This window comes from Bubalus kerabau, chromosome 18 (genome assembly GCF_029407905.1).
Source record: "Bubalus kerabau isolate K-KA32 ecotype Philippines breed swamp buffalo chromosome 18, PCC_UOA_SB_1v2, whole genome shotgun sequence".
Taxonomy (NCBI): Eukaryota; Metazoa; Chordata; class Mammalia; order Artiodactyla; family Bovidae; genus Bubalus; species Bubalus kerabau.
In genome coordinates, this window is record NC_073641.1 from 5,255,172 (window position 1) to 5,327,260 (window position 72,089).

Genomic DNA, 72,089 nt, shown 5'->3' on the forward strand with positions numbered 1-72,089 from the left:
GGGATTAAGGTCCTGCAAGCCATGTGGTATGACCAAAAAAAGTATTTCATTTAACCCTTGTGTTCCAAGTTGCTTCAGTCGTGTGTGACCCCATGGACTGTAGCCTGCCAGGCTCCTCTGTCTATGGGATTCTCCAGCAAAGAACAGTGGAGTGGGTTGCATTTCCTTCTCCAGGGGATCTTCCCAACCCAGGGATTGAACCCAGGTCTCTTATGTTTCCTGCATTGTCAGGCGGGTCCTTTACCACTACTGCCACCTGGGAAGCCTCATTTAATCCAATGTATCCAAATATTATCTCTTCAACATACAATCAGCATAAAAATTATCAATGAGATGTTTTGTATTGTATTTTCCAGACTGAGTTTTCAAAATTCCACGTGGAGATTATTCTTACACCAGAGGCTGTTTTCATGAGAAGTACTTGCTGTTTATTTAGAGTTCATGAAAGTTATAGTTGAAGTAGATTTGCATTTCCGAGTTGTTCCAAACATATGTAAAATTTTCCAACAACTAGGTAATTCGTTGTTAAAAGTAAATTAATTAAAAAGTCTGTTTTTTAGTGGCAGTAGCTGCATTTGCAGAGGATGAGATGGTTGGATGGCATCACTGATTCAATGGACATGAACTTGGGCAAACTCTGGAAGATGGTGAGGGACAGGGAAGCCTGGCATGACGCAGTTAATGGGGTCGCAAAGAGTCGGACACGACTTAGCGACTGAACAACAGCTGCATTCAAATGCTCAGTAGCCACATGTGGACAGTAAGTGACCACAGTCTCAGAGAGCAGATCCAAAGGGAATCCGAGGCTGCAGAAGGCTGTGATCAGCTGGCAACACTTACCTTGGAGACGTAACCGGGGAGCAGAGACTACTGGGCTTGATATTTGTCCTTCCTGGTTTTATTTATCTCTTTATCCCCAACTCCTGTTATGAGAGAATGGCCTCATGGTTCTCTCTATGATTTGGGATGTGCCGAGAGCTGGCACACTCTGAGTTTTCTTACCTAGAAAGGGAAGCGGTGATAGGGAGTCCTTGCAGTTTTCTAAGAAGGGGAGTTTTCTAAGAAGGACAGCACCAGATTAGCACATGGCAGCTGGCTCTGGCATTGGCCAGAGAGCAGCGCAGAGGACACAGGCCAGGAGTGGGCAGGGAGGCAGCGTGGGGCGATTTACTTAGAGCGAGATGAGTTGATTAAAGGCACAGTCGAGATGCTCTGGTTCCTTCTGCTCCTGGAAGGAAGGTCTCAAGAAACTGGTCATTGTTCCAGTCCTGGGCAGGGCTTCCCTCCCTCCAGGGAGGGGCTGTATTGTTGCTGGCTTTTATTACTATTTATTGCTATTATATGCATTGACCTCACTCTGAAGAAGGAGCTAGAATACACATGAAGTTGTGGAAGGCACTGAGCCCTGGCGTAAGAAGTTCTCCAAGCTCAGCTGAGAGGTCATGTGACCCTAGTTCAAGTGACCCTGCCTTTCTGAGGCTAAGTTTTCTCACAGGAGGACTGTTAAGATGCCCATGCAGGAGAGAAGCTCGGGAGTGAGGGGATATATGTATAAATATAGTTGATTGACTTTGGTGTACAGCAGAAGTAACACAACATCATAAAGCAACTATACTAAAAAAAAAAAAAAGATGCTCATGCAGTGTTGTGTGTGTGTGTCTGGTGGGGTGTGTGTGTGTGTGTGGCGGGGGGGTGGTGGTGGTGTTGTTGCATGTGATAATCCATGTACTTGTAAGTTGAGTTCTTAGGGGTCTAGCATGTAGTCACAGTAAGGGGGCAAGCAATGGTGGTTGTTGCTCTATTATTATTCCCATACAAAAAGCTGCAATTTATTTTCAATGCCAGAACTGAGGTGAGAAAAAGTGAAACAGGTTGGAGACTGCTCACTTCACCCCAGAATGGGAAGGACCAGATATGGGTGCCTTTTGCGACAGCACCCATGGAAGACTTACCCCACCAGAGTGAGCGGATGGCAGGGCCTAACAGAATTATTCTGACCGTGGATGCTGAAGTCGTTTGCTCGATTAAATCTGGGATCCGCTAGCTGTGCCTCGATTTCTGTGTCTCAGTTCCCATCCATTACGTGGGGATCATAATCATTTCTTCCCATTGAGAGTGCTGTTTGTTTTGGTATCATTTTTATCGCCCCTTAACAGCTTTGTTAAACAGCCTTGTTTAACAGCCTCCTTTCTCAATCCTGAACTGATTGGGAACTGACTGGTACCGGATTGAGAAAGGCTTGTGACAAGGCATGTTGTCACCCTGTTTATTTAACTTCTATGAGCACTTCATGTGAAACAGTGCACTGCATGCGTTACAAACTGGAATCAAGATTGACAGGAAAAATATCAACAACCCCAGATACATGGATGATACCACTCTAATGACAGAAAGTGGAGGGGAACTAAAGGGCCTCTTGATGAGGGTGAAGGAGAAGAGCGAAAAAGCCAGCTTAAAACTCAATATTAAAAAAACCTAAGATCATGGCATCCAGTCCCATCACTTCACGGCAAATGAAAGGGGGAAAGGTGGATGCAGTGACAGATTTCCTCTTCTTAGGCTCCAAAATCACTGCAGATGGTGACTGCAGCCGTGAAATCAGAAGACAACTGTTTCTTGGCAGGAAAGCTACGACAAACCTAGACAGGGTGTTAAAAAGCAGACATTAGTTTGCTGACAAAGGTCCGTATAGTCAAGGCTGTGGTCTCGTCAATAGTCATGTACAGATGTGAGAGCTGGACAATAAAGAAGGAAGAGCACCGAAGAATTGATGCTTTCAGACTGTGGTCCTGGAAGACTCCTTTTTTTTTTTTCCCTTTAAAGTATTTATTTATTTATTTGGCTGTGCCAGGGCTTAGTTGCTGCATGTGGGATCTAGTCCCCTGACCAGGGATCAAACTTGGGCCCCCTGCGTTGGGAGAGTGGAGTATTAGCCACTGGACCACCAGGGATATCCCTGGAAGGCTCTTGAGACTTTCTTGAAAAGCAAGGAGATCAAACTAGTCAATCTTAAAGGAAATCAACCCTGAATACTCTTTGGAAGGACTGATGCTGAAGCTGAAGCTTCAGTACTTTGGCCACCTGATGCGAACAGCTAATTCATTGGAAAAGACCCTGATGCTGGGAAAGATTGAAGGCAGCGGAGAAGAGAGTGACAGAGGTTGGATGTCATCACTGATTCACTGGACATGAACTTGGGCAAACTCCAGGAGGTGGTGAGGGACAGGGAAGCCTGGCACACTGCAGTCGATGGGATCATGAAGAGTTGAACGAGCCTTGGTGATTGAACAAGAGCAGTGGGCAGAAGTTCGTATAGACTGGCTCTCATGTGGCCCGACCAAGCCCTGTTCTCTAGTCAGTGCAGAGACAGTCAGAAGGACAAGGAGGCTCGGGTCCACTACATTTGGTCAAAGAGATCGACTGGGTCCCTTGCTGGCTCTGCCAGGCTCTCCAATACAGGGAGCAGGTCCATTTAAGGCGCAGTGAGGGGGTGCTGGCTTCTCAGAGCAGCTGTGCCCACTGTCTTCTCCGGTGCTCGTGACAGGCGGGGTGAGCGGGCAAGGTGAGCCGCGAGCACGCAGCCGGAGGCCACATCGTCTTGGCAATGGCAACCTCGTGTGTTGGCATCACTGAAGGTTTAGATCAGTGCTTCCCCATTGCCACAGGCTGGCTGCATCAGAAGCACCTGGGCAGGCTGTTTTGGTTTTTTTAATTGAAAGATAATTGCTTTACAATACTGCATTGGTTTCTGCCACACATCAACATGAATCAATCATAGGTACACATATGTCCCCTCCCTCTTGAACCTCCCTTCTACCTCCCCGCTCTTCCCACCCCTCTAGGCTGTTACAGAGCCCTGGTTTGGGCTCCCTGAGTCACACAGCAAATTCCCACTGGCTGTCTGTTTTACACATGGCAGTTGTATATGTTTCAAAGCTACTCTCTCCATTCACCCCATCCTCTCCTTTCCCCACTGCATCCACAAGTCTGCTCTCTATTACTGCTGCTTGCAAATAGGCTCATCAGTACCATCATTCTAGATTCCATAGGTATGCATTAATATATCATACTTGTTTTTCTCTTTCTGATTTACTAGGTTCATCCACTTCATTAGAACTGAGTCAAATGAATCCGTTTTAATGGCTGAGTAATATTCCGTTGTATATACGTACCACAGCCTCTTTATCCATTCATCTGTCGATGGACCTCTAGGTTGTTCCCATGTTCTAGCTTTTGTAAATAGTGCTGCAGTGAACATTAGGGTACATGTGTCTTTTTCAATTTTGGTTTCCTCAGGGTATACACCTGGGGAGGTTTTTGAAAAGTACAGATTCCCATGCCCTGTTCCAGACCCACTGAACCTGGATCTCCAGGTATACACTTTCTCAATAAAATGTGTATTTTAAATGTCTCCCTGGAGGGCTTACAATGCACAGCCAGGCTTAGAAACCACTGGTTTTCAGCTCTAAAATGGGAGTTGGAACAAGAATTAATACTGCCAACAGAACAAACCTAAGGATGTGATTAGAAAAAAAAGAATGGTTCCCTCAAGTTCTCAGCTATTAATATAGTAACAGATGCACGTGTCTGCCCTCGGGATTAATTAATGGTGAACAGTGTGGCAAGGCACACCACTGTGTGACCAGGCTCGGTGGCCTTGAGTCCTTGCCAGCCTCACAACTTCTCTTTCTTCAGGCCCCAGCTCAAATCCTATTCACGAAGCCCTGTTTAACTGCATCCTTAGAGAGGAAAGTAGAGGGCAGATAACAGATATCAGGTAAGTGTTAAGACCAGTCCAACTAAGAAATTCTACTTCCAGAGAAATACTAGCTTGAGTGCACCAGGAAATATGACAAAGCACTGTTTGTGATTTTTTAAAAAAGTGGAAACAGTTTTCCATTAATGGGTAAACAGATAAGCAACCTGTTATTTATCCAGTGAGTGCTACATGACAGTTAAAATTAGTTTGAGACTTCTCCATGTCTCAAAAAAAGCAAGTTGCAAAAAGATATCCATCACATGCTATTATTTGGATAAGTTCTAAAAACACAAAACAATTTCAAATATAATTTGTCCACATATCCATATGTAAAAAAGGTATTAAACTTGCATGGAACTTATTATACATGCCATTTTCACATTATTTCCGGGAGGGAAGGGACAAAGCCCTGGAAGAAGACTGGAAACAACAAGGGCAAATGTCAACATCTATTAAATCTCAGTGGTAGATCACTGGGTATCTATTATCTTTTTTGATAATTTTAAGTATGTCTGGAATATTCTATAATAAAAATGAAGCAAGCTGATATTTCAGAGAAATCAAAGATGTAGTGGTCCACATAGATTCAGAAAGATGTCCTGGAAGATTGGGGGTTCAGTGGGAAGTCCACATAGATTGGGAATGAGTCCTGGAAGATTTGGAGTTCAGTGGGAGGTACATTTTCAAAAGTTGTAAGGAAAAAAGAATGACCTTGTTTGTTTTTCTGAGGCTCAAATCTTTGTCTTTTTTAAAAAGGACAATATAAGGTGATTTAAGAAAATATTTATTGAATTTGTTACAACATTTCTTCTATTTTATGTTTGGGGGGGTTTTTTTTGGCCACAAGACATGTGGGATCTTGGCTCCCTAACCAGGGATCAAACCCAGACTTCCTGCACCGAAAGGCCAAATCTTAACCACTGGACCGCCGGGGAAGTCCCATCAAGTTTGTCTTTGGATAGAGGCATTTAAGCCATTTATACTTTCTTCATTCAGAGCTGAAGTACTTGGTCTTGCTTCTGTAATCAAAAAAGGTCCCCCTTATTGGAGGCAGTTAGATGAGTGACGGGTCAATTTCACAAACACACGTTTGTGTTGCAACTTCATGGTCACAAACTAAACCCATGCGCGTGAAGCGTCAACAGAAGATTTGGGGTCAGCAAGTGACCCTTCTTTGGGTGATGAAGGCTGTCCTCAGGCCAAGCTTTCCAACCAGATCAATCTGAAGCGTAAGTGGCGTTTAAAATGAGCAATCTTCATCGTTAAGTGGATGCTTTCTCGCTGCTTATCGTCTCATCATCAAACATATTGCTCAAGGACGTTTCACTGGAAGATGCAGGGGGCGTGATGGAAAGAACACAGATTCCCAGACAGACACAAAACAATTCCATATATAGTTGGCCACAGCTGGACACTCACTCCTGCTGAGTGCGTGCTCAACTCAACCCTACCCAGATGGCACATTGAGAGCCGCTCACCCTGGGTCTGAGTCACCTCTCTCACACTTACTAGCACCCCTCTGGACTTCAGCCCCTCCTCAGAGAACTGGGACACTCATGTCTACCTGCCAGAGCTGTTGGCAAAATGAAAGAAGTAGCTTATCTACATCCCGGACATGTGGTGGGCCTGTGGTGGACTTTACTTTTTTATTTTATTTTCTCTCTCCCATCTCTGGGGAGCTGACACGATCTCATTTCACCCTCCCAGGAAGGTAGGCAAGAAGTGAGTCCCCCAGAAGGGCTGATGCTGGCCTTGAGACAGGTTTATCAGACTGGCCTCCAGGCTGTTATTGTCTGTGGTTTCCTGATCATTCCATCAACAGCTTCATCAGAGAAGGCAGGGGGTTCAGCTGTGGGGCAGGGGGAAGGAGTGGACAGAGGAAGGACCCCCTCCCTGCCCTGCCAGCATCCATGTGGGGAGCGTCCTGCCAGCCTCCCGGCGGCGGCCAGCGATCCTTCCGAGCTTGCATCAGCAGAGGGGGCAGCGCGCTGAGGCCTGGCGGCGCTGGCTCCGCGCTCCGTGTGCCCTGGCCCCCATACACCATTTGTCGAGCAGCAGAACAGAATTTCCTCATAAATAAACAAGATCTTGGGTTTCACGTTGGGGAGGCGATGACAGAAGAGGGCCTGGGGCTCTCGCCGTTATCTGCACCCGGGCCTGCCAGCTCCTCGCCGCCTGGAAGGGCCGAGAGGAGAGAGGAAGGAGAGCCCAGCCAAGAGCACATTTTTCGCTCGTAGAGTCACTGCCTGGCGGCCCGCCGCTGCTCCTCGCATTTCCCGCGACGTCCCTCACACTGGCCACCGGGGACTCTGGGCTCGGCAAATGGAAGCACCTGAACTTGGTTAGCAGGGAAGTGGGTGGAAGGGTGGCCGGAGCCCGGGGGAGGTGTCAGGGCTGGAGCAGAGGGGTTTAGCAGTTTCAGACCTAGACCACCTGAAGTGTCCCCAGGGAATTCTCAGCTCAGCCCCACTTGGCCTGAAACAGGGGCAGACCTTGACTTGTTCCATCCAGGCGCAAGCCCAGTGCTGGCTGAAGAGGAAACCAAGAACCATCCCGCCTCATCTGGTCACAGTGCGTTCTGTATCCACGTCTGATGAAGATCAGATCCCAAGAGGAAAATGGTCACCTTCCAGCCTAGGGAGAATGGAAGCAATGACTATACAACAATAAAAAGGATGAATTATGTCCACACGCATGAATCACACACACATAATGTTGATCGGAAGAAACCAGACACAAAAGAATATATACCACATGATTCCGTTTGCATAAAATTCAAAAATAGAATTCATCTATGGTGATCAAAGTCAGAATCATGGTTCCCTCTTGGCAGGGGCATTGACTTAGAAGGGGCATGAGGGAGCTGGCTGGGTGCTGGCAAGTTCCTGTCTCTTGATCTGGGTGGAGATCAGTTGGTGTCTCCTTTAGGAAAAGATCCTAAACTGTATTCCTGGGATGATTATGCTTTTCTACTTTACCTTGTACAGGTAATCCCTCAATGAAAAGGTTGTTTGTTTGTTTTAAAAGATCCTAAAAAGAATGAAAGCAAATCAGACCACCTCCTTCTGTGATTAAAACCTTAACCCCAGTTACCTACTGCATCTCCAACCTCTCAGGTTAATGCTGCCGTCTCAGAGAGGCCATCCCTGACCACGACATCGGTTTTTAAAATTGTTATCCTATCAGTTATCATCACCCTGTGTGGTCTCATTCATGTATTTATTTGTGTTTTGTCAGTCTGCCTCCACTTGGATTTAAACTCTTCCATTTTTCCTATTCAACCAGGCTCCCCATTTCCTGAATGTAGGAGCTGAAGTAGGCATTTAGTGTTTGCCTTCCCAGTATCCAATCCCCTTCCTCATTTAACCTGATGTTCCACCTTTCCCCAGTTCTCAAGCCTTGTGGTCTGGGTGGAGTTTCTGATGAAGACTTTAGATCGTTCCTGTTGTGCTTGAACCTGATTGAACGTGGGGTTGGGGCTCTAGCTGCTGCCAGCAGTGCTACCATGTGGAGGAAGGAAGAACTGAGAGATGCAGAGAGACTAGGTCTTGGCCTAGATCAGGTTGTACTTGAAGCCAGAACCATACCCAACTTTCAGCTACATGCATCATTAGATTCCCACTTCCTTAAGCTAGTTTGTCTGGGTTTTCTTGCAACCAAATGAATGTCTGTGCCAACCCCTGTGCTGGCGATAGAGGGATGGAGTCCTGCCCAGTCTCCAGGGGGCAGTAAGCACTGTGTCCACACGTGAAGAAGATCAGATCACAGACAGAAAACAACACACCTTCCCAACAGTGGGAGGGTACTAAATTGTTCAAAATATTCACTGAGTAAATAAATAAATGGATGGATGGATGGATGAGTGGGTGGACAGGTGGGGGAATGCGTGAATGGGTGGATGGATGGATGGATGGGTGGTGGGTGGATGGATGGGTGGGTGAATGGATAGATGGGTGGATGGGTGGGGAAATGGGTGAATAGGCGGATGAGAAGATAGATGGGTATATTTCTCTTGTAGAGAATGCTCATCATTACAAGGCCATGGAAGCAGAAAAGAACTTTATAGAGTCCAAGTGGGTGGGAGAGACCACTGGCCCTGGAGCGCTCCACAGACAAGGTGGGGATTGGATCAGATACACAGGAAAAAAACCAGGAATTAGTCTTTCTTGATACTTTTACACATTTAAAGCTTACATAGCCCCATGAGGTTAGCAGAATCATCTCCACTTTGAAGGTGGAGAAACTGAGTCTCGGGAAGCCGTAGTGATTAGCTGAGATCACGTGGCCAGGAAGGGGCAGCCAGGGTGGAGACCCAGCTCCGGCTGAGGCCAGAGCTTCCCTGTGGGCTCTCCTCCAAGCCTGCGGCCCGGGACCCTGTGTCTGCAGTGTCAGAAAGTGAGCTGGGAGGAGAGCGGTCTCCGAGGCCCATCCTGGCGATGCTCTGGGCCCCCTGGGAGGCCCGGGCCGGATCCTCCCCACCCCTCGGAAACTCATGTCAGCGGCCTGACAGCTGTGTTCCACTGGCCGGCCACAGCTGCCACTGAGGCCCTTGTTCCTGAGCTGAATGTTCCACCACTTTTTCCTGGCACCCCAGGCCTGACGGCCGCTCAGGAAAGCTACTGTACTTGTGAGAAAAGTGAGGTCAGTGCATGTTTCCATCTACTCGGAGAAGGAAAACAAAAACAAATATTCTTGCTACTGAATGTGCTTTTTATTCAGCAGAATCCATCCCCAGAAGGCTTAATTTACGGTTCATCCATGTGTCCCTGAGCATACTTACCAGGGGGCATGGTGGGGAAACCTGGAGGGGCCCTGGCTGCATCCTGGCAGAGGCGTCGGGTCCTACAGCACCAAAAGCCAGAGTGAAACAGCGAGAAAATGGGAGGTCAGGCTCACAGAGAGTGGGGTCAAGGCTTGGGGGCATATAAAGCACAGTGAGGAGATGGCTACTTGCATTTCCTGCTTTGCACATGCTGTTCTGCTGCCTGGAGCACCCTTCTATTGTCCAGTCCAGCAAACTCCTATTCACTCTCCAAAGCCCAGCTCCAATCTTCCCCGAAGGCTCTAGGCAGAGGTGGCCCTACCTTCTTGGAACTCACTGGGCCCCTGTGTCCATTCATCTTGGGACAGGCCACCTGGTATGCCCCAGTTTAGCCAGGGACCCTTCAGAGGCAAAGACCATGGCAATACATCTCTGAAAGCCTGGCCCAGGGCACAGCACTTAGTGAGTGATGAGTGAGAGAGCAAGCTGGGTGGGGAGCAATGGGCTACAGAGTGGGGCCCTGCAGGAAGGCGGACTGAATAGCAAGCAGTCTCTCAGAGCTGGGGATGAGGCTCATGTAACTTTGGGGACCAGGTTCAGGAGGTACGTTTTATGGTGGGAAAAAAGGCATGGCTGAGGTGGGGTGGAGACCACTGAAAGTCACCCCCCTGAGGCTACTTCATTTTAAATCCAGGCATGGACATGAGACCCAGCAGGGGGCTGCTTTGTTAAGCTCATTCTTACCTCGTGCCCCATTCTCAGATGCACCCCAACCCACTCAGGCTCCTGCCTCTGCCTCCCTGCCTCTGCTACCCTCCTCCCCACCCCCCAGGAGATCTGTGTTCTGCTTGCTAGCACGTTCTGGGTGTGTGGTCAAACCCACAGCTCTAGGTGCCGTAGCCTCCTCACCGCCGAGGCTCAGTTGTCTCATCTCTGAAGGTTGCTATCTCTGCCCCAACTGGGTCAAAAATGGAACAGAGGAAGCACTGGGTTTCTTCCTTCCTTCCATAGACTCTGTCCGGTCTTTTCCTCCTCCGTCTGTGAAGTCCATCCCCTCCCCCGCGAGCCCATCCCCATCCCAGGCAAAAGTCTGTCCAGCCCTGGCGTCTTGGTGGCCACGGAGCAGGCCTGTCCCCAGCGAGTGTGTCCATAGCAGCCTTGTGACCCTTGTGATGTATGGTTTGGGTCAGGTGGGTGTCAAGTTGGCGGCCTGCCCCATTCCCTTGCAGATGAGAAGGGCTGGGAAAACTGACTTCATTTATTTTCATACATAGGAGACAAAGAGAGAGAGAGAGGAGGGCGGTGGGGGTGCTGGGAGAGCAGAGAGGGATGTTGGGAGCCCCAGGCCCCTCTCATGGCTCCGGTCTGGCTCTGGGCCCAGTGACCAGAGAGAGCCACAGCATCGACAAAACCTGCCTACAGACCCGCGCCATGGCTGGAGGGGCGACCAGAGTGTCCGAAGCCACCTGGCCGCTCGTGGTGGATGAAGCTCACTAGTCCTCTTCCTCTACCTCCCCAGCGAGTTTCATCTCTGGAGGCCGGGGCAGTGCCGCCTATAAATTATTCTCCTTCACAGACAGCGCGTTTTTCTTTATGAATCATGCAGGATCCGCCTCCGGCCTCAGTGTGTGTAAAACAACAAATCAGGAGAAATTTGACTTGACCCAAGCAGGGAAATTTCCATCCATCACAAGAGGAAAATGTTGGTGCGGCAGGGAGAGGCCCCGGGCTGGGGACAGCCCGAGGGGGCGGGGACAGGGCAGGGGGCCCAATGCGGGCTCTCAGAGGCTCCAGGGTGGGTGGGGGACACCCACGGGCTCCGGCAGCATCAGCTCCGGAGCAGCCATCAGCCGCCGGTCTCTCCCTGAGCACTGCCCCGGCCTCTTGGTGGATTTCTCTGGGGGCATTGCCAGCCCCCTGGATGAAAGGCCCCCTCGTGGCCTCGCTCTCTCTGCCGCACAGAGCTCCCGGGCAGCCCGTTTCTTTCCTCCTCTTTGTCCCACAGCCTCAAACATAAGACCTCCCTCCTAAAGCCTGACTCCTGGGCACAGCCATGGGGATCTTTCCCAGGCCCCCAGGGGAACATCCTATGCTTGGGAGCATCACCCTCTGGAGTTATTTTCTGTGTTTCTGTGCCCCTGAGCCCACCCACCCCTGGGCTTCCCTGGTGGCTCAGGCAGTAAAGAATCCACCTGCAATGCAGAAGACCTGGGTTTGATCCCTGAGTTGGCAAGATCCCCTGGAGGAGGGCATGGCAACCCACTCCAGTATTTTTGCCTGGAGAATCCCACAGACAGAGGAGCCTGACAGGCTACAGTCCACGGGGTCGCAAAGAGTAGGACATGACTGAGGGACTAAATACTGAGCCCACCCCAGGCTGACTGTTCCACACAGGCCAGGCCAGGCTCTTACAGATCCCTGTATCACCACATGCCAACTCTACGGGGGCAGGAATCTTGCTTTATCACCAGTGCTTAGCACACAGCAGGTGCTCACAGAACACTGGAGAAATCCCTTGCTGCCTTGACTGGGGGTTGGCATATGCTCAGTGGTCTCTGGTCGGCTCAGGACCTGAAAGCTTGTTGGAGCTGATGGACAGAAGATGGGATGTCAGGGCTTGAAGGCTGGTTCCTTCTGTTGATTGGACTTTCTGGCTCCGACTGCCTGCTCCAGGCCAGGAATCCAGCTTAGCTATAATGTTCAGCTTCAACTTACAGGCTGGCCCATCATCTGAGTCCAGACTGCCCCCTGGGTGAATGCCCCACACTTGGGCCCCTGGTCACTTGGGCCACTCTGCAGCTCACTGGACAGGCTCTCCATGAGTGCGGCTTTGGGGTGCTCCTGAGCTTCTAAAGTCAGACATACAATAGTCACCACCCCTCCCTTCATCTACCCACCTCTCTCCCTCTCCACAAAAAGTTCCCTCTTGACTTCAGGGCAGAACATTGTCTGAAGAGGGGAGGGGATAGTATGGAAATCAGGCACTGGAGAAGTGGGATGAGGGTGTCTCAGAGGACTTGCTGCATCGGCTTCTGAGGCTGGAAGACTCTAAACACATCCTTCACCAGAGGCTGCAGTATAAACGGCACTAGACTGCACGTCCAGAGACCCGGATTCTGGTCCCAGCGTTGTCCTCAGCTTGCTGTGTGACCTAGAAGAGGTCTTCTTCCCTCTCTGAGTCTCTATTTTTGTGTTTTTGAAAAACACTAGCTGTAGTTACTAATTATTGGTAGATTTTTTTTATGCCAGCCATCGGACAGAGCTGTTAGTCTTCTCAACAGCACTGCATTCATTATAGGAAACGTTGCTACTCCCTCTCTTCAGCACACAAGGTGACCTACTCAAGATCACACACTAATAAGAGATAAGGGCCGAATGTGGTGCCCAACGCACAGCATGCCATGCCATGTGGAGGGGGCTGGAGAACATCACCCCATGATCATCCATCTCTGACCTGCTTGTCAAGTCCATTTCTAGGCCTCCTCCAGGGAGCCACTCAGGCCTTGTTGAGTGGCTTCGAGGCCCCTCTTCCCTGTTCTTGCAGAGGCTCTGTGCTGACCTCCACCCCATCTCCACTGGGTCCACCATTTCCTGGCGACCTGTCTTCCTGCTGGAGCCAGCAGGGGACAACACTGATGCTAGGGGATGTAGTGTTTTCCAAGAGAATCCATCCTGTGGAACGGGGTGGGCTAGATCTCAAGGATGTGGGAGGAGGGGGCTGAGAATGGCTTACCTTCAAGTTGAAGAGAGCAAGATGTAGTTGAGGTTGAAGAGAGGGAGCAGGGTAAGGGACTCAGCAGCTGTGCCTCCCTCTGAGGACCTTGATCGGGGCCCATCCTCACTCTTCCACCTCCCCACTGAGTCCTGGTGTCTGGTTCATCAGATGCACTCCGTGAGAATCATTTTTAAATACTCCTTTCCTCTGTGCTTCAAAATTATCTTCAGTAATGATTATATAATAATCAGTAATAATTGCTAATTTCTTGTTTTAGTTCTGTTTATGAATTCAGTAACAAATTGTTGTGTGAATTAAAACTTCCACTTGGACAAAAAAATTTACATCTCATCTTTTTCCCTCAGTTTCATGTTTTCATTTTTAAACTAATTTTTATTGGAATACAGCTGCTTTATAATGTTGTGTTCGTTTCTGCTGTACAGCAAAGTGAATCAGCCTTATATTTGCATATGCTCGTGTCCGACTCTTGCAACACCATGGACTGTAGCCCACTAGTCCCCTCTGTCCATGGGATTTCCCAGGCAAGAATACTGGAGTGAGTTGCCGTTTTCTTCTCCAGGGGATTTTCCCCACCCAGGGAACAACAAACCCCAGTCTCCAGCATTGCAGGCGGTCTCTTGCATTGCAGGCATATTCTTTATGACTGAGCTACCAGCGAAGCCCATGTTCACAAATATTGGTGGCACTGTTAGTAAAGAACTGCCTGCCAATGCAGAAGACCTAAGAGATGCGGGTTCGATCCCTGGGTTGGGAAGATCCCTGGAGAACGGCATGGCAACCCTCTCTAGTATTCTTGCCTGGAGGAACCCATGGACAGAAGAGCCTGGCGGGCTACAGTCCATGGGGTCACACAGAATTGGACGTGACTGACATGACTAAGCGTGCACGCATGCCTGTTTTTTGGGTTTCCTTCCCATCTAGGTCACCGCACAGCGCCAAGTAGAGTTCCCTGGGCTACACAGTAGATTCCCATTAGTTATCTGTTTTATGATGTAAAGAGCAAATGTATGGATACAAGGGGGAAAGTGGGGGTGGAAGTAACCGGGAGACTGTGTATGCACGTTTACACTATTGATACTGCATATAAAATAGATAACTCATGTATTAATTTTGGGTGCTAACTGGTCACGCAGGATGATAGAATTGGAGCAGTTCATATTCTGTTTTTTCCCCTTTATAATTCATCTCTGCTCTCACTATTTAAACACAGGAATATATAGTGTCATGAGGGATGGAGACATGGGCTGTTCCTGAAATAAGTTTGAATGATTCTGAAACTTTAGATCTTAGTTTCAAAGTGAACCCATGTATTAATAGCTACATCAGGGGTGTTCTCCAAGCCAACGTCCCTTTAGTGCACGTTAAGTCACTTCAGTCGTGTCCGACTCTCTGCGACCCCATGGACTGTAGCCCACCAGGCTCCTCTGTCCATGGGATTCTCCAGGCAAGAATACTGGAGTGGGTTGCCATGCCCTCCTCCAGGGGATCTTCCAAACCCAAGGATCAAACCCGCATCTTCTACCTGCTTTGGCAGGCAGGTTCTTTACCACCTGGGAAGCCCATGTAGAATAGAATGCAAAGGAAAGGATTAGTATTAAAAATGTGTGAGTATGAAGCTTACTTCATGTTTACTTATTGTTAAAACTCCACAATGACTGAAACAATTGTTTGGAACTAAAACAAACAAAATTTTCTTTTTTCGAGGGAGCAGTGGTTTATCAGGGACACTGTTGAGAATTGCCCACATGTGGTGATAATAAAAAGCAGATTGACTTGTCAGTTTTATTACTGCTTTTCAATTCCCTAGAGAAAATGGACCCCCTTATTTTCTGCATCCTACTAGATGTCCCCGAATCATTTTTGGTCTGCTGCTGCTGCCTCAGCCAAAACTCTGAGTTTCCACACAGTCCCAGCACTAGGGGCCTTGTACCACGACCTTTACACTTCCCGAGAGAACTGATCAGATTTTCTGGGTCAAATGTCCCTCAGTTTGGGTTTGTTTGATATTTTCTCAAGATTGTACTTAGGTTTGCATTTTTGGCAAGAACACCCAGGGATGATTTTGGAGTCATCTTATTACTGGTGATGTTGATCTCATTCTCTCTTTTCTTCATTTTCTTTTTTCCCCTACTTTTTATTTTATAAAGGAGTGCAATTGATTAACAATGTTGTGTTAGTTTCAGGTGTACAAAAAAGTAATTCAGTAATACATATACATGTATCTGTTCTTTTTCAAATTTATTTGAAATTGCTAATTAATTTGGAAAACTCAGCAGTGGCCACAGGACTGGAAAAGATCAGTTTTCATTCCAATCCCAAAGAAAGGCAATGCCAAAGAATGTTCCAACTACCACACAATTGCACTCATCTCACACGCTAGCAAAGTAATGCTCAAAATTCTCGAAGCAAGGCTTCAACAGTATGTGAACCAAGAAATTTCCAATGTTGAAGCTGGATTTAGAAAAGGCAGAGGAACCAGAGGTCAAATTGCCAACATCTGCTGGATCATAGGAAAAGCCAGAGAATTGCAGAAATATATCTACTTCTGCTTTTTTGACTATGCTAAAGCCTTTGACTGTGTGGATCACAACAAACTATGGAAAATTCTTAAAGAGATGGAAATACCAGACCACCTAAGCTGCCTCCTGAAAAATCTGTATTCAGGTCAAGAACCAATAGTTAGAACCGGAAATGGAACAACGGACTGGTTCCAAATTGAGAAAGGAGTATGTCAAGGCTGTATATTGTCACCCTACTTATTTAACTTATATGCAGAGTATGTCATGCAGAATGCCAGACTGGATGAAGTACAAGCTGGAATCAAGATTGTCGGGAGAAATATCAATAACCTCAGATATGCAGATGACACCACCCTTATGGCAGAAAGTGAAGAGGAACTAAAGAGCCTCTTGATGAAAGTGAAAGAGGAGAGTGAAAAAGCTGGCTTAAAATGCAACAATTAAAAAATAAAGATCATGGCATCCAGTCCCATCACTTCATGCAAATAGATGGGGAAACAATGGAAACAGTGGCAGACTTCATTTTCTTGGGCTCCAAAATTACTGCAGATTGTGACTGCAACCCTGAAATTAAAAAACACTTGTTCCTTGGAAGAAAAGCTATGACAACTTAGACAGCATACTGAAAAGCAGAGACATTACTTTGCCGACAAAGGCCTGTCTAGTCAAGGCTATGGTTTTTCCAGTAGTCATGTATGGATGTGAGAGTTGGATCATAAAGAAAGCTGAGCACTGAAGAATTGATGCTTTTGAACTGTGGTGTTGGAGAAAACTCTTGAGAGTCCCTTGGACTGTAAGGAGATCAAACCAGTCCATCCTAAAGGAAATCAGTTCTGAATATTCATTGGATGGACTGGTGCTGAAGCTAAAATTCCAATAATTTGGCCACCTGATGTGAAGAAATGACTCACTGGAAAAGCTCCTGATGCTGGGAAAGACTGAAGGAAGGAGGAGAAAGGAACCTCAGAAGATGACATGGTTGGATGGCATCACTGACTTGATGGTCATGAGTTTGAGGAAGCTCTGGGAGCTGGTGATGGACAGGGAAGCCTGGCATGCTGCAGTCCATGGGGTTGCAAAGAGTCGGACACAACTGAGTGACTAACACACACACACATCACTCTAATAGGGGAAAGTGAAGAGGAACTAATGAGCCTCTAGATGAGGGTCAAAGAAGAGACTGAAAAGCTAGCTTGAAACTCAACATTCAAAAAGCTAAGATCATGGCATCCAGTCCTACCACTTCCTGGCAAGTAGAAGGGGAAAAAGAGGAAGCAATAACAGATTTTATTTTCTTGGGCTCCAAAATCATTGAGGATGGTGACTTGCAGCCATGAAATTAAAAGACACTTTATATCTGTATCTCCTTTGCTGTACATAAAGGGTCTTTTCATTTCATGGCTGCAGTGGGAGAAGGAAAGGGATGATCTGAGAGAATAGGGGTGAAACATGTGCATTACCACGTGTAGAATGCATGACCAGTGTGAGCCTGATGCATCAGGAGGGCACCCAGGGCCCGTGCTTTGCGACAACCTGGAAGGGTGGGTGGGGAGGGAGGTGGGCGGGGGCTTCAGGATGAGTGGGACACATGTATACCCACAGCTGCTTCAGGCTGATGTATGACAAAAAGCACCACAATATTGTAAAGTAATTATCCTTCAATTAAAATTTTCTTAAAAAGTTAAACAACAACAAAAAATATGCTTGCCCCTTGGAAGAAAAGCTATGACAAACCTAGACAACATATGAAAAGGTAGAGACATCACTTTGCTGACAAAGGCCCATATAGTCAAAGCTATGATTTTTCCCAGCAGTCATCTACGGATATGAGAGCTGGACCATAAAGAAGTCTGAGAGCCAAAAAATTGATGCTTTTGAATTGTGGTGCTGGAGAAGACTCTTGAGATTCCCTCAGACTGCAAGGAGATCAAACCAGTCAAGACTGTTACTAAAGCTGAAGCTCCAATACTTTGGCCACCTGATGCAAAGAGGCAACTCATTGGAAAAGACCCTGATGCTGGGAAAGATTGAGGGCAGGAGGAGGAGGGGGCAACACAGGACGAAATGGTTGGATGGCATCACTAATTCAGTGAACATGAGTTTGCGTAAACTCAGGGAGATAGGGAGGACAGGAAGGCCTGGTGTGCTGCAGTTCATGGAGTCGCAGACTGAGCAACTGAACAGTGACCGAATATGTTCCCTTTCTATCTGCAATTGCCTTTATTGCCGTCATCATTTCTCTTCCGTGTTTTCAGGCAACTCAATTAACTGTTTAGCATGAAAATTCCTTGACTATAGATTATATACTGCCTCCAAGTTATTTTTTTTCTTAAATTCAGTTTTATAATTTATTTATAAATTCTCTGATTTTGTACACTTGAAAGGTATCAATCACTCAAATAACAAAATGAAACTAATGTTCAGCTCTTGTATGAGCAGATTTTAACAAGTTATCATGTTCCAGTTGATGTGTTTGACTGGTAATAAAGTGTCATGTGTGATATAATCACTTCACTACAAAACAGCTCAATCTAGACAGGATGATCATACACAGTGTGAGTCTCCTAACAGTCTCCTGGGAAGTGGGAATAATTAACATGAAGCAACACCTTCCGTCAACCCTCCTCCCCAAGCCCAGCCTGTCACACTCCAGTCACACTTAGCTGGAAGGTCTTCAATCCCATCAGGCTTTCTCAAATTTTCCTGCCTCAACACTTTCCTAACTGCTGCCTTAACTAGAAAATTCCAACTCATGTCAGGGACCTGCTCAGTTGTCCTTTATCTGTAATAGGAACAGAATCTGAGGTCCTGCTTCAGGAAGTGATAGCTTTGACTGTTAGAGAGAGACTGTGCTCCTCACTCTCTTTCCCAGAAGGGCTCCTTCTCCTTTTCCAGGATTTTTCATCTCGCCTGTCTTGTCAATCAAGAAGTCTTCCCTAAGCCCCGAGTCCCAATCAAAGGGCTCCGCTTGTGCTTTTTGTCTCCCTTCTCCTGTAGAGTCACTGCCTGTTTTCCAGTCTATTCCCACACTAGACTGGAGAATTTCTTGCAGCAGAGACCATGTCTTTCTTGTTCACTTCTGGGTCTCTAGATCCTAGCCTAGTGTTTGACACATGAGAAGGCTGAATACGTCTATTTTGAAAAGATAAATTCATATCATTACTGCACATAATGATGCAATGCTTATCAAAGTAATTCTTTAAGCCTTAGTTTCTATACCTATAGAATGGTGAGAATTACATAAAATCATATTTGTAAAATGCTTGCCAATGTGGCCAGTGTTTTGTAAGTGCTCAATAAATGGTGACGATGATTATTATTACTCAGGAATTACCAACAAGCTTCATTCTGCTGCAAAGCTGTCTCTGAAAGGTAACTTGAGAAAGTAAGTAATAAAAGACAATAAGTATAAAATTAAGGGTCTTTGAAAATATGATCACTAACAGATATCTAGGGTTACAGCCATAATAACAGGTTCACAAGCTTTGGTCAGTGGTATGGACAATTCATTATTTTGGAAAAAAATAAACATTCTAGTAATGTTCTAGGCACCCCGCTGTGAAGAACTACTAAAAAGATCATTCGGAAAAAGCCTTATTGAGAGTGGTCTTGGTTAGTGTCACAAAGCAGTTGTGGAAATTGAAGAATTCAAGAACTTTTATCATTTCTGAGAGACAGCTGGCTTCTTAAATCTGAACTAACCTCTTAGTGAAAGTGCATGGTTAAGTGAAAAGTTCATATCATAGCCCATGCCTTAAACTGTCTAACGTCGCCCCATTGCATTAAGAAAAAGCATGCTAGAGGCCTAGCATGAAGAAGCCTAGCTCTTCATCATGGCCCTTCAGAGCCTGCTGATGATGCCCCTGCCCTCTTCTCTGATTTATCTCCTTCCATTCCTTCTGTGCAGAAGGAATGTACTTACCTCTAACGTATCAGTTAGATTTCCCCTGGCCTCAGGGCCTTTGCACTTGTTGCCTGGAGTGCTCTTTTTCCAGGTCTTTGCATTTTATTCCTTCTTATCACTCCAGTCTTACCTTAAGTGTCAACTCTTTAAGGGAAACTCCAGCTTGCCCTAAGTACATCCATTTCAGATCCTCTTTTTATTACTTTTTGCATTCATCACCATCTAAAATAATACTATTATGTACGCATTTGTTTATTGTCTTTCAGTGAGGAAAGATACATTTTGTGTCTTATTTACCTGTGTCTCTAGTGCCTGTAGCAATGTCTGACATACAGCTGATGCTCAGGAAGTATTTGTTGACAAGTGTTGCTTCTGGGTGCTTTGACAGCCTCAGGTGAATTTTTCCCTGAGGAACTTGGCCATCAGACTAATTCTGATCAGAGTACTCCAAGCTCATTGAAGGTATGGAAATTAATGATAATAGCAATGGCCAGTGAACAATTGTTTGTTTTTATTTCCTCTTATTCTGGAAAGTAGTTGTGATAGATTACTACTCACAGTAGAAAAATCATGAGTTAACTTTCAGGATCAGAAAAAGCTCCATTGAAACAGGCCAATGTGGGAGAAAGCGCAAGGTATTGATATTTGGGACATGAAGTCTGAAAAGCCACCTATAGCAATTTAACTGTAAATGTGTTCTTGAACTTCCTAGCAGCTAGAGCAAAAAGGGAAACTCAAATATTTATGTAACTCTCCATGACCAATGAATAAAAAGCATCCCTTTTCTGTCAAGAGAATCAAAACTTTCCCTGGTGCAGAATTCTTATGAAAATTTGTCACCTGGGGCAGATGACAAAACCACTGAGGAATAAAAGTGGACGATACCTTCAAACCAGGGCTTCCCAGGTAGCACGACTGGTAAAGAACCCATCTGCCAATGCAGGAGACATAGAGACATGGGTTCAGTCCCTGCATCAGACAGATCCCCTAGAGGAGGGCATGGCAACCCACTCCAGTATTCTTGCCTCGAGAACCCCATGGACAGAGGAGCCTGGCGGGCTATAGACTATAGGGTCGCAAAGAGTTGGACACAACTGAGGCGACTTAGCTCACATGCACGCCTTTAGACCACATCCCTTGTGTCCACTCAGTGACTGATTGATTCCATTAGATCACTTCTTACAAAGCCTGGACACGAGGCACGACACTCAAGTACGTTCCTGCAGTGAAACAATGGTGGGTGATTCCATTTTAATGGAACGGGCTTTGAAACCTTGTGCTGATCATTCCCCTTACTGAGCCTTGGTTTTCTCAGCTGAAATATGGGATACATGATGTTCATTCTGAACAGTGTTAGCACGTAACTAGAGAACAACAGAACAAGCCTATGGGCTTTCTAATTCAGCTGTTAGACTGTGATCAGAAGATGAGCAGTGGAGACATATTCTTCCTGAAGTTTGTCCAGGAGATGGGCAAACTTTTGATGAATCCACGGGAGACTTGCCTCCTGTTGGCTAATTTCCTGGAATGCTGTTGGGGAATAGCAGCTGCAGGAAGACAAGACTTGATTTCCCAGGGCGGGATGGCAAGGGAGGTCTCCCTCAGACATGGAGAAGAGAGGGCAATTATGTTTCATCTTCTTTTAGAGCAGATTGCTGCTGTGGGCCTGCCCACCTGGGGTCTGAGAGCCCTGGCAGCTCCGAGACCAACTGTCATTTTCCCAAGTGTGAGGGTATCTTTAGCAAGCACTTCTGGAAAACTGTCACTCACACTTGGCCTGGCCCCGCACAGGATCCCAGAGGAAGACACAGAATAGGAGCAGGGGCATCGTCGTGTCTATCTGCCAATGCCCCAATTCCTCCAACCCCGGTTGCTTGAAGGTCTGTGTCTAGTGTTCAGGGCAGGTCAGCCTCCCATCAGGTGGGGATCATATCCATGGCCCCAGCCCATGCAAAGCCTTGGATTACAGGGCAGTAAGGGGACATGCAGAGAAACACACATCTGTTAAGTGGCCACCATGCACCATGTCCATTTTGACATTATTTCATCTAACTTCTCACATCAAGCCAAGAAGTTGGCATTGCCTCCAGATGAGAAAATTGTGATTCAGAGAAGCAAAGAGGCTTGTCTGGAGACACATAGCCAGCAAGTGGTGAAGCTAGGATTTGAACCCAACTTAGAGATGCTAAAGATCTGTGCTGTTTTGCAGATGGGAGTGGAGAAGAAGAGGGATGGAAGGTGGAGAAAGAGGAATAGGACAAGTGAATGCAAAAGGAAAAGGAGACTGAGATGGAGTTGGAAGAGAGGAGAGGACACTATGGGAAGAAGGGATGGTGAAGGAGGGAGAGAAGGCAGGAGAAAGAGGCATTGAGATGGAAGCAAAGGGGAGCAGAGCCAGGGACGGGTGTGTATCCGTCTCGCTGCTGCAACAAGCTGCCACAAACTCAGTGATTAAACCAAGACAAATGCATTCTCTTACAGTGGTGGAGTCAGAAGTCTGACCTAAGAGTGAAGCGGCCGCAGAGCTGGTCCCTTCTGGGGGCTGCCTGGGGGGACTCTGCTTCCCTGACTTTCCCAGCCTCTCGGGGTGCCAGTATTCTTGGCTTGTAGCCCCCTCCCCCCATTTTCAAAGCTCTGGTCTGTTTTCCAACCTCATGTGACCTTCCCTGACTCCAGCTCTCTAGCCTTCTGCTGCGCTCTTATAAGGAACCTTGTGATCATATCAGGCCCACCCAGATAACATGGGATAATCAACCCATCTCTAGGGGGTTCACTTAATCCTATCTGCCATATAAAGAAATCTTCACAGATTCTGGGGCTTACAGTGTGACCCCCACAGATGTGAAGGAAGAAGAAGAGGAAGATGGGGCAGATAGAAGGATGTGATGGTGGAGATGAAAGGAGAGGAGAGGGGCTGGAGGAGGATCTCAAGCAGATTATTTCCCTCTTGGGGCCCTGGTTTGCTGCTCTGTAAGATGGGGATAACCAGAGCCTGTACTCCCAGGGTTTGGGAGGACCCTATAGAGTTGTGCCATCTGGGTGCTCAGCCACGTTCTCCCCTTACCTTTCTGTCTGCCCACCTGCTGCCTTCCAGGGTGCTATGCCAGAATTCCCACTGTCTTGGTTCCCATTGGAAGCCTGACCCCACCCCCCCACCCCCCGCAGCTGACTGGGGACTAATACGTTGCAGCTTTAGCCTGCAGACCGCCTGTGCCTGCTGGCTCCTCTGCCCTGCTCATTCCCAGCCCAGCCCCACCCGTCACCTCCAATCACTCCAATACAAAGCATTCCGCCAGATCATCTCAGCGGCCTCTCCCTGCCCTTGAACGCCAGCGCCTGGCCATGAGCTCAGACCTGTGGGGATGGATGCATGTGAACTCCAAGGGCAATGGCTCACCATCCCCTCTCCCTCGGTGGCCTTGGGGCTTTTGAAAAACACCAGCCTATGCACAACACCCTCTCCTGACCATCAGCATTCACCATTCCTTCTCCCTCCCAGTCACAAGAGAAAACCACCATGGACATTAGCCATCAAGGATTTCTCAAAACATCACTGTTTCTTCACGGTGAGGAGACTGACACTTGTTGAGTATCTCTGTGAACCAGATCCTTTGCAGACATTAGCTCAGATAATCCTCAGAATACCCCCGGGAAGTGAGATGGCTAAAGCACAGAGCGGGCATGCATCTCTCTGAAGGCACACAGCCACTTCCTCCCTGTCTCACCCAGTATCTCTCTACCCACCCATTAGCCCCAGTCATGGAGCACTTTCCATGGCCAGGCACTGTATGGATGATGTACTGGGTTGTGTCCATCCCAAAAGAGTCCTAAACCCTGGTGCCTGTGAGGGTGACTTTATTTGGAAATAGTCTGCAGACATAATCAAGTTAAGATGAGGTCACACTAGATCAGAGCGGCCTCTACATCCTGCTCCCCACCACTCACAGATCTGTGAACCTGGACGTGCACCAGAGTTGCCAGGGAAGCTGATTAAAATACTGGTTCCAGGACCTCACCCTGAAGATTGCAATATGGTTGGTCTGGGCTGGGACCCCATGTGCTGCATTTAATAGCATCCATGGAGAAGGTGATGGCACCCCACTCCAGTACTCCTGCCTGGAAAATCCCATGGATGGAGGAGCCTGGTAGGCTGCAGTCCATGGGGTCACGAAGAGACGGACACGACTGAGCGACTTTACCTTCACTTTTCATTTTCATGCATTGGAGAAGGAAATGGCAACCCGCTCCAGTGTTCTTGCCTGGAGAATCCCAGGGACGGGGGAGCCTGGTGGCTGCCATCTATGCGGTTGCACAGAGTTGGACACGACTGAAGCGACTGAGCAGCAGCAGCAGCAGCATGGTCTGGTGGCTCAGAAAGTAAAGAATCTGCCGTTCAATGTCAACCTTGATTTGATCCCTGGGTTCAGAAAATTCCCTGGAGAAGTGAGTGACCATCCACTCCAGTCTTCTTGCCTGGAGAATCCCATGGACAGAGGAGCCTGGCAGGCTACAGTCCATGGGGTCGCAAAGAGTCGGACACGACTGAGTGACTAACACTTTCACTTTCATGGAATTTCTAAAGCAGCCATATTAGGGAAATGTCACTTCTCACCACGCTCCTCCTCAGGGGTCTGTGAGTTGGGTCATTTGGTCACAAGGAGGGAGACATGTGGATGAGGTGGGAAGGCAGGTTGGGGTGGCAGTGGGGGGTGGCCAGGTGAGGAAGACATTCCCCCCACACCCGGCCAGGGGCACGCAGGCCTGCCGTCTCCCGTCTCACAGGAACCTGCTCATCTCAGCTCTACCCTGATCTCACCTCAGGACTCTAGGCCCCCGGACTTCTGCCTTCTGGGGCCTTCTGGTGGCCCTGAACTCTAGATCCAGAAGTTGTTCAGGAGGCAGCTCATTCAGCCCCCATCCCCACGTTTCTCCACCAGGGCCCTAAGAGTGAGGGTTCTTATCCCACAACACATGGCCATCCCTGACAAAACTTGCTTTAAATCCAGCCCCGCTACCAACTCCTAGAACAGGCAGCCCTAAGCCAGGACTCCACCACAGGCAGAAGTCAGCCCAACAAGGACCAGACGAGGGGCCTCAGGAGAGGCGAGCAGACAAGGTGAGGGACTGGAGGGGCATCCACTTGCACTGAGCATGCGGCGCACCTACCCCGCCAGGGGCGTCCATTTCACTGACGCGCAGACAAAGCCTCAGAGCGGAGGAGAGGGAGACAGTCGCTTGCCCAGGCTCTACAAGCTCGAAAGTGACTGACTTGGGATGTGAACCCCCTTCTGCTTGCCTCTCAAGCCCCGCGCCTTCTCCATCTTGCCCGTTCACCTCTCCAGCCCTTCAGCCCCACTCCAAGACCCCACCCTCCCAAATATGAAACTAATTTGCAAAGCAAGTGTTCAGCCATTGGCAAGAGGCACAGGCCTCGGAGCTCAGCTGAGCTCACCAAGAGGCATCCAGTGGGTGTTGGCAGCAGCCCCCTCTCCCCCCCCCGGCCACCATACTTCACGAGAAATTGAAGCCACATGTTTGGAGGCCGTAAGCTGATCGCTAGACGGATGTCCCAAATAAACAGCAGAAGAAGGACCTGTCACTTGGCCTCACCTTTTGTCTCTGACCCATGCTCCAGCCCCCCAGAGCCTGCGACTGCCAACCCCTCCCCGAGCTCCCCCCACCCCGAGTGCTGAGGGTCACTAAGCTCTGGCTGGCTGGGAAGGGGTTCAGCAGAAGGCGGCAGGTGCAAGGGCCGAGAAAAGACAGGTTCTCCTAGGCCTTGGGGTAGGTGGCTGGGAAGAGAGAGCCAGCGGAGGGGAAGGCTGTTCTCCAGCTGGCCTTGACACCCTCCCACCGCCTGCAGAGTCTAGGGTCAAGCTCCCACTTGGGCCTTCAGCCCCAGCCAGCCTGGCTCCGTCCGCGGTCCTCAGCCCCTCCTGCAGATACAGAGCGGCTCTGCGGGTGGAGGTGTCTCCCAGGCCTCAGCTCTTCAGGTTCTGGAGGTACAGGTGGCTTCTGCCAGCCGGCAGGCAGTGACTGAGCATGCAAAGCAGGCCCGTCTGAGAGACCCAGGTGGGGTGGGGAGGGGGGTGGGGCACCGCTGGGCCACACGGGCTGAGGGCTCAGGGTGTTTCGAATTTTCTTTCATGTCTTCTCAGGGCCTGCTTGCTTCCATCCCTCCCCCAGCCTCCGTGTTCCGAGCTATAATCAGTTCGGATGGGGCACAGCAGACGCACGTGGGCTGGGGGTGGGGAGCAGTGGGGACTCACTCGGGGGTTTTGTTACCTGCTGCGTTTGCAGACCCACCGAGGGGCAGGGGCACCAGGATGCTTAGCTCTGGAGCTCCAGCTGCAACCTGGACCCACATCCTGGCTCTGGTTCTAGCTGGCCGAGCGACCTTGGCTGTGCTTTTTGACCTCTCTGAGCCTCAGTGGACTCATCTAGGAAATGGGGCCTCGATGCATATTCTGACCCTGAAGTGTAAATAGAACAAGCTGACAGAGGGCAGAGCACAGCCAGCCGGTCTGCTGGCACGAGCTCCCTTGCCCTTCGCGGGAGTGGGGAAGGAACAGGAAACAGGGTCCCTGGTGTGGAGACTGCGAGGCCATCAGCTCAGTAGAACTCAGGCCTGAACAGGAGAGCACACTGTCTGCAGCTCCTGGCTGTCACCTGCGTCTGTAGGTGGCACTGAGAGAGTAGGGGGCATTTGAGTCATCAGGTGCAGCCCCTCACCCCTACTCCACCCAGAGCTGCTTTCCTCCCCATGTGGCCAAACGCCCACTCAGGCCTGTCCTGCCCTGACCGTGGGCAGCTGCCGCCCCCGACACCCAGCGTCTGATGGGACACAGCTGAGCTACTCGCTCCCGTCTCAGGGACACCTCCATTTAGGGTGTGAGAAGCATAATGTCCTTCCTATCCCCTCAGTCTGGGGATATCACTACAGATGGGGCCAATTTGCCTCCCAGGTTCCAGGCCACTCATTTCGAACCTGTTTAAGATCACAGGGTCCCTGAAAATCAGATGAGAACTCTGCTCCCTGCTGCTGGGAAAGATACTCCCAGAAAGCTCTTCCCATTCCTTCAGGGGCTCCCCCGTGCCCTCAGAGCCTCTAAGTCAGGAGATTCCTGCTTGGGGAATGAACCCCATCCCCCCCAGAAAGTCAGTCCTTGGTTTGAGAATCCCCACTCTGAGCCCTTTCCCAGGAGAGACCCCAACAAGGAGGGGTCAGGAGTTCTGATGGGCAATGCCCAGGAAAGGCTGACCCTCAGTCATCCCTCCCGGCAGCTGCCCTCCCATCTGAAGGCTTCCCCTCCCCACATCTCAGGGACATCTCTGCTTCCCACGTCAGAGCCAGAGGATGTGGGGAGCTCTGCGGGCCCCTTCTACCCTCGCCTGACGTTCAGGAGAACGGAGGCTCAGGGAGGCTGGCTGGGTCAGCTGAGGGCACAGGGTGTCCTCCCAGCTCACGCTTGGGTCTCGGTGTCTGAGGCTCAGGGCACACGGTGGGCTGGGGCAGGGGCCTGACCGGCGGGGGGTCAGCCGGGCCGCGGGGACTGGGGCCGGGGCGGGGGGGTGGGGGAGGTAGCCTCCACCTTCTCCCCACCCCTCGGCTTTTGTTTGCGACTGATGGAAAGTGGCAACTCGGAAAGCAGAGGTTTCTGGCTTTGCCAGATCATAGCTGGGAGAACAGATGGCCAATTCATCCCACCAAACTTGGCACCTCGAACAAAAGAAACAATATGTGTTTGGCTCCCTAATCTTTTCCTCAGGTTCCCAGGCAGGTGACTGGAAAGTCTGATGACAAGAAAGCGTCAACTCACTTCTCTTAGGACGCAAACCACAAACCCAGCCTGGCCATTGTTCCGCGGGCTCCCCGCCCATCCCTCTCTCCCTCTCCCTCTTCCCTCTCCAGCGCTGCCAGGCCTCGCAACAGCAGCTCCGAGTCTCCCCCAGAACTAGTCTTCTGTGCGGTGGGCTGGGGCTGGGGCCGGGGGGCACCATTTCTCTGAGCCTCACACCCTTTCTCTCTCTCTCACAGCAGCCCTACTATGATCCCATTTGCAGATGAGAAAACGGAGGCCCTGAGGGGTTAATTGACAGGCCTCGGGCTCTAGAAGTGGCAGAGCCAAGCGTGGTCACAGCAGCCGCTGTGCCTTGAGCTTCTCCTGGGGCCAGAGTACTGCCCCACTTTCTAGATTGCGGAGAGGGGCCTGGGCTCTGGGGAGCTGGGCATGGAACACTTCCGAGGAGCAGTCTGAAGAGGTGGCCCAGGTCTCCTGTGGAGTTCTGGAATTGGGGAGCTAGGGGGTTCCATGGGAAGTCTTGGGGACACACCCCTACAGCTATGGGTAACTGCACCTACTGTGTGTCTGGCATTTGGTAGGTACTTCACATGAGCTTCCCCTAATGGGCTCTGTTTCATGTGAACAATTGTCCCGGTTTTATGGATGAAAATTCAGAGGCAGAGAGAAACGATTTGCCAGAGCCATACAAGCAGTTAAATGCCAGAGTAGGACTCTTTCCACTGCCTCAGCTGTTTCTCTTCGCCCTCCACCCTCGCCCCAGCCCCAGCCGCAGGGAGGGTGTTAATGAGGCTGGCCTGGGAGAGGCAAGGGAAGGCCCTCTGTCCACAGGTGCCGGCAGGTCTTCCCGTGGTGGCCAGACCCAGGCCTGGCGCCACTCTGCCCCTGCCTGTCTACTCTCCCCCATGTGAGGTGGCGGCTGATACCCCTCTGGGGTGGGGTGGGGGCCCCTGCACGTGTCTGGGCCCTGCCTGCCAAGACCCCGCCCTGGAGACCCAGAGTCTGTCTTCCTGGGATGGCAGTGTTCCCATCCTGGACTCTCTGGGCGGGGCAGGTGGGGCTTGGGCAGTCGCAGGGCTGGCTTGGAGGTCCGGGGAGCTGAGAGGTGGGAGGTGGTAAGGTGTGAGCCCCGGGCCTGGGGACCTGTCTCCTCTGGTCTTTTTCTCTCTCTGTGCAGGCTGGTTGGATCTTTGACTCTTCCTTCTCTGCCTCTAGGTGACTCAGGGGTCAAAGAGTTTGTGGTGTGATGGGAAGAGCCAGGATGGGAAGCCGGAGACTGAGTTTTGGCCCCGACTATCCTGGGGAAGGCTGGGACGTCCTTTTCCCTCTGTGGGTTGCCACACACAGTTCAGGGGCCAGCAGGCCCCTTAGGCCCCAGTGCCCAGCCATCCCAGAGCAGTGAGGAGCTCGGGAGACAGCATTTGTCTGTTTTCTCCATCGAGAGAGCACCTGAAGAGCAGCTCCAGGCTCTCAGTGGAAAGGGATTTAAAGAGGAAAATAAATAAAGTGTGAAAGTGGGTCTTACTGACAAGCTCAAGCCCTGCTAGCTTTGCCTCTGTTCCTGCCCTGCCTCTCCATCCCCTCGGTGATTCGGGAGCTGTTTCTCCACGCTGAGCCCCTTCTCACACAGTCCTCCTCTTCAATCTTCTGCTCAGGAAAGCCTGCTTCAGAATGGGGGTGGGGTCAGGGGAGGTTCCAAACGAGAAGGTTGTCAACCACAAGAGGACCCCAGAAAGTGACTGAGCTCCTACCAAATGCATCAGCAGCACAGCACCATGTTCCTTCCACCAACATCACCCCCTCCTCCTTCGTCACTAACATCCCCACCATCCCCACCATCACCCCCTCCTGCATCACCACCACCATCATCATCCCCAGCATCCTCACCATCCCCACCAACTCCATATCCCCACCATCCCCAAAATCTCCACCATCCCCACCAGCCCCACCATCCCCACCATCCCCACCATTTCCACATCCCCACCATCCCCACCATCTGCACATCACCACCATCCCCACCATCTCCACATCCCCACCATCCCCACCATCGCCACCATCTCCACCATCCCCACCATCCCCACATCCCCACCATCTCCACCATCCCCACCATCCCCACCATCCCCACCATCCCCACCATCTCCACCATCCCCACCATCCCCACCATCCCCACCATCTCCACATCCCCACCATCTCCAACATCTCCACCATCCCCACCATCCCCACCATCCCCATCATCCCCACCATCTCCACATCCCTACCGTCCCCACCATCCCCACCATCCCCACCATCCCCACCATCCCCACCATCTCCACATCCCCAACATCCCACCATCTCCACCATCCCCACCATCCCCACCATCCCCATCATCCCCACCATCCCTACTATCCCCACCATCCCACCATCTCCACCATCCCCACCATCCCCACCATCCCCATCATCCCCACCATCCCTACTATCCCCACCATCCCACCATCGCCACCATCCCCACCATCCCCACCATCCCCACCATCTCCACATCCTCACCATCCCCACCATCTCCACATCCCCACTATCCCCACCATCTCCATATCCCCACCATCCCCACCACCTCCACATCCCCACCATCCCCACCATCGCCACCATCTCCACTATCTCCACCAGCCCCACATCCCCACCAATTCCACCATCCCCACCATCCCCACCATCCCTACCATCTCCATCATCCCCACCATCCCCACCATCCCCACCATCTCCACATCCCCACCATCTCCACCATCTCCACCATCCTCACCATCCCCACCATCCCCAACATCCCCACATGCCCACCATCTCCACCATCCCCACATCCCCACCATCCCCACCATCCCCACCATCCCCACCATCCCCACATCCCCACCATCCCCAACATCCCCACATCCCCACCATCTCACCATCCTCACATCCCCACCATCACCACATCCCCACCATCACCACATCCCCACATCCCCACCATCCCCACATCCCCACTATCCCCACCATCCCCACATCCCCACCATCTTCACCATCCCCACATCCCCACATCCCCACCATACCCACCATCCCCACCATCTCCACCATCCCCACCATCTCCACATCCCCACCATCTCCAACATCTCCACCATCCCCAACATCCCCACCATCCCCACCATCCCCACCATCTCCACATCCCTACCGTCCCCACCATCCCCACCATCCCCACCATCCCCACCATCACCACCATCTCCACATCCCCACCATCCCACCATCTCCACCATCCCCACCATCCCCACCATCCCCACCATCCCCACCATCATCACTATCCCCACCATCCCAACATCCCCACCATCCCCACCATCCCCACCATCCCAACCATCTCCACATCCTCACCATCCCCACCATCTCCACATCCCCACCATCCCCACCATCTCCATATCCCCACCATCCCCACCATCTCCACATCCCCACCATCCCCACCATCGCCACCATCTCCACTATCCCCACCATCCCAACATCCCCACCAATTCCACCATCCCCACCATCCCCACCATCCCTACCATCTCCACCATCCCCACCATCCCCACCATCCCCACAATCTCCACATCCCCACCATCTCCACCATCTCCACCATCCCCACCATCCCCACCATTCCCACCATCCCCACATGCCCACCATCTCCACCATCCCCACATCCCCACCATCGCCACCATCCCCACCATCCCCACCATCCCCACATCCCCACCATCTCCAACATCCCCACATCCCCACCATCTCCACAATCCTCACATCCCCACCATCTCCACCATCCTCACATCCCCACCATCCCCACATCCCCACATCCCCACCATCCCCACATCCCCACTATCCCCACCATCCCCACATCCCCACCATCTCCACCATCCCCACATCCCCACATCCCCACATCCCCACCATCCCCACCATCTCCATCATCCCCACCATCCCCACCATCGCCACCATCTCCATCATCCCCACCATCCCCACCATCTGCAACATGCCCACCATCCCAACCATCCCCACCATCTCCACATCCCCACCATCCCCACCATCTCCACCATCCCCACCATCCCCACCATCTCCACATCCCCACCATCTCCACCATCTCCACCATCCCCACCATCCCCACCATCCCCACCATCCCCACATGCCCACCATCTCCACCATACCCACATCCCCACCATCCCCACCATCCCCACCATCCCCACCATCCCCACATCCCCACCATCCCCAACATCCCCACATCCCCACAATCTCCACCATCCTCACATCCCCACCATCTCCACCATCCTCATATCCCCACCATCCCCACATCCCCACATCCCCACCATCCCCACATCCCCACTATCCCCACCATCCCCACATCCCCACCATCTCCACCATGCCCACATCCCCACATCCCCACCATCCCCACCATCCCCACCATCCACACCATCTCCAAATCCCCACCATCCCCACCATCGCAACCATCTCCATCATCCCCACCATCCCCACCATCTGCACTATGCCCACCATCCCAACCATCCCCACTATCTCCACATCCCCACCATCCCCACCATCTTCACCATCCCCACATCCCCACATCCCCACCATCCCTACGATCCCCACCATCCCCACCATCTCCACATCCCCACCATCCCCACCATCCCCATCATCCCCACCATCCCCACCATCCCCACCATCTCCACATCCCCACCATCTCCACATCCCCACCATCCCCACCATCCCCATCATCCCCACCATCCCCACCATCCCCACCATCTCCACATCCCCACCATCTCCACATCCCCACCATCCCCACCATCCACACCATCTCCACCATCCCCACCATCCCACCCATCCCCACCATCTCCACATCCCCACCATCTCCACCATCTCCACAATCCCCACCATCCACACCATCCCCACCATCCCCACCATCTCCCATACCCACCATCCCCACCATCTCCACATCCCCACCATCCCCACCATCCCCACCATCTCCACCATCCCCACCATCCCCACCATCCCCACTATCCCCACATCCCCACCATCTCCACCATCCCCACATCCCCACCATCCCTACCATCCCCACATCCCCACCATCCCCACCATACCCACATCCCCACCATCTCCACCATCCCCACATCCCCACCATCTCCACCATCCCCACATCCCCACCATCCCCACATCCCCACATCCCCACCATCCCTACATCCCCTCCATCCCCACCATCCCCACATCCCCACCATCTCCACCATCCCCACATCCCCACATCCCCACCATCCCCACCATCCCCACCATCCCCATCATCGCCACATCCCTACCATCTCCACCATCCCCACATCCCCACCATCCCCACATCCCCTCCATCCCCACCATCCCCACATCCCCACCATCTCCACCATCCCCACATCCCCACATTCCCACCATCCCCACATCCCCTCCATCCCCACCATCCCCACATCCCCACCATCTCCACCATCCCCACATCCCCACATCCCCACCATCCCCACCATCCCCACCATCCCCACCATCGCCACATCCCTACCATCTCCACCATCCCCACATCCCCACCATCCCCACATCCCCACATCCCCACCATCCCCACATCCCCATCATCCCCACCATCCCCACATCCCCACCATCTCCACCATCCCCACATCCCCACATCCCCACCATCCCCACCATCCCCACCATCCCCACCATCCCCACATCCCCACCATCCCCACCATCCCCACCATCTCCATCATCCCCACCATCCCCACCATCCCCACCATCTCCACATCCGCACCATCCCCACGATCGCCACCTGCCCACCATCCCAACCATCCCCACCATCTCCACATCCCCACCATCCCTACCATCTCCACCACCCCCACCATCACCACCATCTCCACATCCCCACCATCTCCACATCCCCACCATCCCCACCATCTCCACATCCCCACCATCCCCACCATCCCCACCATCCCCACCATCCCCACATCCCCACCATCCCCACATCCCCTCCATCCCCACCATCCCCACATCCCCACCATCTCCACCATCCCCACATCCCCACATCCCCACCATCCCCACATCCCCTCCATCCCCACCATCCCCACATCCCCACCATCTCCACCATCCCCACATCCCCACATCCCCACCATCCCCAACATCCCCACCATCCCCACCATCGCCACATCCCTACCATCTCCACCATCCCCACATCCCCACCATCCCCACATCCCCACATCCCCACCATCCCCACATCCCCACCATCCCCACCATCCCCACATCCCCACCATCTCCACCATCCCCACATCCCCACATCCCCACCATCCCCACCATCCCCACCATCTCCATCATCCCCACCATCCCCACCATCCCCACCATCTCCACATCCGCACCATCCCCACGATCGCCACCTGCCCACCATCCCAACCATCCCCACCATCTCCACATCCCCACCATCCCTACCATCTCCACCACCCCCACCATCACCACCATCTCCACATCCCCACCATCTCCACATCCCCACCATCCCCACCATCTCCACATCCCCACCATCCCCACCATCCCCACCATCCCCACCATCCCCACATCCCCACCATCTCCACCATCCCCACATCCCCACCATCTCCACCATCCCCACATCCCCACCATCCCCACATCCCCACATCCCCACCATCCCCACATCCCCTCCATCCCCACCATCCCCACATCCCCACCATCTCCACCATCCCCACATCCCCACATCCCCACCATCCCCACCATCCCCACCATCCCACCATCGCCACATCCCTACCATCTCCACCATCCCCACATCCCCACCATCCCCACATCCCCTCCATCCCCACCATCCCCACATCCCCACCATCTCCACCATCCCCACATCCCCACATCCCCACCATCCCCACATCCCCTTTATCCCCACCATCCCCACATCCCCACCATCTCCACCATCCCCACATCCCCACATCCCCACATCCCCACCATCCCCACCATCCCCACCATCCCCACCATCGCCACATCCCTACCATCTCCACCATCCCCACATCCCCACCATCCCCACATCCCCACCATCCCCACCATCCCCATATCCCCACCATCTCCACCATCCCCACATCCCCACATCCCCACCATCCCCAACATCCCCACCATCCCCACCATCCCCACATCCCCACCATCCCCACCATCCCCACCATCTCCATCATCCCCACCATCCCCACCATCCCCACCATCTCCACATCCGCACCATCCCCACCATCGCCACCATGCCCACCATCCCAACCATCCCCACCATCTCCACATCCCCACCATCCCTACCATCTCCACCACCCCCACCATCCCCACCATCTCCACATCCCCACCATCTCCACATCCCCACCATCCCCACCATCTCCACATCCCCACCATCCCACCATCCCCACCATCCCCAACATCCCCACCATCCCCACCATCTCCACCATCCCCACCATCCCCAACACCTCCACTATCCCCACCATCCCCACCATCCCCACCATCCCCATCATTGCCACCATCTCCACATCCCCACCATCCCCACCATCTCCACATCCCCACCATCCCCACCATCTCCACATCCCCATCATCCCCACCATCCCCACCATCACCACCATCCCCACCATCCCCACCATCCCCACCATCTCCACATCCCCACCATCTCCACCATCTCCACCATCCCCACCATCCCCACCATCCCCACCATCCCCACCATCCCCACCATCCCCACATCCCCACCATCCCCACATCCCCTCCATCCCCACCATCCCCACATCCCCACCATCTCCACCATCCCCACATCCCCACATCCCCACCATCCCCACATCCCCTCCATCCCCACCATCCCCACATCCCCACCATCTCCACCATCCCCACATCCCCACATCCCCACCATCCCCAACATCCCCACCATCCCCACCATCGCCACATCCCTACCATCTCCACCATCCCCACATCCCCACCATCCCCACATCCCCACATCTCCACCATCCCCACATCCCCACCATCCCCACCATCCCCACATCCCCACCATCTCCACCATCCCCACATCCCCACATCCCCACCATCCCCACCATCCCCACCATCCCCACCATCCCCACATCCCCACCATCCCCACCATCCCCACCATCTCCATCATCCCCACCATCCCCACCATCCCCACCATCTCCACATCCGCACCATCCCCACGATCGCCACCTGCCCACCATCCCAACCATCCCCACCATCTCCACATCCCCACCATCCCTACCATCTCCACCACCCCCACCATCACCACCATCTCCACATCCCCACCATCTCCACATCCCCACCATCCCCACCATCTCCACATCCCCACCATCCCCACCATCCCCACCATCCCCACCATCCCCACATCCCCACCATCTCCACCATCCCCACATCCCCACCATCTCCACCATCCCCACATCCCCACCATCCCCACATCCCCACATCCCCACCATCCCCACATCCCCTCCATCCCCACCATCCCCACATCCCCACCATCTCCACCATCCCCACATCCCCACATCCCCACCATCCCCACCATCCCCACCATCCCACCATCGCCACATCCCTACCATCTCCACCATCCCCACATCCCCACCATCCCCACATCCCCTCCATCCCCACCATCCCCACATCCCCACCATCTCCACCATCCCCACATCCCCACATCCCCACCATCCCCACATCCCCTTTATCCCCACCATCCCCACATCCCCACCATCTCCACCATCCCCACATCCCCACATCCCCACATCCCCACCATCCCCACCATCCCCACCATCCCCACCATCGCCACATCCCTACCATCTCCACCATCCCCACATCCCCACCATCCCCACATCCCCACCATCCCCACCATCCCCATATCCCCACCATCTCCACCATCCCCACATCCCCACATCCCCACCATCCCCACCATCCCCACCATCCCCACCATCCCCACATCCCCACCATCCCCACCATCCCCACCATCTCCATCATCCCCACCATCCCCACCATCCCCACCATCTCCACATCCGCACCATCCCCACCATCGCCACCATGCCCACCATCCCAACCATCCCCACCATCTCCACATCCCCACCATCCCTACCATCTCCACCACCCCCACCATCCCCACCATCTCCACATCCCCACCATCTCCACATCCCCACCATCCCCACCATCTCCACATCCCCACCATCCCACCATCCCCACCATCCCCAACATCCCCACCATCCCCACCATCTCCACCATCCCCACCATCCCCAACACCTCCACTATCCCCACCATCCCCACCATCCCCACCATCCCCATCATTGCCACCATCTCCACATCCCCACCATCCCCACCATCTCCACATCCCCACCATCCCCACCATCTCCACATCCCCATCATCCCCACCATCCCCACCATCACCACCATCCCCACCATCCCCACCATCCCCACCATCTCCACATCCCCACCATCTCCACCATCTCCACCATCCCCACCATCCACACCATCCCCACCATCCCCACCATCTCCACATCCCCACCATCCCCACCATCTCCACCTCCCCACCATCCCCACCATCCCCACCATCCCCACCATCTCCACATCCCCACCATCCCCACCATCTCCACCTCCCCACCATCCCCACCATCCCCACCATCCCCACCATCTCCACCATCCCCACATCCCCACCATCCCCACCATCCCCACATCCCCTCCATCCCCACCATCCCCACATCCCCACCATCTCCACCATCCCCACATCCCCACATCCCCACCATCCCCAACATCCCCACCATCCCCACCATCGCCACATCCCTACCATCTCCACCATCCCCACATCCCCACCATCCCCACATCCCCACATCTCCACCATCCCCACATCCCCACCATCCCCACCATCCCCACATCCCCACCATCTCCACCATCCCCACATCCCCACATCCCCACCATCCCCACCATCCCCACCATCCCCACCATCCCCACATCCCCACCATCCCCACCATCCCCACCATCTCCATCATCCCCACCATCCCCACCATCCCCACCATCTCCACATCCGCACCATCCCCACGATCGCCACCTGCCCACCATCCCAACCATCCCCACCATCTCCACATCCCCACCATCCCCACCATCTCCACATCCCCACCATCCCCACCATCCCCACCATCCCCACCATCCCCACATCCCCACCATCTCCACCATCCCCACATCCCCACCATCTCCACCATCCCCACATCCCCACCATCCCCACATCCCCACATCCCCACCATCCCCACATCCCCTCCATCCCCACCATCCCCACATCCCCACCATCTCCACCATCCCCACATCCCCACATCCCCACCATCCCCACCATCCCCACCATCCCACCATCGCCACATCCCTACCATCTCCACCATCCCCACATCCCCACCATCCCCACATCCCCTCCATCCCCACCATCCCCACATCCCCACCATCTCCACCATCCCCACATCCCCACATCCCCACCATCCCCACATCCCCTTTATCCCCACCATCCCCACATCCCCACCATCTCCACCATCCCCACATCCCCACATCCCCACATCCCCACCATCCCCACCATCCCCACCATCCCCACCATCGCCACATCCCTACCATCTCCACCATCCCCACATCCCCACCATCCCCACATCCCCACCATCCCCACCATCCCCATATCCCCACCATCTCCACCATCCCCACATCCCCACATCCCCACCATCCCCACCATCCCCACCATCCCCACCATCCCCACATCCCCACCATCCCCACCATCCCCACCATCTCCATCATCCCCACCATCCCCACCATCCCCACCATCTCCACATCCGCACCATCCCCACCATCGCCACCATGCCCACCATCCCAACCATCCCCACCATCTCCACATCCCCACCATCCCTACCATCTCCACCACCCCCACCATCCCCACCATCTCCACATCCCCACCATCTCCACATCCCCACCATCCCCACCATCTCCACATCCCCACCATCCCACCATCCCCACCATCCCCAACATCCCCACCATCCCCACCATCTCCACCATCCCCACCATCCCCAACACCTCCACTATCCCCACCATCCCCACCATCCCCACCATCCCCATCATTGCCACCATCTCCACATCCCCACCATCCCCACCATCTCCACATCCCCACCATCCCCACCATCTCCACATCCCCATCATCCCCACCATCCCCACCATCACCACCATCCCCACCATCCCCACCATCCCCACCATCTCCACATCCCCACCATCTCCACCATCTCCACCATCCCCACCATCCACACCATCCCCACCATCCCCACCATCTCCACATCCCCACCATCCCCACCATCTCCACCTCCCCACCATCCCCACCATCCCCACCATCCCCACCATCTCCACCATCCCCACCATCCCCACCATCCCCACTATCCCCACATCCCCACCATCTCCACCATCCCCACATCCCCACCATCCCCACCATCCCCACATCCCCACCATCCCCACCATACCCACATCCCCACCATCACCACCATCCCCACATCCCCACCATCTCCACCATCCCCACATCCCCACCATGCCCACATCCCCACATCCCCACCATCCCTACATCCCCACCATCCCCACCATCCCCACATCCCCAACATCTCCACCATCCCCACATCCCCACATCCCCACCATCCCCACCATCCCCACCATCCCCACCATCTCCACATCCCCACCATCTCCACCATCCCCACCATCCCCACCATCTCCACCATCCCCACATCCCCACCATCCCAACCATCCCCAGCATCCCCACATCCCCACCATCTCCACCATCCCCACATCCCCACCATCTCCACCATCCCCACATCCCCACCATCTCCACCATCCCTACCATCCCCACCATCTCCACCATCTCCACCATCCCCACCATCCCCACCATCCCCACCATCTCCACATCCCCACCATCTCCACCATCCTCACCATTCCCACCATCCCCACCATCCCCACCATCCCCACCATCTCCACATCCCCACCATCCCCACATCCCCAGCATCCCAACCATCCCCACCATCCCTACACCCCACCATCTCCACCATCCCCACATCCCCACCATCTCCACCATCCCCACCATCCCCACATCCCCACCATCTCCACCATCCCCACATCCCCACCATCCCCACTATCCCCACCATCCCAACATCCCCACCATCCCCACCATCCCCACCATCTCCACATCCCCCACCATCTCCACCATCCCCACCATCCCCATCATCCCCACCATCTCCACCATCCCCACCATCCTCACCATCCCCACCATCTTCACATCCCCACCGTCTCCACCATCCCCACCATCCCCACCATCACCACATCCCCACCATCCCATCATCCCCACCATCCCAACATCCCCAACATCCCCATCATCCCCACCATCCCCACTATCCCCACCATCCCAACATCCCCACCATCCCCACCATCCCCACCATCTCCACATCCCCACCATCCCCACATCCCCAACATCCCAACAATCCCCACCATCCCCACATCCCCACCATCTCCACCTTCCCCACATCCCCACCATCTCCACCATCCCCACCATTCCCACATCCCCACCATCGCCACTATCCCCACATCCCCACCATTTCCACCATCCCCACATCCCCACCATCTCCACCATCCCCACCATCCCCACATCCCCACCATCTCCACCATCCCCACATCCCCACCATCCCCACCATCTCCATCATCCCCACCATCCCCACCATCTCCACCATGCCCACCATCTCCACTATCCCCACCATTCCAACATCCCCACCATCCCCACCATCCCCACTATCCCCACCATCCCAACATCCCCACGATCCCCACCATCTCCATATCCGCACCGTCCCCTACATCTCCACCATCCACTCTATCCCCACCATCCCAACATCCCCACCATCCCAACCATCCCCACCATCCCCAACATCTCCACATCCCCACCATCCCCACATCCCCAACATCCAAACCATCCCCACCATCCCCACATCCCCACCATCTCCAACATCCTCACATCCCCACCATCTCCACCATCCCCACCATCCCCACATCCCCACCATCGCCACCATCCCCACATCCCCACCATCTCCACCATCCCCACATCCCCACCATCTCCACCATCCCCACATCCCCACCATCACCACCATCCCCACCATCCCCACCATCCTCACCATCCCCACATCCCCACCATCCCCACCATCCCCACATCCCCACCATCTCCACCATATCCACCATCCCCACCATCCCCACCATCCCCACCATCTCCACATACCCACCATCCACACCATCTCCACCATCCCCACCATCCCACCCATCCCCACCATCTCCACATCCCCACCATCTCCACCATCTCCACAATCCCCACCATCCACACCATCCCCACCATCCCCACCATCTCCCATACCCACCATCCCCACCATCTCCACATCCCCACCATCCCCACCATCCCCACCATCTCCACCATCCCCACCATGCCCACCATCCCCACTATCCCCACATCCCCACCATCTCCACCATCCCCACATCCCCACCATCCCCACCATCCCCACATCCCCACCATCCCCACCATCCCCACATCCCCACCATCTCCACCATCCCCACATCCCCACCATCTCCACCATCCCCACATCCCCACCATCCCCACATCCCTACATCCCCACCATCCCTACATCATCCCCTCCATCCCCACCATCCCCACATCCCCACCATCTCCACCATCCCCACATCCCCACATCCCCACCATCCCCACCATCCCCACCACCCCACCATCGCCACATCCCTACCATCTCCACCATCCCCACATCCCCACCATCCCCACATCCCCTCCATCCCCACCATTCCCACATCCCCACCATCTCCACCATCCCCACATCCCCACATCCCCACCATCCCCACATCCCCTCCATCCCCACCATCCCCACATCCCCACCATCTCCACCATCCCCACATCCCCACATCCCCACCATCCCCACCATCCCCACCATCCCCACCATCCCCACCATCCTCACCATCCCCACATCCCCACCATCCCCACCATCCCCACATCCCCACCATCTCCACCATGCCCACCATCCCCACCATCTCCACATCCCCACCATCTCCACCATCCCCACCATCCCCACCATCCCCACCATCCCCACCATCTCCACATACCCACCATCCACACCATCTCCACCATCCCCACCATCCCACCCATCCCCACCATCTCCACATCCCCACCATCTCCACCATCTCCACAATCCCCACCATCCACACCATCCCCACCATCCCCACCATCTCCCATACCCACCATCCCCACCATCTCCACATCCCCACCATCCCCACCATCCCCACCATCTCCACCATCCCCACCATGCCCACCATCCCCACTATCCCCACATCCCCACCATCTCCACCATCCCCACATCCCCACCATCCCCACCATCCCCACATCCCCACCATCCCCACCATCCCCACACCCCACCATCTCCACCATCCCCACATCCCCACCATCTCCACCATCCCCACATCCCCACCATCCCCACATCCCCACCATCCCCACCATCCCCACATCCCCTCCATCCCCACCATCCCCACATCCCCACCATCTCCACCATCCCCACATCCCCACATCCCCACCATCCCCACCATCCCACCATCCCCACCATCGCCACATCCCTACCATCTCCACCATCCCCACATCCCCACCATCCCCACATCCCCTCCATCCCCACCATCCCCACATCCCCACCATCTCCACCATCCCCACATCCCCACATCCCCACCATCCCCACATCCCCTTTATCCCCACCATCCCCACATCCCCACCATCTCCACCATCCCCACATCCCCACATCCCCACATCCCCACCATCCCCACCATCCCCACCATCCCCACCATCGCCACATCCCTACCATCTCCACCATCCCCACATCCCCAGCATCCCCACATCCCCACCATCCCCACCATCCCCATATCCCCACCATCTCCACCATCCCCACATCCCCACCATCCCCACCATCCCCACATCCCCACCATCCCCACCATCCCCACCATCTCCATCATCCCCACCAAACCCACCATCCCCACCATCTCCACATCCGCACCATCCCCACCATCGCCACCATGCCCACCATCCCAACCATCCCCACCATCTCCACATCCCCACCATCCCTACCATCTCCACCACCCCCACCATCCCCACCATCTCCACATCCCCACCATCTCCACATCCCCACCATCCCCACCATCTCCACATCCGCACCATCCCACCATCCCCACCATCCCCACCATCCCCACCATCCCCACCATCTCCACCATCCCCACCATCCCCAACACCTCCACTATCCCCACCATCCCCACCATCCCCACCATCCCCATCATTGCCACCATCTCCACATCCCCACCATCCCCACCATCTCCACATCCCCACCATCCCCACCATCTCCACATCCCCACCATCCCCACCATCCCCACCATCACCACCATCCCCACCATCCCCACCATCCCCACCATCTCCACATCCCCACCATCTCCACCATCTCCACCATCCCCACCATCCACACCATCCCCACCATCCCCACCATCTCCACATCCCCACCATCCCCACCATCTCCACCTCCCCACCATCCCCACCATCCCCACCATCCCCACCATCTCCACCATCCCCACCATCCCCACCATCCCAATATCCCCACCATCCCCACCATCCCCACCATCCCCACCATCTCCACATCCCCACCATCTCCACCATCCCCACCATCCCCACCATCTCCACCATCCCCACATCCCCACCATCCCAACCATCCCCAGCATCCCCACATCCCCACCATCTCCACCATCCCCACATCCCCACCATCTCCACCATCCCCACCATCCCCACCATCTCCACCATCTCCACCATCCCCACCATCCCCACCATCCCCACCATCTCCACATCCCCACCATCTCCACCATCCTCACCATCCCCACCATCCCCACCATCCCCACCATCCCCACCATCTCCACATCCCCACCATCCCCACATCCCCAGCATCCCAACCATCCCCACCATCCCTACACCCCACCATCTCCACCATCCCCACATCCCCACCATCTCCACCATCCCCACCATCCCCACATCCCCACCATCTCCACCATCCCCACATCCCCACCATCCCCACTATCCCCACCATCCCAACATCCCCACCATCCCCACCATCCCCACCATCTCCACATCCCCCACCATCTCCACCATCCCCACCATCCCCACCATCTCCACCATGCCCACCATCCCCACATCCCCACCATCCCCACATCCCCACATCCCCACCATCCCCACATCCCCACCATCCCCACCATCCCCTCATCCCCACCATCTCCACCATCCCCACATCCCCACATCCCCACCGTCCCCACCATCCCCACCATCCCCACCATCCCCACTATCTCCACCATCCCCACATCCCCACCATCCCCACAATCCCCACCATCCCCACCATCCCCACATCCCCATCATCCCCACATCCCCATCATCCCCACCATCCCCACAACCGCCATGACCACCATCGCTGCCACCAGCATGGTATTATCACTGTTTGGTTTCTCTTTCCTTACTGTAACAAATTATCACAAACTTTGTGTCCTGAGTCCCTTCTTCAAGCAGCTGTTACAAAACCCCCACAGTGCTCACTTCAGCAGCACATATACTAAAATTGGAATGATACAGAGAAGATTAGCATGGCCCCTGTGCAAAAAAAAAAAAAAAAAAAAAAAACCCACAGAATGGATGGCTTATGAAAAGCAGAAATTTATTTCTCACAGTTCTCAAGGCTGGGGTATCCAAGATCAATGTGCTGGAAGATATGGTCTTCCTGGTTCATAGATGATCCTCTTTTTCCTGTGTCCTCACAGGGCAGAAGGGGCTAGCATGCTCTATGGGCCTCTTCTAAGAGCACTGATTCCATTCGTGTGGGATCCACCCTTATGATTTCATTACCCCCAAGACTTCATCTTCTAATACTACCACACTGAGTGAGTGAATGAAAGTTGCTCAGTCGTGTTTCACCCTTTGCAACCCCATGGACTATATAGTCCATGGAATTCTCCAGGACAGAATACTGGAGTGGGAAGCTGTTCCCTTCTCCAGGAGATCTTCCCAACCCAGGGATCGAAGCCAGGCCTCCTGCATTGCAGGCGGATTCTCTACCAGCTGAGCCACCAAGGAAGCCACTATCACCTTGGGCAGTAGGATTTCAACATGGGAATTTGGGTGGGGGGAGACACAAACATTTAGAGCACAGCACTAGAAGACACAGAGACATTACTTTCCCAACAAAGGTCCATCTAGTCAAGGCTATGGTTTTTCCAGTAGTCATGTATGGATTGGATTGGAGAAGGCAGTGGCACCCCACTCCATACTCTTGCCTGGAGAATCCCATGGATGGAGGAGCCTGGTGGGCTGCAGTCCATGGCGTCGCTAGGAGTCGGACACGACTGAGCGACTTCACTTTCACTTTTCACTTTCATGCATTGGAGAAGGAAATGGCAACCCACTCCAGTGTTCTTGCCTAGAGAATCCCAGGGAGGAGGGAGCCTGGTGGGCTGCTGTCTCTGGGGTTGCACAGAGTTGGCCATTACTGAAGCAACTTAGCAGCAGCAACAGCATGTATGGATGTGAGAGTTGGACTGTGAAGAAAACTGAGAGCTGAAGAATTGATGCTATGACAACTTAGACAGCATACTGAAAAGCAGAGACATTACTTTGCCGACAAAGGCCTGTCTAGTCAAGACTATGGTTTTTCCAGTAGTCATGTATGGATGTGAGAGTTGGATCATAAAGAAAGCTGAGCACTGAAGAATTGATGCTTTTGAACTGTGGTGTTGGAGAAGACTCTTGAGAGTCCCTTGGACTGCAAGGAGATCCAACCAGTCCATCCTAAAGGAGATCAGTCCCAAGTGTTCATTGGAAGGACTGATGTTGAAGCTGAAATTCCAATACTTTGGCCACTTGATGAGAAGAGCTGACTCATTTGAAAAGACTCTGATGCTGGGAAAGACTGCAGGTGGGAGGAGAAGGGGACGACAGAGGATGAGATGGTTGGATGGTATCACCAACTCGATGGGCATGAGTTTGAGTAAACTCTGGGAGTTGCTGATGGACAGGGAAGACTGGAGTGCTGTGGTCCATGGGGTCACAAAGAGTCAGACACAACTGAGCAACTGAACTGAACTAGAAGACAAACCAGATTTATCATGTGATAGTTCTGGAATTCAGAACTTTAGATGTGCCAATTATATTCTTTGCAGCCAAAGATGGAGAAGCTCTATACAGTCAGCAAAAACAAGACCAGCAGCTGACTGTGGCTCAGACCATGAACTCCTTATTGCCAAATTCAGACTTAAACTGAAGAAAGTAGGGAAAACCACTAGACCATTCAGGTATGACCTAAATCAAATCCCTTATGATTATACAGTGGAAGTGAGAAATAGATTTAAGGGCCTAGATCTGATAGACAGAGTGCCTGATGAACTATGGAATGAGGTTCGTGACATTGTACAGGAGACAGGGATCAAGACCATCCCCATGGAAAAGAAATGCAAAAAAGCAAAATGGCTGTCTGGGGAGGCCTTACAAATAGCTGTGAAAAGAAGAGAAGCAAAAAGCAAAGGAGAAAAGGAAAGATATAAACATCTGAATGCAGAGTTCCAAAGAATAGCAAGAAGAGATAAGAAAGCCTTCTTCAGCGATCAATGCAAAGAAATAGAGGAAAACAACAGAATGGGAAAGACTAGAGATCTCTTCAAGAAAATCAGAGATACCAAAGGAACATTTCATGCAAAGATGGGCTGAATAAAAGACAGAAATGGTATGGACCTAACAGAAGCAGAAGATATTAAGAAGAGATGGCAAGAATACACAGAAGAACTGTACAAAAAAGATCTTCACGACCCAGATAATCACGATGGTGTGATCACTGACCTAGAGCCAGACATCCTGGAATGTGAAGTCAAGTGGGCCTTGGAAAGCATCACTATGAACAAAGCTAGTGGAGGTGATGGAATTTCAGTTGAGCTATTCCAAATCCTGAAAGATGATTCTGTGAAAGTGCTGCACTCAATATGCCAGCACATTTGGAAAACTCAGCAGTGGCCACAGGACTGGAAAAGGTTAGTTTTCATTACAATCCCAAAGAAAGGCAATGCCAAAGAATGCTCAAACTATTGCACAATTGCACTCATCTCACACGCTAGTAAAGTAATGCTCAAAATTCTCCAAGCCAGGCTTCAGAAATATGTGAACCGTGAACTTCCAGATGTTCAAGCTGGATTTAGAAAAGGCAGAGGAACCAGAGATCAAATTGCCAACATCTGCTGGATCATGGAAAAAGCAAGAGAGTTCCAGAAAAACATCTATTTCTGCTTTATTGACTATGCCAAAGCCTTTGGCTGTGTGGATCACAATAAACTGTGGAAAATTCTGAAAGAGATGGGAATACCAGACCACCTGATCTGCCTCTTGAGAAATTTGTATGCAGGTCAGGAAGCAACAGTTAGAACTGGACATGGAACAAGAGACTGGTTCCAAATAGGAAAAGGAGTACGTCAAGGCTGTATATTGTCACCCTGTTTATTTAACCTATATGCAGAGTACATCATGAGAAACGCTGGACTGGAAGAAACACAAGCTGGAATCAAGATTGCTGGGAGAAATATCAATAACCTCAGATGTGCAGATGACACCACCCTTATGGCAGAAAGTGAAGAGGAACTCAAAAGCCTCTTGATGAAAGTGAAAGTGGAGAGTGAAAAAGTTGGCTTAAAGCTCAACTTCTGGCCTCGTCTGCTGCTCCAGTCACGTCTCACCTGTGTTCCTCTGCACCCTGGCCAGAAGTCTGTCAGGAACGACGCTCTTCATTCTCAGAGAAATGGTAGCTTCTGCAGAGTTGTAAGGTTTGCGATCAGACCTCCATTTCCGGCGATCCCTCTGGCTTAACTATGAAGAATGGATTGTTAGGAGTTTGGGGACAAGGAGTGTGTGGCACCTACTTAAGACCTGCTGTTGCAGTCCAGCAGTGGAGGGTGGAGATGGCTCTAACCTGGACTGGAGTGGCGGGTGTGGAGATGGAGAGAGGAGGACATAGTTGGGCTCTGTAAGAGTTAAAATTCAAAAGTTCTTGGGGATGGCTTAGCTTTGGGAGTGAGGAGAAGGGTGGTGCCGAGGATGCCGCCTGGGTTTCCGCTTCCATGGGTGGATGGTGGTAACACTGCCTCATGAGGACAAGAGTATCATGTTCATCATTGTTAGTAGCAATATATAACGAAAGCAATAGCATACTCCAGCAATGTGTTATTATAATATAGTATTATTATTATATAATATGCATTATGTATTGTAATCTATATCTATATTTTATATTTACATTATATTAATTATATCATTATATTATACTGATTATTAATTGCATTAATATAATCAATGTTTTTAGTATTGTATTTGATTAATTATATTAAGTATTATGTCAATATAATATAATTATACTATATAATACATGTTAGATACTCAGTCATGTCCAACTCTTTGCAGCTGCAGTGGGTAGCCAATGCCTTTTCCAGGGAATCTTCCTAACCCATGGATTGAACTTGGGTCTTCAGCGTTGAGGCAGATTCTTTACCATCTGAGTCACCAGGGAAGCCCAATATAATACATAATATATTATTATATAATATAAAATCTGCATATTTATATATAATGTTTATTATAATACAATTCACATATTATATATTATAATTACATGCAAATTATTATAATTATATAAATAAATTAATATAATTTATTTATATAATACATACAAAGTATAAATTTATATATTACATTTATAATTGAAATATATTATATATAAATATATAATAATATATAAATTATATATATAGTTTATATAATAGAATTTATATATTATATATACACAAGTTCTCAGTCATGTCTGACTCTTTGCAACCCCATGGACTGTAGCCTGCTAGGCTCCTCTGTCCATTGGATTTTTCCAGGTAAGAATACCGGAGTGGGTTGCCATTTCCTCCTCCAGGGGATCTTCCCAACCCAGGAGTCGAACCCAGGTCTCTTGTGTCTGCTGCATTGGCAGGCAGATTCTTTACTGCTAGTGCCACCGGGGAAGATAGTATGTATTGTATTATACCTAGGTAGTGACTTAGTTTGGGTTCTCCAGAAGTCAAATCTTGGGACAGGCTTTCAGATGCAAGGAATTCACTTGGGAGGTAGAATAGCAAAGCGGGGAAGTAAGACAGGGTAGAGAAGGCAACCAGCAAAGGGCACATTATCAAGCAAGGCATCATTGTGAGAAAATGGAGCTTGATCCTGCTGGGGGAGGGGGAACTCTGGGACCCAGGAAGAATTCTCACCTCAGAGTCACCCTACCCAGCAAGGAGGAAGCGGAGCTATTTATACACCAACTCTGTCTAGTCATTGGTTGGAGGCTGTTCTCAAGGGGTGTTGATTCCCCATTACCTCCAGCCTTCCACATGTAGGGACAGATAAGGCTCAGTGGCAAGAAAAGCCCTCAGGCAAAAAGATTTAGGTTCTGGCTGCTGGAGGCCAGACTTGTGTGCACTGAAATGGCCAGGACTTGGTGACGCGGGAAGGGAACAGACAGCATCTGCGGCTGGCAGGAGGTGGTGAAATAAGGATTCACACCCAGGTCTTCAGGATTTCAAAGTCTATGGATGGATGTGCATATAGATGGATGGATAAATAGACACAGATGGACAGAGAGTTGAGCAGATGAACAGGTGATTGAATAGTTAGATGTTCAAAGAAATGGATGGTTAGGTGGTTGAGCAATGGATGGTTGGATGGATGAATGTTTACATGGGTGAGTGGATGGGCAAATATGTAATGGACAGATAAATAGATGAGGAATGGGTGGATAGATGGATGGATACATAGGTGAAAAAATTAGTGTATGGGCAAATTTGGGTAGATTGTTTAAAATTGAGTCTGTGACTGAATAGATGGATAGAAAAATAAGTAGACAACAGGGTGGATGACCAGGTTTGGGAAAAAAGAGGGGCTATGACTTAGCAGAGCCTCAATAGTGGGTTTGGTTGAAGTGAGCTCAGCCAATATCACCTTCATGACCCCTCCCACTGCTCCAGGAGGTCCACAGTCTCTAAGTCTTAGAGGCTTCCCAGCTGTGGGCTCATATAGATGACCAATCACATTAGGAAAGAAGTGAAGGGAGCAGGGCAGACCCAGCATGGAAGCAGCAGAGTGTGGGTCAGGGGCAGCCTGCAAGATGGACCTGGAGTAATGGGGTGGAGCCCCATGGGCCTCGCACCTAGAGTGGGACTGCTTTGCCCGGAGCTGGCTGGGTGCCTGCCCAGGAGACCACGTCAGAGGCCTGGCTCTGGCCACCCTGCCATGTGGGTGGGGGCTGGACATGTTTGTCCCACCACCCAAACAAGGCAATGGTTGCAGAAAGGAGGACGGCTCTCCCAGTGGGAGCAGCACTGGCTGCAGCAGCTAGGGAAAGAGGTTGATATCAGGACAGGGAGTCCCTCCATCCTGGCAGAGCCGAGAGGAACCCAGGGACACCGGCTCCAGCCCAAGCACAGCTGATGGGCCCTGCTCTGCCAAGTTTCACTGCCTGGAGCACATTTTTATGACTGAGGAATAATGAGAGGCAGGCATCCTAGCCGTGGCCTTTCCCTGGTGCAGCCTCTGTGTGTGTCAGAGGGGCGGGGTGGGGGAGAAGTGCCTGCACACACATATGCATGGTTTGCATGAGTGGACATGGATGTCATAAGTGGGTCTCTACATGGGCTTGTCTGTGTGTATGTCAGGGTTGAGTCTACACCCTGGGACATTTGGCATGTCTGGGTTTGAGTGTACAAACAGGCTTGTGTGTATATGTGGATATGTTTGAAAGTAGGTAGACATGTTTACATGGATGTGAGTGTATTTGTGTGCATGTTGTTGCTTGTGTGTATACTTGCACATGGATGAGCATATTGGCATTTGCATGAGCATATGTGGGTGCAAAGATATTCACATCTGTGTGTTTGTGTTTACGCTTGCTGTTTGCATGTGCGGTAACGTATGTGTATGGGTGTGGGGTGCGTGTGCATGTACAAATGCATGCACGCAAGTAGATCTGAACCTACCAGGGAATGGACGTCCTGGAATAAAGGACCCCCCCTTCCTTGGCCACAGCCCTATCCCTTACCATCCTCAGCCTCATCCCTTCAGACAAATTTCAGAAGCTAATCAGTTAGTAGTTTTGGAAACATTTTAGGCCATCTCAGGCCTCTGAGTTTGCAGGTGCTACTTGGAAAGCCATCTTCTTCCTTTCCCCTTGCTAAAACTCTCGTTCATCTTCCAGGTCCTGGTTCCATGTCTTCTGTGCTATCTTCCTGGTCACCTTAGACTCCATCCTCTGGGTCCCCAGCTGCCTCTCAGACATCCTGTTCATATGGCCAAGAGGTATTTCCTACTCCTTGTATGGACTGGGAGTTCCTTGAGGGTAGAGTTTTTGCCTAATTCCTTTCTGGTTCCCCGGGGTCTGGAATAGGACTTATCATGCAATGGGATGGCTGGATGAATGGGTGGATGGATAGACAGATGGATGAATAGACAGGCAGATGGCTGGATCGATGAACAGGCAGATGGACAGATAGATGTGTGGATGGATGATGGGTGAATGGGTGGGTGGAGTGGTGAGTAAGCACTCAACCCAGCACTCGCGTTTCCAAATCCTGGATTCTGAAGGGAGATTCCTTGCAGCTCTTGCTTGGCTTTCCTTTCCTCTGAACAGAAGCAGCGGTCTGTGCTTGTAGAGCAAGGTTGCAGCCTCTGGGCTGGCCTGCTTGCTCCCCTCTCCACTCTGGCTCTCAGGAGGGCTGGCTCCAGACTGGCCACCTACCTTCCGGAGGAGCAGATTAGGCCTGAAGAGGCATTGCTGAGTGGCTTAAGTTAGCCCCTGTTTGTGCTCGGGGCTTTCAAAGGCTGGAAAGACAGCAGAGGAGGGGGCTGACTTCAGGCCCCACTGCTAAGTGGGCAGGGATTGTGTGCCTTCAGGCCTTGATGGCAGGCGGCTTAGGGCAGGGCCCTAGGAGTTTTGAGACAGGAAAATGGTGTTTTGTCTTGTTAATGCATTCACATGGCTTTGAACTGGAGAGTAGTCAGGTGTCCCCAGACAGCCGCTTTTGAGCTGGTCTAGGGTGGGGGCAGGGCCTAGCCAGGCCCCGGATTACAGAGGCCTTCCCAGGGGAAGGCGGCCTTTGATGGGGCCGGGTCTGTTGTCCGGAGTCTGCTTTGCTGGTGGCTGGAGCCCCTAATGAGGGGAATGGCTGTTCTGAGGCATTCCCCCGGTCCCCCTTGGGCAGCAGGCGGAGGTCTCCTTTGATGTCAGAGTCCTTAAGCCAAGTGGGGACTAATTGCCACAAGGTACAGAATATTCTGGTTGTTTGAGGGGCCTGCAACTTGCTCACAATGCCACAGCCACCCTGGGGTGGGGATGAAGGCAGCCACTCTCCTGATGTGGGGGTGGGTTTTTTTCTTTCTTTCTTTCATGCACACAGACCCAGCACAGAATGGGAAACACACTATACCACACACACACACACACACACACACTTTACTGTAACTTTGTAAACAGTATTATGTTCGAAAACATGTTTTTGTGTTTTTTTTTAAATCAAAAAGCCAGTTTGGTGGGAGTGGTAAGGGCAAAGAGAAAAACAAAGCAGACTCTGGTAGGCCAGTGACAGAGAGATTAGGATCCAAGCTTGTTTAGCCACTTGTTAGCTGGGGCAGGTCTCTGAGACTCGCTGGACCCCAGCACTGTCCCCTGACAAAGGCCAGGCTATGCCTGACACCGTAGGTGCTTGCGGGTGTTTTTCCTGCCTTTCAGCAGCTAAGGTGCCTGAGTTCTTGAGACAGTTCACTAACACAAGGCATCTGTTCTCCTGGCTGGAATGGAGAGCCTGGTCAGCAGACATCAGTTAAATCACTCTCATTTGATCAAAGAACAGGTCAAGGATGGTTTCCTTCCATTTTCAATGTTTGTGCCCACATGGTTTTCGTCTCAAAGGAAGATGACCTTCTCTGTGTATTACGCTCACTCATATTCAACCCTCACTTTGACCTTTCAATAGAATCTGGAATTATTGTGCACACACCAGGCACAGGGCTAGGTGATCTATTATCTCTAATCTTCATGCTGACACTTTTTGAGGTTAATAATCCCATTAGACAGATGGGGAACCCCAGACTCACAGACAACAACTGGCCTAAAATCATCCTATGTTAGGAAGGGAGAACCAGCTTTCTGGTCAACCTGGCTTCAAAGCCCAAACCCTCTCAAGCCTGTGCCAGCTGAATGTTCTGAACAAGCTTCCCAGAGCTTCATTTCCCCATCTGGTCAATAGGAATAATGACAGTACACACTGCTGGAATGCAGAGCCATTTAAATGAGATAAGCCCTTCCAAAGTCCCTAGTGAGTGCCTGATGTAAGTGAGTGCCTGATGTAAGTGCGTGACAGGAGCTCAGTACATCTGCTGTGTCCCTCCACACCACCATCACACACACACACACACACACACACACACACACACACACAGTCCCTCCAGTCTCTCAAAGCTGGAGAAAGAGCAGATTTGGGCAAAGGGGACACAGTGTCCATCACTGTTGCTCTTGCAGTTCATGACACCCCTCTCCATGTGGTTCTAGCCTGACTTTCTGGCCCCGGGAGACGGATCCTCCCCTGCCCCTTCAGTGGCTGGCAGAACCCTCCCTGAGCAGCGTCGTGGTGAAGGACAGAGGAGGGCCTGCCCCTCTGGCTGCTTCCCTGGTAAGCATCTGAAAAGCAGGAGCAAGGCTCTTGTGCCAGGTCAAGAGGAGCGGGTGGGGAGCCAAGGGAGCCGCGGGTGCCACCTCCCATTCTTCCAAGGCTGGAGACCAGCGCAAGAGATCATCCCTCACCTACATCCTTTTGCACAGCGAATCTTTCCCACACCCTGTAATCTGGATACAGTGACCCCCAGTTACACATGAAAGGAGGCATGACTTGGTACAGTTGGTAAGAGGCTGAACAGAGCCTGGTACCCAGCCTCGGCTGACTTATCTCTCTAGACCAGGCCTCAGTCCTAAAAGTGGCTGAGAATGAACCTCAGGCATGGCCTGCAGTCATCACTGACTGAGATGTGCCCTTAGGGCCCCAGCCTAGAGGAGACGCCCCTTCCAAAGACCTGTCCTGAGACACACGCCTCAGCTGGCCCAGGGCACATGGTCGCAGGCCTCTGCTCACCCACAGCTGCCCGCATCTGCCCCAGTCGCTCCAGTCCTGGGGAGGGGGAGTTGGGGTCTTCCTGAGCTTGAGACACATGGGAGAGGGAAGTTCAGGAAACTCTGACACACTTCCTTTTTTCTTTTAAAAAACCAATGTGGAAATGACTTTATGGTTTCATAACAATACATAATAAATGTACCGTTTTATTAGTGTTGAAAATAGCCCCCAAATGACCATTGTCCCAGGTGTCAGTGAAGGGTACACACACGCTGGGCGGTGGGGGTTGCCTCTCCCCACTTAACACGCCTTGGGCATCTTTCCATACACCCATCCCCATCACAATTTTAAGTGAATGCCCACATAACATTCCCAAGGACTGTCATGGTGTCTTGAACCAGTTCCCCACTGTTGAGCATTATAGGTCATTGCCCACATGGTGTGGCGAGACATTGACCCACCGGTGCAGCTCCCCCCGAAGGCTCGGTTCTGAGAAGTGGCATTGCTGGGTTGAACACAGGCATTTGAGACACTTCTGATTGCCACGCTATCTGCTGGGGAGATCTGTAATTATACATCACTGAAGTGCCCCAAGAGCTATTCCTTCTCCCTGGGGCCCGCATTAAGTTTGAACAATCACATTTTCATCTTTGGTGATCTCACAGGTGAGAATAGTATTCATACTTTGTTTCCATATGAATGTCTTTGACTGCTGCTTGAGTTTTCTTCATTCATTCATTCACTCAGCAAAAATGTATTGAGTGTCTAGCCTATGCTTTGTTGTTATTCAGTTGCTAAGTCCTGCTCGACTCTTTGTGACCCCATGGATTGCTGCACACCAGGCTCATCTTTCCTTCGCTATCACTTGGAGTTTGCTCAAATTCATGTCCATTGAGTTGGTGACGTTATCTTACCATCTCATCCTCTGCTGCCCCCTGCTTCTTTTGCCCTCAATCTTTCCCAGCATCAGGGTCTTTTCTAATAAATCGGCTCTTCCCATCAGGTGACCAAAGTATTGGACTTCAGCATCAGTCCTTCCAATGAATATTCAAAGTTGATTTCCTTTAGGATTTACTGGTTTGATCTCCCTGCTGTCTAGGGGAGTCTCAAGAGATTTTTCCAGCACCAGAGTTTGAAAGCATCAATTCTTTGGTGCTCAGCCTTCTTTGTGTTCCAACTCTCACATCAATACATGACTACTGGAAAAATCTTTGACTATACCAACCATTGTCAGCAGACTAATGTCTCTGCTTTTTAATACACTGTCTGGGTTTGTCATAGCTTTCCTTCCAAGGAGCAAATGTCTTTTAATTTCATGGCTGCAGTCACTGTCCACCGTGATTTTGAAGCCCGAGAAAATAAAATCTGTCACTGCTTCTACTTTTCCCCCTTCTATTTGCCGTGAAGTGATGGCACTGGATGCCATAATCTTATTTTTTTGAATGTTGAGTTTCAAGCCAGGTTTTTGACTCTCCTCTTTCACGCTCAAGAGGCTCTTTAATTCTTCTTCATTTTCTGCCATTAGAGTGGTATCATCTACATATTTGGGTTGTTGATATTAATATTTCTCCCGGCAATCTTGATTCCAGCTTGTGATTCATCCAGCCCAGCATTTTTCATGATGTACTCTGCATTTAAGCTAAATAAGCAGGGTGACAATATACAGCTTTGTTGTACTCCTTTCCCAATTTTGAACCAGTAAGTTGTTTCATGTCTGGTTCTAACTGTTGCTTCTTGACCCTTGCAGGGCAGAGGACATATTTTTAAGCAGAAAATCAAACAGATAATCTCTGCTTTTCAGCTGTATTCAGTGTTATGAGTGGTGGCCGGGGGATATGGGCTAGTGGGGGCGGTGTGCCCTCCATAGCCTCGAGTGAATTTGACTCTCCTTGATATGGAAAACAATCCTTCTCAATCTTACATAAGGAGCTCTGTAAATGCAGTGACAGTTTACCACACTCCCTGACCCTTCTAACCAGATTTCTCCTTGACCCCTTCCACAAACGTATTTAGAGTGACTCTTGCTAAGGAGGAAAGGTGCAAGAGGTTAGCATTTCTCTGGTGAGAAAGTGTAGACGTCAGTCATCAGAGGCCCACTCTGCATGCCATTTTCTCCAAAAAGGCTCTCTGGGCTCCCCAAGATAACATCCTCTCTTTTGACACGTATAGTGATGTAATCAAGGATGTACTCAAGGTTTTCCCCTCCACAGTAGCTCGTCAAGATTGGGCCTCTGTACCCACAAGAGCACCAGCCCTGGGATGTGGCATGGGGCAGGCGGATGCTGTTATGTATATATTGTTTAAGCATCTTCTAAAATTGGGAGCATCTTTTCATTACAACTGAGCATTTTCTGGGTGTTTGCTTGGATCCTTCTGTTAGGGGAAGCGCACTGATTGAAGCCGCCCACCCTGGCCAGGCACCGTAGTAACCATTTGCATGAGTAGTTTTATGACAGGAGATCCTGATAAGGAATTCGGAACTAATAAGCCACCACCAACCCGAAGAGTTCGGGAAAGGTCTAAAGGAGACACCGCGTGTCCGTCCACTTCCCAGAATCCCTCTCGCTAGCATCCATCTTGGCTGAGCGATGCGTGTGCCACCAGGAAAGGCTCTGAATTAGAATGATTGGCCAAAGACCACCCGGAAACTAATCCCATCACCATAAAACCCAAGACTGCGAGCCATGTGGCAGAGCAGTTCTCCTGGGTTCCCTTACCCTACTGCTCTCCACCCGGGTGCCCTTTCCCAATAAAATCTCTTGCTTTGTCAGCACATGTGTCTCCTCGGACAATTCATTTCCGAGTGTTAGACAAGAGCCCAGTTTCGAGCCCTGGAAGAGGTCCGCCTTCCTGCAACACTTTCATTATGTCCACTTCATAGAGAAGGGCCAGGGGCCTGCCCAAGGTCCCAAAAGCAGGATGGACTCCCGGGTAGGACCCCCACATCATGGCCAGATTCAAACCCCACTCTTTCTTCCTTTTCTGAACTAAAACTCCTATGAGTCCCAAACTTTTCAGATACTAGATCTTCTAGAAAGAGGTCTTATCAGGGGTGCCCTGGCCTGAAGCTTGTTGGTGCTCCCAATCACAAACTAAAACCCAGAGTCCAGCTTTGCAGATAGGCATCTGGGCAGCGCCTACAGATGGTTCTAGCTGTGACCGGCCGTGGGCCAGGCTTGCCTTCCCTGCTGGCTGATGTCATGAGCTCATTAGAGCGGTGGGGTTTATTGTATGAGGCAACTGTCCAAACAATAAATTAAGCTGCACAATTTAGCACTTAATTATCCTCTCTCTCGTCTACTTCACTCTTGTTCCCTGGGTGTCTGTCTGGGCCCTCCAGCTAGATGGTAAAATCTTCCCGCGGCCTCACACCCCGCAGTCAATCCATCACGAAGCCCTGCCGGTGCCATCCCGGGAACATCTTTCAAATACTTTCCCTTCTCCACATCCCCACGGCCTTGACCTCACCAGCCCTCACTCTCTCTGCTGGATCATTGCCACCCTGATCCCTCCCACTTAAGTTCCCCTCTCCGCTTTGCCCAAGTGATATGAAAAGCTTTAGAGAAAGAAGGACTGAGTTAGAACCAGGTGTCTTGAGTCTCAGTCCAGCTGAGCCAGGCCGGTCCATTTAGACCCCTACCAGCACCCATGCTCCTCTCCCTCCTCCTGGAACCCACTGCTTCCATTCTCCTCAGCCCTCCTGGGGCCAGGGTCCCTGCTCTTGATGCAGACCCAGAGGGTCCCCATCTGTCTGCTCTAGCTCGGCTTGCCTGGTGTGGAGTGAACTCCTACTAAACGTTTGCTACTGAATTAACAACTGAATAAGCACTGGGAGAGTAACCTGCCTCTCTTTATGCCCAGAAGGACCTGGCGGAATGGCTAGGTACCCGTCTCAGCCCTTTCTGCCCACAGTCATCTCACAGCCATCCTATGCGGTCAGGGTCATCCCACCCATTTTACAAATGAGGACACTGAGGTTCACAGAGGGGAAGAGATTTGCCCAAAGCTCTGCAGTTAGAAAGCAATTCTCAGCCACCCTAGGAAATAAAACATTCCCCATGTTATGTTTTTTTTTAAAGAGAGGATGTTTTCCTTCTGGTGTGTAAACAGGAGAAGGGCTCCTCGAGAAGGCCATTGTAAATATCATCACTTCTCCTCCGGGGCCCTGTCAACTTATATTACTTTGTTTATCAACATCCCACAAGGGGTGGATCCAAGAATATGTCCTCAAGTGGGACACCAAAAAGATGTGTGCTTATGGGGCAGGGGGTGGGATGGGGGGTTAGGCAGGAGGGCTTTCCGAGTGCCTGGCTGGGCAGGAGTTGGGAGCAGGGTCTAGGCTCAGGACGGGGTGGGGACAGCCCTGCCCATAATCTCCCTCCGGGGTGGAGCAGCAGGTTGGAGCTCTGCGGCATGTCCCTCATTTCCATAAGGGGGAGCCTGTGCACAGGAGATTTCCTCTCGGCTAGAGGGGCCTCGGCATCCAGGGACCGGCTCTGGGAAATGGCCGTCCGGGTGGCACCGCAGGCGTCTGCGCTGAGCACTGTATCCTGCCCTGGGTGGGGTTGGGGGATTCAGCCACAAGCATATATACAGACTGCCCCTTCCTCATTCATCCACCCAAGGAACCAAGGAAAACGAGGGGTAAGGCCCCACATGGAAAGAACACAGCTTTGGATCCAGACCAGACTGGGTCCAGACTAGTTGCATGATCTTAGGTTGATCACCTCTCCTGGACCTCAGTTTCCTGATCTGTAAAATGGGAGCAATTCCCACTTTAGGAGTTACATAGAGCAGCAACTACGCTGCTTGGAGCACCATACACGCTTAAAAATGAAAGGAATATTACCGGATTATTTATGCAGGTCCTCATTGCCACCCTTGCCCCCCCAGGAATCTCTGCTTGTTATTCCCCGACCAAACCTTGGTGGTGATTTGCAGAGTGTAGCCTCCCTGGGACCAGACAGAGACAAGCCCAGCAGAAAGGCATCTAGGGCTTGGATTTGCAAATGCACAACCAAGTGCCTCTCTGAACAGAAATGATGACAAAGCAAAAATGTTAAAGACTATTTTGGAAAGAGGAGAGGGAAAGAGGGCAGTTCCCGTAGCTTAATTTCTCACCAGATTCAGCAACCAGTTTCTCTTCATTCTGAGTGGAAACCTCCTGGTCCACACAGATGTTTTGGTGGGCTTGTAATCCCGGAGACTCTACCAGGTGCTGTTTTATTCCCAACTTGCTGTGGGCTTTGGTCTGACTCACTCCATCTCCTTTCATTTGGCTCCTGCCAGAAAGCAAAGCACATATTTCACGGTCTCCTCTCCCTGGGAGAAGGAATTTCTCCATCAGCCTTCCTCTGCACGCACTCACGAAGCTGTATTTGGGGCAGAAAGATGGGATGGCAACACAGTCTGCTGCCCTTTGGCTGCCTTCTTAAAATTCTTTTTTTTCCCCAAAATGAAACTAGCAGTTTCTCCCTGATTATCAAAGTAATACATGTGCATTGTAAGAAATGGAGCAGTTCTGAAAAATTCAAAGGACAAAAATCAACCAGGAAAAAAAAAATCACTGCTAACATTTTGATATGTATTTTCAGATTTAGTTTATATATGTCTAGTCAAGGCTATGGTTTTTCCAGTGGTCATGTATGGATGTGAGAGTTGGACTGTGAAGAAGGCTGAGCGCCGAAGAATTGATGCTTTTGAACTGTGGTGTTGGAGAAGACTCTTGAGAGTCCCGTAGACTGCAAGGAAATCCAACCAGTCCATTCTGAAGGAGATCAGCCCTGGGATTTCTTTGGAAGGAATGATGCTGAAGCTGAAACTTCAGTACTTTGGCCACCTCATGCGAAGAGTTGACTCACTGGAAAAGACTCTGATGCTGGGAGGGATTGGGGGCATGAGGAGAAGGGGACGACAGAGGATGAGATGGCTGGATGGCATCATCAACTCGATGGACATGATTTTGGGTGAACTCCGGGAGTTGGTGATGGACAGGGAGGCCTGGCATGCTGCAATTCATGGGGTCGCAAAGAGTCAGACACGACTGAGCGACTGATGTGATCTGACTTTGTTAGTCATGAAGGTCTGATGTCACCATGAAGGGATTTCGTGCTTCCCTAGATATGAGGAGATGCAAGGATTGAGACGTGAGTCTGAGTGAACTCCGGGAGTTGGTGATGGACAGGGAGGCCTGGCGTGCTGCGAATCATGGGGTCTCAAAGAGTCGGACACAACTGAGCGACTGAACTGAAATGAACTGAACTGATGCACATACCAACCTATTTACAAAGGAATCTTACAGGATACATTGTTTTGTATTCTGATTTTTTTGATCTACCTATGTGGTTTTACTTGCTTGTTGCAAATGGCTCTGTACCATTTTATTGTATGGATAGAACACAGTTCATTTAACCATTCCCCTATTGTTGAACACTTTGGTTATTTCTTTTTGTTTCTTCTTTTTATGTTAACTTTAGTTGGAAATAATTCTAGGTTCATAGGAAGTTGCAAAGACTGTGTATGCCCAGTTTCCCCAATGGTTACATAATAATTACACAATACCAAAATTAGGATATTGATATTGATCCAATCTGTGTGTAGTTCTTTATCATCACCTGCACAGATCTGTGTAACCACCACCATTGCCAAGATACAGAACTCTGCCATCGTGCTATCCTTCATAGTCAATCAAACTCAGCTCTCTCATCTCCCTACTCTGTGAACCCTGGCAACCACTAATCTATTCTCCATCTCTATACTTTTGCCATTTTGAGAATGCTTTACACACACACACACACGTATATATATATATATATATATATATTTTTTTTTCCCACTCAGCATAATGCCCTTGAGATCCATTCAAGTTACTGCTTGTATAAATTTTTCCTTCATATAGCTGAGTAGTATTCTATAGCATGGGTAAACCAGACATATTCACCATTTATCTATTTTAGGGCATTTTTGTTGTATCTATTTTTTCACTATTACAAATAAAACTGCTATGAATATTCTTATAGAGGTTCTGTGTAGACATATTTTCATTTCCTGGAATAAATGTGCATAGCACAATCACTGAGTTATTTGGTAAGTGAATGTTGAGTTTTTTAAAAGAGACTGCTGAACTATTTTCCAGAATGACTAGACCATTTTACATTTCTACCAGCAATGTTATGAGAGCTCTAGCTTCTCTCAGACATCACCAGCATTTGATATCATCCTCATTTGAAATTCTACCTGTTGTAATAAGTATGCAGTGATATCTTGTAGGGTTTCCCTGGTGACTCAGATAGTAAAGAATCTGCCTGCAGTGCAGGAGACCCAGTCAATCCCTGGGTTGGGAAGATCCCCTGGAGAAGGGAATGACTACCCACTTCAGTATTCTTGCCTGGGTAAATCCATGAAGAGAGACTGGCAGGCTACAGTCCATAGGGTCACAAAGAATCAGACTTTTTAATTTCTATTTCCCTGATGGCTCATGATGGAAACATCTTTTCATGGGTTTATTTGCCATCCATATGTCTTCTTTGGTGAAATGTCCCTTTATGTCTTTTGACTATTTTCTTATCAGATTATTTTTGACTGTTGAATTTTGGGTATATATATATATACACATATCTGATATCTATTAGGTATATTAGAATATATCTATTCTAGATATAAGTCCTTTGTCAGGTATGTGGTTTGCAAATATTTTCTCCTAGTCTGTAATCTATCATCCTTTGTGGCAGATCAAAAGTTTTTCATTTTGAAGTCTAATTGATTGACTTTTTTTTTCTTTTATACTGCAAGCTTTTGGTGTCATGTCTAAGAACTCTTCAACAAGCCCCTGGTTCCAAAGATTATTTATGCTGTTTCTTTTAAAAAACATTCCTGTGTTAGAATAATGTTCTTCCAATGATCAGATCAGATCAGATCAGTCACTCAGTCGTGTCCGACTCTTTGCGACCCCATGAATCACAGCACGCCAGGCCTCCCTGTCCATCACCAACTCCCGGAGTTCACTCAGACTCACGTCCATTGAGTCAGTGATGCCATCCAGCCATCACATCCTCTGTTGTCCCCTTCTCCTCCTGCCCCCAATCCCTCCCAGCATCAGAGTCTTTTCCAGTGAGTCAACTCTTCACATGAGGTGGCCAAAGTACTGGAGTTTCAGCTTTAGCACCATTCCTTCCAAAGAAATCCCAGGGCTGATCTCCTTCAGAATGGACTGGTTGGATCTCCTTGCAGTCCACGGGACTCTCAAGAGTCTTCTCCAACACCACAGTTCAAAAGCATCAATTCTTCGGTGCTCAGCCTTCTTCACAGTCCAACTCTCACATCCATACATGACCACAGGAAAAACCACAGCCTTGACTAGATGAACCTTTGTTGGCAAAGTAATGTCTCTGCTTCCAATGATGTACATACCCAAATCCCCAGAACCTGTGCATACATCATCTTACATAGCAAAGAGAATTTTGTTGATGTGATGAAGTTAAAAGTCTTTAGGGGGAGATTACCTAATTATCCAGATGGGTCCATTTTAATCACGGGGGTCCTTACATGGGAAAGAGTGAGCCAGGCAAGTTGGAGGGGACATGAATATGGAAGCAGTGGTTGGAGTGATGATACTTCTGGCTAGAAGAGTGGTCTCTCTAAGCTGGAAGGAGCAAGGCCACAGACTCTTAGAGGCTCCAGAAAGAATGTAGCCTGCTGAACTCGTGGTGTTTTAAGCCATGAAACTTGTGATAATCTGTTACAGCAGCAAGAGAAAGCTAATGCACACTCTCTGATAAATATCCTTATACATAAATCTTTACATACTTTCCCAACTATTTCCTTAGGATCATATCCTAGAATGCAAATTGGTGAGTCAAAGCGTATGTACTCATGCATGTGCATGCTAAGTTGCTTTAGTCGTGTCTGACTCTTTGAGGCCCCATGGACTCTAGCCCGCCAGGCTCCTCTGTCCATGGGATTCTCCAGGTAAGAATACTGGAGTAGGTTGCCAAGCCCTTCTTCAGGGGATCTTCCCCACCCAGGGATCAAACTCGTGTCTCTTGTATCTTCTGAACTGGCAGGCAGGTTCTTTACCATTAGTACCCTATCCAGACTTCATCACTAGCTTTTAAGCTAATTGCCCATATTCATTATTACCCATGTTCATCATTAGCTTTTAAGGATTCTGGTTTTCTTGCTTCAGTAAATACTGGCTCTTACTAATATAAAACACATATTTGGAATTGCCTTGATTCTCGTGTGTGTGTGTGTGTGTGTGTGTGTGTGTGTGTGTAAGTGGTAAAGGAAAGAAGGGTAAGAAGGGGTAAATGTTTCTTCCTGAATCATCCAAACTTGTCCAGTCCATTATGGTAGGCACTAGCCAAGTGTGGTTCTTAAGCATTCAAAATATGGCTGCTTTCATTGAGATATGCTGTATGTATAAAATACACACTGGGTTTTAAAGTCTCTGGTACCAAGAAGAGAAAGAAAGACTCTTTAAAGATCTAGATGTAATGGATTATGAAGAGTCATTGCTTTTTCCTTCAGCTACTAACATTTGTTGAATTTGAAGACATTATGGTGTCTCCATCATGAAGCCTTTTAATTACAAGTAACTAAAAAATTGTCATTAATATTTATGGTGCAAAAAGGAATTCTTTAACACCAAAACAAAGAAGAACCAGAGAGAGTTCAGAAACACAGACTCAAAGAATGGTCATCAACACCAGGGTTCCTCTCTGTAAAAGTCAAGTCATTCAACAACTACATTATCAATATATTTTATAAAGAGAAAAGATTTCTATACGGTAACATGGAGTCTCACTTATGCCCTATGAGGTCAATGCAGACTAAAACTTCACTAATTAAGATTATACTAGAATTAATGAAAAATACGAATTAAAGTCTAATTTTTAAAAGAGAGAGAAAGAAAGAAGAAGGGAGGAAGAGAGAGAGGCAGGAAGGGTGGTGGAAGGGAGAGAAAGAGGGAGGGAGGAAGGAGAGAAGAGAAAGAAAGTAAAAGAAATCTCAAAAGTGATGTTCTGTATTGATTACACACTGAAATCATAGTACCTAGATATAAATGAAGTTAAGTACAATATATTAATAAAATTAGTTTTATTTGGTTCTATTTACTTTTTTAAAAAAAATGTGGCTACTAGAAAATTTTAAATTACATATGTGGCTTGCATTTGTGGCTCATTCTGTTTCTACTGGTCAGCATGGATCCAAACCCTCTCACCCACAGCCCTTTTTGATCAGCGGCGGGTGATGGCAGTGGAGTGGTCAGGACTGGGGGCTCAGTCCTCAGCCACCACAGGAGAGCCAGCTGGGCCCTGTGGTCCTGGTCTCAGCAGCCAGGGCTCAACCACAGACCCCACAGTGTGGTGGGGAAAACCTGGGGTCACAGAGAACTTGGTTTGAGTCCCAGCTTCTTCCTTCAGAATCTTACTGTATAACACTTGAAGCCTTCTCCACTTCAGTTTCCTTATCCACAACATGGGAAAATAACTGCGTAATGTATGGAGACCCGTCCTTTATTCAACCAGCTTTAGGCTCGCCTACAGTGTGGTCCCGATTGTAAAGAATCCACCTGTAAGGCAGGAGACGTGGGTTTGATCCCTGGGTTGGGAAGATCCCATTCCAGTATTCTTGCCTGGAGAATCCCAGGGACAGAGGAGGCTGGCAAGCTACAGTCCATGGGGTCGAGAAGAGGTGGACATGACTCCGTTACCAACACTTTCACTTTCGTTGTGTGCCAGGCACTGTTCGAGGCTCTGGCAATACAGCAGCACCCACCCAGAAGGAGCCCAGCGTGGTGTGCTGACACTCAGGGAGCCCTCTTTCCTGCCTCTCTGTTGCTAAAAACAATGTTCTGATGGAACAGGACACCCTGCTCACCACTTCTTATGAGCTCATTGGTTCCCTGAATTGGAGTAGCAGCCCTCGGCATGGATGTGAAGTATCTTAGCCATCGCTTTGTAACTTAAAGAAATTCTTTGCTTGATGAATGATAAAGTGTGGTATATATACACAAGGCAATATTACTCAATCATAAAAAGAATGAAATAACGTCACTTGCAGCAATATGGATAGACCTAGCTATTATAATAATAATAATATAAACATTATTATGTTTCTGACTTAAGCCAAGTAAGTCAGAGACTGACAAATATCATATGATATCACTTAGATGTGGAATCTAAAATACAACACAAGTGAACATATCTATAAAACAGAACCAGACTCAACAGACATAGAGAACAGACAAGGGAGGTGGGGTAGGGGAGGGAAGCAGTGGGAGTTTGGGATTCAGAGATGAAAACTATTATATAGAAGATGGATAAACAACAAGATCCTGCTGTGTAGCATGGAGAACTATAGTCAATAGTGATAAACCATAACGGAAAAGAATATGAAAAAGAATATACATATGTACAATGGAATCACTTTGCTGTGCAGCAGAAATTAACACAATACTGTAAATCAACTATGTCAATAAAATTTTAAAAAATAAATTCTCTGCTCTGTTCCTCATTTCCCCATCTATAAAAATGGGGATAATTACATTGCTTTCCTCGCAGAGTTGCTGGGAGCATGAAATAGGCAATATAGAGAGAGAGCACAATTTCTGGACCTTTGTAGATGTTCAAAGTAGTGGCTGCTAGAAGTAGAAAAAGTACTCACTCATGTTATTATTTTCTTTGCCTTAGAATCCCAAGGATTTCAGGGCACTCCTAAGAGAAATGATCCAGAAATGAAAAGAAAGATCTGGAAAGACTGCTCTTGATAAGTCCTTGGGCCTTTATCCAGGTGACAAATACTAATATGTTCCTGGACATTTTGTGGTTTGTGTCAAGAAGAGCTGCCTAATCTTGGTCACTCTAAGAAGGTCAACTTTTTTCTCTGGCTGAAAAGTGCTCCCGCTGCTGGCTACCAACCCAGGCTTCATCCCCCTGTTTCTGATGCTGTTGGTGCCCCTCCCTAGTCCCCAGGGCCCACCTCCACCGCAAACACCTGCAGTCTTCTGCCTGAGGGTTTTGTCCCAATCTATGGACTTCCCTGGTGGCTCAGATGGTAAAGCGTCTATCTACAATGCGGGAGACCCGGGTTCAATCCCTAGGTTGGGAAGATCCACTGGAGAAGGAAATGGCAATCCACTCCAGTACTATTGCCTGAAAAATCCCATGGACAGAGGAGCCAGGTAGGCTACAGTCCATGGGGTTGCAAAGAGTTGGACACGACTGAGTGACTTCACTTACTTACTTACTTACAGGAACTTGCTAGGTTGATGCTCAGGGCCAGCCAGAGTGCTGAGTTCATGGCACTGGAGGTAGCCCTGAACCAGTGGGAAAGTGGGCGCTTATGGAAGAATAGCTTCCTCAGTCAGGCTACCCAGAGACGTATTCTACAGTGTCCTGCAGGTTTCTCAGTGGATTAAGGTCCAGTTCCCCACAGTGGCTACTGGCCTAATAAAGCACCTGCATTAGCCATCTTCCATCTGTGCCTCATTTCCTCATCCTTCTGCTGACATTTCCTTAGCAGTTCAAATTCTGCTTCTAGAAGAACACAGCAGAGATACCCTTCTTTTCAAGAAGAACCTATTTTGAATCAGTTATTTCCCCTCCTAGAGAGTCTTATCCCTTGAGGAGGCTGACAGCCCCGTTTCGTGCTAGCCTCATGGTCCTTGATGATAACTGGTTCAGACTGGTCAGTTAATGGAGCTCTGGACAGCGCTACATGAGGGCAGGCTTGCTGCTGGCCATAGATTCCTCCCTCCGAAACGCTGAGCTGCCGGAGAGGCACCAGTCCTCTGATGGTTGTTTCTACGTCTGGACACGATGCGAGGGCCTCCTGCTGCCGTCTTGTTTTCACTCTGGGAACGAAGAATGGAGCCGTCAGTACAGACGGCAAAGCAGAGTCTTTGGAAGAATGTGCGCTTCTGATGACAACATCGAAGCCTTGACTCAACCACCTGAAAACCACTGAGCCTCTGAAATTCCTCTTACATGAGGTCATGAATTTTAAGGAAGCCACTCTTCAATTTGGGTTGGGGATTTTGTTATTTATATGCCTAATGAAAGTACCCAAACTGCTCAGTTAATCTTAATACAACTCAGAAAGTCAGCAATTATTATTGACATCCCTACTTTGTAGATGAGCAAACAAAAACATGCAGATTGGATGCAGATGAGAGCCCTCTCCAGATGTGGGAGGTCTTCTCATGTGTCCATACAAGGACTACATGCTTGAGAAATAGCAGGTGTTACAAATGGGAGGTCAAGTTCATGGGTTCTGTGTCAATTCCCTTTGGAAAGTGGAAAATCCTTTCACAAAGTAACAGTCCATTTCCGACTTTAAGAAATAAAATCATTAGTGAAGGTACAGCCCAGCTATCATCCTCATTTCATTCTTGAGGAACCTGAGGCTCAGAGACGGCCAGTCTCAAGGTCTGAGGGCCAGACCTTGAGACTCGCTCAAGGTCTCATAGTTAGGCAGGTGAAACGTCAACCTCTGGTTGATCCCGGGCCTTTTTCCACCAATCCAGGCTGCTCCTGCAGAGTCGGTCAGTCTGCTTTAGGCTGGAATGAGGGAATGTTGTGAAAGTGCTTTACAGACAGGAATGATGCTCATGCCTCAGTTTGCCTGCCATTGTCTTCCCCTCGCTCAACCCCCATCCCACCCAACCCAGATTTAGCCAGTGCTAATGAGCACATCACAGCCCCTACTCGCACTCCACGTTCTCTCCTTTCAGAGCCAAAATGCCTGAGGCCATCTCCCAGAATGCTAGGTCCCCATGTGTTCCCCACCAATTAAAAAATCTACTATTTAAGAGACTTTTGTTGTTGTTGTTGGTTATCTATAATGTTTCCTATTGCTTCTTTGGCTCCTTCCATTAGTAGGAACAGCGAGAAAGAGGAAAGGAAAAACCATTATTACCATCTGTAAAAAATATGGCCGTTCCGATGCTTCCACAAGATAAGGCCTAGCGGAGAGCTTTCTCATCAGATCTGTATGGTACTATGCAATTTTTAAAGATAAACCTTGTAAGATGCTGTACTTTGGGTTGGTACCTTTTGATACCATTAGACATGAGCAAGTGACTTGGCTTTCTCTGCTCCGTAGCCTAATTTGGACAATGTTTGGCTTCCCAGGTAGAGCTAGTGGTAAAGAACCTGCCTGCCCATGCAGGAGACATAAGAGATGCAGGTTAGATCCCTGGGTTGGGAAGATTCCCTGGAGGAAGGCATGACAACCCACTCCAGTATTCTTGCCCAGAGAATCCCATGGACAGAGGAGCCTGGTGAGCTATAGTGCAGAGGGTTGCAGAGCGTTGGTCACGACTGAAGTGACTTAGCATCTTTGTGTTCCGTGCAGGCAAACCCCCACCAACCTCGATCGATCTTACCAGAATTCTAGTGTCACAATTTTTCCCCTAGGAGTCCAGGAGGATATTCTTCTAGGCAAATGCAGAGAGGGTGCATCATTTCACATCGTTATTCATTTAGGATCATCAACGGTACAGAAAGTTAGAAACTAGTCATCTCGGCCAACGGTTCCCCTCTCCTGGGGACTACTTCCTGAAGGGCTCCTTGATACTGGGATGCCAGCAGGAAGCTTGGGGTTCCTGCCCTTAACGTGCTCATGCTCAGTTGCCAAGTCATATCTGACTCTTTGCAGCCCCATGGACTGGTACCCACCAGTCTCCTCTGTCCATGGGATTCTCCAGGCAAGAATACTGGAGCAGGTTGTCATTTCCTCCTCCAGAGGATCCTTCTGACCCAGGGATCGATCCCGGCTCTCCTGCAACTCCTGCATTGGTAGGTGGATTCTTTACCACATAGCCACCTGGAAAACCACCCCTGATTTTAAAGCCAAGTTCAAATTTAAGAAGTAGATAAATGGCAAAGGGATATATCATGGATTGAATGTCTGACACCCCTGAAAAATGATAGGCCCATGGTCTGTGAACCTGTGAATGTGCTCTTAATCAGGAAAAAGATCTTTGCAAATGTAGTTAAATTAATGATCTCAAGGTGAGTGCCACTTGGATTACCCAGATGGCTTTAAATTCAATGACAGGAATCCTTATAAGAGAAATGCAGAGGGAGATTTGAGACTCACAGAGAAGTGGAGAAAGGGACTCCTTTTGAAAGAACAAACCCCAGCACTGGTGTTTGCTATACTTCTCGAAGGCTTAGCTATTTTGAAGTCAGGACTTTGTTTTCCACGCTAGGCCTCAGCACTACATAGCAGAGCCTGCTGTGTGGCTTTGAACACGAAGGTTGCCCTCTCTGAACCTGTTTCTTCCACAGTTATAGCAGGATGACCATGGTGCCCACCAGCCAGGGCCCTGATGAGGATTCATGAAGCGGATGGCATCAGAGTTTGGACAGCTCACAGGCCACTTCAGGACACAGACATTTTTGATTTGTCCCAAACGGTTTCTTTCAAAAATCTGAATTTGTTACCAACCTTCAAGCACCAGGAGACTCCACACAAAAATCCCACGTGCTCTTGAGAAGTCATAAAACTGCCAACTGAATGTCACTGTGAAATAATTGGCTGGCGCTGCCTCATAGCCAGCCTGGCAAGGACGCCTCCATTCCCCGCGTCCTCACCCCTCGCTGTTGTAACTGTGGGCTCCCTGCTTCATTCATTCCTCTCACCTGAATGGCCCCTGCGGGCAGCCGATTTGTAACCTCAGTGCAAGGAGAGCTTTTTATAAACGGTTTGTTAATCTCATTTCTGTTTCGCAAAAGAGAAATCCCAAGCCAGCGTTCTCTTTCAGGATCATGTCTCCGGTAGGGAGAGGAGGGACTGATGAAAACCTCTGTCAGACAGAATTTTTTACTTAATAGAATTTGTTGTAACCAGATCAGCAACCTCCTTTAATCCCAGGCCTCTGACTTGTGGAAATCTCTTTGTTACCCAGAACTAGATACAAATGATGGTACTTGTTAAAACCAGGCATGCTGGTGGAGAGAGACCTGCATTTAGGCTTGTTCTTGCCAAGATTTTGATGTTCCAGTCTTTCTCTGGTTTAATAGTTAAGTAAGCTTCATTTTGGATTCTGGTTCAAACCAGTTCAAAAGGCACTTTTAGGAAAAAAACAACACCTTTCATTTGCATTTTGTCACCAAAACTAGTTGTGATTTTCTTGGACTTTAGGGTTTAGAAAGTGAGTCCAGTTTATGGAATCAGGCTCAAAATTTGGCTCTGCCTCCTGCTAGCTGTGTGACTTCAGGCTGTCATTTCCTCATCTTTAAGAGGATCAGAGTAATAACACTATCACAGGATCACCATAGGCATGCAAGATGACGTGTGTTAAGCTCGTAGCATAGGAGTCATGAGAGCAGAGACAATTATTATTACAATTGACTACTCTATGCGGTTGCCTTTCTTGTAGCTTGGGAAATAGAAATACAGCTTGTGAAGATTTTATTGTTCACACATTCCTGCAGAATCCTACCTTGATCTGCAAACCTCAGAAGTAATAATGATGAGCTTGATCATAATTATAAAGGCCAATATTTATCGGATATTTCTAGAACAGACAGAATTCTCCTCCTTTTCCCCTTCTTGTCTCTCTCCCCTTCTCTATCAATATCTTTGTCACTTCCGTGTTACTTGTACATCAACTAATGTGATATCTAGAAAGTCTAGAATGAGAAACTATTCTTCAAGCCTACAATTTGCACATCAACTCATATACTTTCTAAACGTGGGTGCCACTTGTCTGGACTCAGATCCAGAGTTGGTACATGGAGAGGGCTGTTGGCATACTGAGGAGCCAGTTCACCAATCCTCAGCTCTGTTTCTCACATTGCAGGCGGTTTAGCTTTCCTAGGACCTGGTGCTAAAGTCAGTCACTACAACAACCAAAACTGCCTTCCCCTGTAATTAAATGTCTTCAGAGGAGTTTGAGAACCACCTGATGGGAATATTCAAGCTCTCCTAGGCATGCAAATTTGGGCCAGACCCTCTATGTATCTCTCTGAATTCTCTGACCTTGGGGGGACTAAGAGGGAGGGTATGTGGGAAGTGCCTGGCATGACCCTGGCATAGAGCAAGTGCCCGGTGCCTGGGGTAGGGGTGGCAGGCACAGCAGAGTGTAACCTAGCATCAGCGGACCTGGGCTCCCTGCTTCCCACTGATGGTGTCTCTAAATGACAGGCCAGGGTGGGGAGGTGATTCAGAGCCCTCCAGATTTCACTCGCTGTAATTGGAAGTCACTGTGGAACGGAATCCAGTATTTAATTTGGCCTGTGTTTGACAGATCCTGTGTGCACCGCTAAGAGAGCTCACACAGGGCCCGTGATACAGGGGGGATTCTTGGCCTGGACTCAGGGCAGATTGGTGGAGAAAATGTCACATTCAATTAAGGCTGATTGGCCCTGACAGTTGTCTGGGTGAAGTTTATAAGGTACATCTAATCTGGATGCATCTGGTCATAAAAATGCAAAACAAGCCATTCCCACCCAAGTTCTAACTCCAGATGTGGGTTGATTTTCAGTGATTGACACCATATTTTTTGCAGCTGTCCCACATTTCAAATCTTTTTCTATTTAAAATATATTCATCATAATTATGGAATGCAATAAACAAACTTCAGCCTGATGACAAGCATTAAATATAAGAATGTTTCGGCTTAAAATAAATGCCATGATTTCTCAGCCCAGGATGGAGTGTTCTCCAAAGGAGCCCTGACCTTGTCACCATGAACCAGACAGAGTTATTTTCTCTCCAGTATTGACTGATATTTGGAGGCGGGCAGGGGGAGAAAAATCAAAAAAGCTATTTATATCAGATAGAAAAATGTGCATTACCATCAGAAAGTCACCCTTATAAGACAAAGGGAAAAAAAAGCTGGATTCAACATAATCATGTTTGAGGACTCCCCATTATGCAAGTTCTCCGCAGGCCGGGGTGGAGCAGGGCAGCGGCTACATGCCCTGGGGCCAGGTCCTGGGAGAAAAGCTGAGCTCCCACACTCCACACACACCCTGCCGCCTTGAGCGTTACCGTGTCACCTTACCTCTCAGGGAAATGAAAGACAATCATAGTACTTACTTCATCGTGCAGTTATGAGGATTAAGTGAATAAAGTGTTTAGAATGATGCCTGGCATGAAGAAAATACATGGCAATAGGTATCAGCAGACCTCTTCCCCAGCTCTCCTAAGGGAGAAACCCAAGGCCACCTGACTTGCACAAGGTCACAGACAGCACATGGAATAAAGCTGGGATACAAACCCTGGGAAGTAGGTTTCACGACAAAACATGCCTACAGAGGTCAGTTTTGTTCATGTTAGCATTTTTCTGTCCCCATTGAAAGCTTCCCCAAGTCTTAACTGACGGCTATTCTCCCTATTGGTGGCTACTCACACATTCCA

At 50.5% G+C, this 72,089-nt stretch overlaps 1 non-coding gene across 1 annotated transcript; it reads left to right on the top strand.

Moving 5' to 3' along the window:
* Positions 1-44,095: 44,095 nt before the first annotated feature.
* On the top strand, positions 44,096-44,201 carry LOC129633500 (U6 spliceosomal RNA). Its single transcript, XR_008705082.1, has one exon. It is a non-coding gene; the product is annotated as a U6 spliceosomal RNA (small nuclear RNA).
* The last annotated feature ends 27,888 nt before the right edge of the window (positions 44,202-72,089 follow it).